The sequence below is a fragment of the Coffea arabica genome, chromosome 4e, assembly GCF_036785885.1.
Source record: "Coffea arabica cultivar ET-39 chromosome 4e, Coffea Arabica ET-39 HiFi, whole genome shotgun sequence".
NCBI classification, from domain to species: domain Eukaryota; kingdom Viridiplantae; phylum Streptophyta; class Magnoliopsida; order Gentianales; family Rubiaceae; genus Coffea; species Coffea arabica.
The window spans coordinates 23,630,773-23,702,861 of record NC_092317.1 but is presented as its reverse complement, the minus strand read 5'-3'; the positions used below and the strand labels follow the sequence as shown (position 1 = coordinate 23,702,861).

The 72,089-nt window shown below is 37.6% G+C and overlaps 3 long non-coding RNA genes across 3 annotated transcripts; all 3 read left to right on the top strand.

The window, feature by feature from the left end:
* The first annotated feature begins 40,838 nt into the window (after nt 1-40,838).
* LOC140005745 (uncharacterized) lies at nt 40,839-43,476 on the top strand. The gene is made up of 3 exons (XR_011813314.1): nt 40,839-41,019; nt 42,564-42,623; nt 43,354-43,476. It is a non-coding gene; the product is annotated as an uncharacterized lncRNA (long non-coding RNA).
* Nucleotides 43,477-45,167: 1,691 nt separating this feature from the next.
* On the top strand, nt 45,168-47,805 carry LOC140005743 (uncharacterized). The gene is made up of 3 exons (XR_011813313.1): nt 45,168-45,348; nt 46,893-46,952; nt 47,683-47,805. It is a non-coding gene; the product is annotated as an uncharacterized lncRNA (long non-coding RNA).
* A 1,691-nt stretch (nt 47,806-49,496) lies between these two features.
* On the top strand, nt 49,497-52,134 carry LOC140005742 (uncharacterized). Its single transcript, XR_011813312.1, has 3 exons — nt 49,497-49,677; nt 51,222-51,281; nt 52,012-52,134. It is a non-coding gene; the product is annotated as an uncharacterized lncRNA (long non-coding RNA).
* The last annotated feature ends 19,955 nt before the right edge of the window (nt 52,135-72,089 follow it).

Here is a 72,089-nt window from a genome sequence, read left to right as displayed (position 1 = left end):
TAAATTTCGTCAAGTTGATGAATTACAATCACTCTTGCGTACAAAGGAAGGTTCACCTCCTTCTTGCCCCGAACACCACTCGGTCTAACCAAGAAATTTTACAATCCCTCAAGACAACCCTCACAGAGCTACACTCATGAAGTATTCACTCACAAATGAAAAGTTTACAATGAACCTCACACCACTAAGACTACAAATCTTCTCTGAATAGTATTTTCTCACTAAAATCACTCTAGATCTTTTGTATCTTCAGTGTGTAAAAGTTGTTTAAAGTATCTGACCAACCACTATTTATATAGGACCAAGAAAGTGCCTCATTAATGTTTCCAAAGGATAGAAAGTAGATGAATAGTCAACTAGCCGTTGGAGTGTCGGACGTCCGATAGTCTTGTTTTTTGCGTCCGACAGCAGGCAGTAAGTATAAGAGATTTTCTTCAATTCTTTCGGACGTCCGGTGCAAGCTTTTTGTGCATCTGACAGCAAACAAAGAGATTTGAGAAATGTCTTATTTCCTTCGGTCGTCCGGTGGTGGAGTTCTTCATGCGTCCGAAGTTACGCAATGATTATCGGACGTCCGATCTAAGCGTCCGACAGCTTTCAGCAGCCTTTGTCCCTTTCAATTGCATTTGATCTTTGAGTCTGATTGCTGCATTACTGAAGGTATTTCTAGAAAAGATATTAGTATTATCCATTTGTTTTATAAACATCAAAAGTTAGGAACCAGGATCAATATTCTCCCCCTTTTTTATGATGACAAAACAATGGATAAAGGAAAGAAAAAGTTTTTGCATATGAGTATAAGCTCCCCCTCACCTATTGCCTCAGAAAAATTTAAGAAACAAACATATAATCTCAGAATAAACTCCCCCTTTCACAAAGCATCCATTTTGATTGCTGCATAACTGAAGGTATTTCTAGAAAAGATATTAGTATTATCCATTTGTTTTGTAAACATCAAAAGTATTATCCATTTTGATTGCTCTGATACCAATTGTAAGGATCGAAAACCACCAAGTGGAAGAGATAAACAATGAACAGATCACAAACGTAACAATAAGAAAATAGAAAGGAAAGAATTGCAAACCAATTAACTACCCAGCTCCTCCTGAGCTTGTAGATTAATTCAAATAAACTTCTTCAAATTGATGAATTACAATCACGCTTGCGTACAAAGGAAGGTTCACCTCCTCCTTGCCCCGAACACCACTCGGCCTAGCCAGGAAATTTTACTATCCCTCAAGACAACCCTCACAGAGCTACACTCATGAAGTATTCACTCACAAATGAAATGATTACAATGAACCTCACACCACTAAGACTACAAATCTTCTTTGAAGAGTATTTTCTCACTAAAATCACTCTAGATCTTTTGTATCTTCAGCGTGCAAAAGTTGTTTAAACTATCTGACCAACCACTATTTATATAGGACCAAGAAAGTGCCTCATTAATGTTTCCAACGGATAAAAAGTAGATGAAGTGTCAACTAGCCGTTGGAGTGTCGGACGTCCGATAGTCCTCTTTTTTGCGTCCGACAGCAGGCAGTGAGTTTAAGAGATTTTATTCAATTCTTTCGGACGTCCGGTGCAAGCTCATTGTGCGTCCGACAGCAAACAAAGAGGTTTGAGAAATGTCTTATTTCCTTCGGTCGTCCGGTGGTGGAGTTCTTCATGCGTCCGAAGTTACGCAATGATTATCGGACGTCCGATCTAAGCGTCCGACAGCTTTCAGCAGCCTTTGTCCCTTTCAATTGCATTTGATCTTTGAGTCTGATTGCTGCATTACTGAAGGTATCTCTAGAAAAGATATTAGTATTATCCATTTGTTTTGTAAACATCAAAAGTTAGGAACCAGGATCAATATTCTCCCCTTTTTTGATGATGACAAAACAATGGATAAAGGAAAAAAAAGATTGTGCATATGAGTATAAGCTCCCCCTCACCTATTGCTTCAGAAAAATTTAAGAAACAAACATATAATCTCAGAATAAACTCCCCCTTTCACAAAGCATCCATTTTGATTGCTGCATAACTGAAGGTATTTCTAGAAAAGATATTAGTATTATCCATTTGTTTTGTAAACATCTAAAGTATTATCCATTTTAATTGCTCTGATACCAATTGTATGGATCGAAGACCACCAAGTGGAAGAGATAAACAATGTACAGATCACAAACGTAACAATAAGTAAATAGAAAGGAAAGAATTGCAAACCAATTAACAACCCAGCTCCTCCTGAGCTTGTAGATTAATTCAAATAAACTTCTTCAAGTTGATGAATTACAATCACTCTTGCGTACAAAGGAAGGTTCACCTCCTTCTTGCCCCGAACACCACTCGGTCTAACCAAGAAATTTTACTACCCCTCAAGACAACCATCACAGAGCTACACTCATGAAGTATTTCCCTCACAAATGAAAAGTTTACAATGAACCTCACACCACTAAGACTAAAAATCTTCTTTGAATAGTATTTTCTCACTAAAATCACTCTAGATCTTTTGTATCTTCAGTGTGCAAAAGTTGTTTAAAATATCTGACCAACCACTATTTATATAGGACCAACAAAGTGCCTCATTAATGTTTCCAACGGATAGAAAGTAGATGAAGAGTCAACTAGCCGTTGGAGTGTCGGACGTCCGATAGTCCTGTTTTTTGCGTCTGACAATCCTGTTTTTTGCGTCCGACAGCAGGCAGTAAGTTTAAGAGATTTTCTTCAATTCTTTCGGACGTCCGATGCAAGTTTTTTGTGCGTCCGACAGCAAACAAAGAGATTTGAGAAATGTCTTATTTTCTTCGGTCGTCCGTTGGTGGAGTTCTTCATGCGTCCGAAGTTACGCAATGATTATCGGACGTCCGATCTAAGCGTCCGACAGCTTTTAGCAGCCTTTGTCCCTTTCAATTGCATTTGATCTTTGAGTCTGATTGCTGCATTACTGAAGGTATCTCTAGAAAAGATATTAGTATTATCCATTTGTTTTGTAAATATCAAAAGTTAGGAACCAGGATCAATATTCTCCACTTTTTTGATGATGAAAAAACAATGGATAAAGGAAAAAAAAGATTGTGCATATGAGTATAAGCTCCCCCTCACCTATTGCTTCAGAAAAATTTAAGAAACAAACATATAATCTCAGAATAAACTCCCCTTTCACAAAGCATCCATTTTGATTGCTGCATAACTGAAGGTATTTCTAGAAAAGATATTAGTATTATCCATTTGTTTTGTAAACATCTAAAGTATTATCCATTTTAATTGCTCTGATACCAATTGTATGGATCGAAGACCACCAAGTGGAAGAGATAAACAATGTACAGATCACAAACGTAACAATAAGTAAATAGAAAGGAAAGAATTGCAAACCAATTAACAACCCAGCTCCTCCTGAGCTTGTAGATTAATTCAAATAAATATCTTCAAGTTGATGAATTACAATCACTCTTGCGTACCAAGGAAGGTTCACCTCCTTCTTGCCCCGAACACCACTCGGTCTAACCAAGAAATTTTACTACCCCTCAAGACAACCATCACAGAGCTACACTCATGAAGTATTTCACTCACAAATGAAAAGTTTACAATGAACCTCACACCACTAAGATTAAAAATCTTCTTTGAATAGTATTTTCTCACTAAAATCACTCTAGATCTTTTGTATCTTCAGTGTGCAAAAGTTGTTTAAAATATCTGACCAACCACTATTTATATAGGACCAAGAAAGTGCCTCATTAATGTTTCCAACGGATAGAAAGTAGATGAAGAGTCAACTAGCCGTTGGAGTGTCGGACGTCCGATAGTCCTGTTTTTTGCGTCTGACAATCCTGTTTTTTGCGTCCGACAACAGGCAGTAAGTTTAAGAGATTTTCTTCAATTCTTTCGGACGTCCGGTGCAAGCTTTTTGTGCGTCCGACAGCAAACAAAGAGATTTGAGAAATGTCTTATTTCCTTCGGTCGTCCGGTTGTGGAGTTCTTCATGCGTCCAAAGTTACGCAATGATTATCGGACGTCCGATCTAAGCGTCCGACGGCTTTCAGCAGCCTTTGTCGCTTTCAATTGCATTTGATCTTTGAGTCTGATTGCTGCATTACTGAAGGTATCTCTAGAAAAGATATTAGTATTATCCATTTGTTTTGTAAACATCAAAAGTTAGGAACCAGGATCAATATTCTCCCCTTTTTTGATGATGAAAAAACAATGGATAAAGGAAAAAAAAGATTGTGCATATGAGTATAAGCTCCCCCTCACCTATTGCTTCAGAAAAAATTAAGAAACAAACATATAATCTCAGAATAAACTGCCCCTTTCACAAAGCATCCATTTTGATTGCTGCATAACTGAAGGTCTTTCTAGAAAAGATATTAGTATTATCCATTTGTTTAGTAAACATCTAAAGTATTATCCATTTTAATTGCTCTGATACCAATTGTATGGATCGAAGACCACCAAGTGGAAGATATAAACAATGTACAGATCACAAACGTAACAATAAGTAAATAGAAGGAAAGAATTGCAAACCAATTAACAACCCAGCTTCTCCTGAGCTTGTAGATTAATTCAAATAAACTTCTTCATGTTGATGAATTACAATCACTCTTGCGTACAAAGGAAGGTTCACCTCCTTCTTGCCCCGAACACCACTCGGTCTAACCAAGAAATTTTACTATCCCTCAAGACAACCCTCACAGAGCTACACTCATGAAGTATTCACTCACAAATGAAAAGTTTACAATGAACCTCACACCACTAAGACTACAAATCTTCTTTGAATAGTATTTTCTCACTAAAATCACTCTAGATCTTTTGTATCTTCAGTGTGCAAAAGTTGTTTAAAGTATCTGACCAACCACTATTTATATTGGACCAAGAAAGTGCCTCATTAATGTTTCCAACGAATAGAAAGTAGATGAAGAGTCAACTAGCCGTTGGAGTGTCGGACGTCCGATAGTCCTGTTTTTTGTGTCCGATAATCCTGTTTTTTGCGTCCGACAGCAGGCAGTGAGTTTAAGAGATTTTCTTCAATTCTTTCGGACGTCCGATGCAAGCTCTTTGTGCGTCCGACATCAAACAAAGAGATTTGAGAAATGTCTTATTTCCTTCGGTCGTCCGGTGGTGGAGTTCTTCATGCGTCCGAAGTTACGCAATGATTATCGGACGTCCGATTTAAGCGCCCGACAGCTGTCAGCAGCCTTTGTCCCTTTCAATTGCATTTGATCTTTGAGTCTGATTGTTGCATTACTGAAGGTATCTCTAGCAAATATATTAGTATTATCCATTTGTTTTGTAAACATCAAAAGTTAGGAACCAGGATCAATATTCTCCCCATTTTTGATGATGACGAAACAATGGATAAAGGAAAAAAAAGATTGTGCATATGAGTATAAGCTCCCCCTCACCTATTGCCTCGGAAAAATTTAAGAAACAAACATATAATCTCAGAATTAACTCCCCCTTTCACAAAGCATCCATTTTGATTGCTGCATAACTGAAGGTATTTCTAGAAAAGATATTAGTAATATCCATTTGTTTTGTAAACATCTAAAGTGTTATCCATTTTAATTGCTCTGATACCAATTGTATGGATCGAAGACCACCAAGTGGAAGAGATAAACAATGTACAGATCACAAACGTAATAATAAGTAAATAGAAAGGAAAGAATTGCAAACCAATTAACAACCTAGCTCCTCCTGAGCTTGTAGATTAATTCAAATAAACTTCTTCAAGTTGATGAATTACAATCACTCTTGCGTACAAAGGAAGGTTCACCTCCTTCTTGCCCCGAACACCACTCGGTCTAACCAAGAAATTTTACAATCCCTCAAGACAACCCTCACAGAGCTACACTCATGAAGTATTCACTCACAAATGAAAAGTTTACAATGAACCTCACACCACTAAGACTACAAATCTTCTCTGAATAGTATTTTCTCACTAAAATCACTCTAGATCTTTTGTATCTTCAGTGTGCAAAAGTTGTTTAAAGTATCTGACCAACCACTATTTATATTGGACCAAGAAAGTGCCTCATTAATGTTTCCAACGGATAGAATGTAGATGAAGAGTCAACTAGCCGTTGGAGTGTCGGACGTCCGATAGTCCTGTTTTTTGCGTCCGACAGCAGGCAGTGAGTTTAAGAGATTTTCTTCAATTTTTTCGGACGTCCGATGCAAGCTCTTTGTGCGTCCGACATGAAACAAAGAGATTTGAGAAATGTCTTATTTCCTTCGGTCGTCCGGTGGTGGAGTTCTTCATGCGTCCGAAGTTACGCAATGATTATCGGACGTCCGATTTAAGCGTCCGACAGCTGTCAGCAGCCTTTGTCCCTTTCAATTGCATTTGATCTTTGAGTCTGATTGTTGCATTACTGAAGGTATCTCTAGCAAATATATTAGTATTATCCATTTGTTTTGTAAACATCAAAAGTTAGGAACCAGGATCAATATTCTCCCCATTTTTGATGATGACGAAACAATGGATAAAGGAAAAAAAAGATTGTGCATATGAGTATAAGCTCCCCCTCACCTATTGCCTCGGAAAAATTTAAGAAACAAACATATAATCTCAGAATAAACTCCCCCTTTCACAAAGCATCCATTTTGATTGCTGCATAACTGAAGGTATTTCTAGAAAAGATATTAGTATTATCCATTTGTTTTGTAAACATCTAAAGTGTTATCCATTTTAATTGCTCTGATACCAATTGTATGGATCGAAGACCACCAAGTGGAAGAGATAAACAATGTACAGATCACAAACGTAACAATAAGTAAATAGAAAGGAAAGAATTGCAAACCAATTAACAACCCAACTCCTCCTGAGCTTGTAGATTAATTCAAATAAACTTCTTCAAGTTGATGAATTACAATCACTCTTGCGTACAAAGGAAGGTTCACCTCCTTCTTGCCCCGAACACCACTCGGTCTAACCAAGAAATTTTACTACCCCTCAAGACAACCATCACAGAGCTACACTCATGAAGTATTTCCCTCACAAATGAAAAGTTTACAATGAACCTCACACCACTAAGACTAAAAATCTTCTTTGAATAGTATTTTCTCACTAAAATCACTCTAGATCTTTTGTATCTTCAGTGTGCAAAAGTTGTTTAAAATATCTGACCAACCACTATTTATATAGGACCAAGAAAGTGCCTCATTAATGTTTCCAACGGATAGAAAGTAGATGAAAAGTCAACTAGCCGTTGGAGTGTCGGACGTCCGATAGTCCTGTTTTTTGCGTCTGACAATCCTGTTTTTTGCGTCCGACAGCAGGCAGTAAGTTTAAGAGATTTTCTTCAATTCTTTCGGACGTCCGATGCAAGTTTTTTGTGCGTCCGACAGCAAACAAAGAGATTTGAGAAATGTCTTATTTTCTTCGGTCGTCCGGTGGTGGAGTTCTTCATGCGTCCGAAGTTACGCAATGATTATCGGACGTCCGATCTAAGCGTCCGACAGCTTTCAGCAGCCTTTGTCCCTTTCAATTGCATTTGATCTTTGAGTCTGATTGCTGCATTACTGAAGGTATCTCTAGAAAAGATATTAGTATTATCCATTTGTTTTGTAAACATCAAAAGTTAGGAACCAGGATCAATATTCTCCACTTTTTTGATGATGAAAAAACAATGGATAAAGGAAAAAAAAGATTGTGCATATGAGTATAAGCTCCCCCTCACCTATTGCTTCAGAAAAATTTAAGAAACAAACATATAATCTCAGAATAAACTCCCCTTTCACAAAGCATCCATTTTGATTGCTGCATAACTGAAGGTATTTCTAGAAAAGATATTAGTATTATCCATTTGTTTTGTAAACATCTAAAGTATTATCCATTTTAATTGCTCTGATACCAATTGTATGGATCGAAGACCACCAAGTGGAAGAGATAAACAATGTACAGATCACAAACGTAATAATAAGTAAATAGAAAGGAAAGAATTGCAAACCAATTAACAACCTAGCTCCTCCTGAGCTTGTAGATTAATTCAAATAAACTTCTTCAAGTTGATGAATTACAATCACTCTTGCGTACAAAGGAAGGTTCACCTCCTTCTTGCCCCGAACACCACTCGGTCTAACCAAGAAATTTTACAATCCCTCAAGACAACCCTCACAGAGCTACACTCATGAAGTATTCACTCACAAATGAAAAGTTTACAATGAACCTCACACCACTAAGACTACAAATCTTCTCTGAATAGTATTTTCTCACTAAAATCACTCTAGATCTTTTGTATCTTCAGTGTGCAAAAGTTGTTTAAAGTATCTGACCAACCACTATTTATATTGGACCAAAAAAGTGCCTCATTAATGTTTCCAACGGATAGAATGTAGATGAAGAGTCAACTAGCCGTTGGAGTGTCGGACGTCCGATAGTCCTGTTTTTTGCGTCCGACAGCAGGCAGTGAGTTTAAGAGATTTTCTTCAATTCTTTCGGACGTCCGATGCAAGCTCTTTGTGCGTCCGACATGAAACAAAGAGATTTGAGAAATGTCTTATTTCCTTCGGTCGTCCGGTGGTGGAGTTCTTCATGCGTCCGAAGTTACGCAATGATTATCGGACGTCCGATTTAAGCGTCCGACAGCTGTCAGCAGCCTTTGTCCCTTTCAATTGCATTTGATCTTTGAGTCTGATTGTTGCATTACTGAAGGTATCTCTAGCAAATATATTAGTATTATCCATTTGTTTTGTAAACATCAAAAGTTAGGAACCAGGATCAATATTCTCCCCATTTTTGATGATGACGAAACAATGGATAAAGGAAAAAAAAGATTGTGCATATGAGTATAAGCTCCCCCTCACCTATTGCCTCGGAAAAATTTAAGAAACAAACATATAATCTCAGAATTAACTCCCCCTTTCACAAAGCATCCATTTTGATTGCTGCATAACTGAAGGTATTTCTAGAAAAGATATTAGTAATATCCATTTGTTTTGTAAACATCTAAAGTGTTATCCATTTTAATTGCTCTGATACCAATTGTATGGATCGAAGACCACCAAGTGGAAGAGATAAACAATGTACAGATCACAAACGTAATAATAAGTAAATAGAAAGGAAAGAATTGCAAACCAATTAACAACCTAGCTCCTCCTGAGCTTGTAGATTAATTCAAATAAACTTCTTCAAGTTGATGAATTACAATCACTCTTGCGTACAAAGGAAGGTTCACCTCCTTCTTGCCCCGAACACCACTCGGTCTAACCAAGAAATTTTACAATCCCTCAAGACAACCCTCACAGAGCTACACTCATGAAGTATTCACTCACAAATGAAAAGTTTACAATGAACCTCACACCACTAAGACTACAAATCTTCTCTGAATAGTATTTTCTCACTAAAATCACTCTAGATCTTTTGTATCTTCAGTGTGCAAAAGTTGTTTAAAGTATCTGACCAACCACTATTTATATTGGACCAAGAAAGTGCCTCATTAATGTTTCCAACGGATAGAATGTAGATGAAGAGTCAACTAGCCGTTGGAGTGTCGGACGTCCGACAGTCCTGTTTTTTGCGTCCGACAGCAGGCAGTGAGTTTAAGAGATTTTCTTCAATTCTTTCGGACGTCCGATGCAAGCTCTTTGTGCGTCCGACATGAAACAAAGAGATTTGAGAAATGTCTTATTTCCTTCGGTCGTCCGGTGGTGGAGTTCTTCATGCGTCCGAAGTTACGCAATGATTATCGGACGTCCGATTTAAGCGTCCGACAGCTGTCAGCAGCCTTTGTCCCTTTCAATTGCATTTGATCTTTGAGTCTGATTGTTGCATTACTGAAGGTATCTCTAGCAAATATATTAGTATTATCCATTTGTTTTGTAAACATCAAAAGTTAGGAACCAGGATTAATATTCTCCCCATTTTTGATGATGACGAAACAATGGATAAAGGAAAAAAAAGATTGTGCATATGAGTATAAGCTCCCCCTCACCTATTGCCTCGGAAAAATTTAAGAAACAAACATATAATCTCAGAATAAACTCCCCCTTTCACAAAGCATCCATTTTGATTGCTGCATAACTGAAGGTATTTCTAGAAAAGATATTAGTATTATCCATTTGTTTTGTAAACATCTAAAGTGTTATCCATTTTAATTGCTCTGATACCAATTGTATGGATCGAAGACCACCAAGTGGAAGAGATAAACAATGTACAGATCACAAACGTAACAATAAGTAAATAGAAAGGAAAGAATTGCAAACCATTTAACAACCCAGCTCCTCCTGAGCTTGTAGATTAATTCAAATAAACTTCGTCAAGTTGATGAATTACAATCACTCTTGCGTACAAAGGAAGGTTCACCTCCTTCTTACCCCGAACACCACTCGGTCTAACCAAGAAATTTTACAATCCCTCAAGACAACCCTCACAGAGCTACACTCATGAAGTATTTCCCTCACAAATGAAAAGTTTACAATGAACCTCACACCACTAAGACTAAAAATCTTCTTTGAATAGTATTTTCTCACTAAAATCACTCTAGATCTTTTGTATCTTCAGTGTGCAAAAGTTGTTTAAAATATCTGACCAACCACTATTTATATAGGACCAAGAAAGTGCCTCATTAATGTTTCCAACGGATAGAAAGTAGATGAAGAGTCAACTAGCCGTTGGAGTGTCGGACGTCCGATAGTCCTGTTTTTTGCGTCTGACAATCCTGTTTTTTGCGTCCGACAGCAGGCAGTAAGTTTAAGAGATTTTCTTCAATTCTTTCGGACGTCCGATGCAAGTTTTTTGTGCGTCCGACAGCAAACAAAGAGATTTGAGAAATGTCTTATTTTCTTCGGTCGTCCGGTGGTGGAGTTCTTCATGCGTCCGAAGTTACGCAATGATTATCGGACGTCCGATCTAAGCGTCCGACAGCTTTCAGCAGCCTTTGTCCCTTTCAATTGCATTTGATCTTTGAGTCTGATTGCTGCATTACTGAAGGTATCTCTAGAAAAGATATTAGTATTATCCATTTGTTTTGTAAACATCAAAAGTTAGGAACCAGGATCAATATTCTCCACTTTTTTGATGATGAAAAAACAATGGATAAAGGAAAAAAAAGATTGTGCATATGAGTATAAGCTCCCCCTCACCTATTGCTTCAGAAAAATTTAAGAAACAAACATATAATCTCAGAATAAACTCCCCTTTCACAAAGCATCCATTTTGATTGCTGCATAACTGAAGGTATTTCTAGAAAAGATATTAGTATTATCCATTTGTTTTGTAAACATCTAAAGTATTATCCATTTTAATTGCTCTGATACCAATTGTATGGATCGAAGACCACCAAGTGGAAGAGATAAACAATGTACAGATCACAAACGTAACAATAAGTAAATAGAAAGGAAAGAATTGCAAACCAATTAACAACCCAGCTCCTCCTGAGCTTGTAGATTAATTCAAATAAACATCTTCAAGTTGATGAATTACAATCACTCTTGCGTACCAAGGAAGGTTCACCTCCTTCTTGCCCCGAACACCACTCGGTCTAACCAAGAAATTTTACTACCCCTCAAGACAACCATCACAGAGCTACACTCATGAAGTATTTCCCTCACAAATGAAAAGTTTACAATGAACCTCACACCACTAAGACTAAAAATCTTCTTTGAATAGTATTTTCTCACTAAAATCACTCTAGATCTTTTGTATCTTCAGTGTGCAAAAGTTGTTTAAAATATCTGACCAACCACTATTTATATAGGACCAAGAAAGTGCCTCATTAATGTTTCCAACGGATAGAAAGTAGATGAAGAGTCAACTAGCCGTTGGAGTGTCGGACGTCCGATAGTCCTGTTTTTTGCGTCTGACAATCCTGTTTTTTGCGTCCGACAACAGGCAGTAAGTTTAAGAGATTTTCTTCAATTCTTTCGGACGTCCGGTGCAAGCTTTTTGTGCGTCCGACAGCAAACAAAGAGATTTGAGAAATGTCTTATTTCCTTCGGTCGTCCGGTTGTGGAGTTCTTCATGCGTCCGAAGTTACGCAATGATTATCGGACGTCCGATCTAAGCGTCCGACAGCTTTCAGCAGCCTTTGTCCCTTTCAATTGCATTTGATCTTTGAGTCTGATTGCTGCATTACTGAAGGTATCTCTAGAAAAGATATTAGTATTATCCATTTGTTTTGTAAACATCAAAAGTTAGGAACCAGGATCAATATTCTCCCCTTTTTTGATGATGAAAAAACAATGGATAAAGGAAAAAAAAGATTGTGCATATGAGTATAAGCTCCCCCTCACCTATTGCTTCAGAAAAAATTAAGAAACAAACATATAATCTCAGAATAAACTGCCCCTTTCACAAAGCATCCATTTTGATTGCTGCATAACTGAAGGTCTTTCTAGAAAAGATATTAGTATTATCCATTTGTTTAGTAAACATCTAAAGTATTATCCATTTTAATTGCTCTGATACCAATTGTATGGATCGAAGACCACCAAGTGGAAGATATAAACAATGTACAGATCACAAACGTAAAAATAAGTAAATAGAAGGAAAGAATTACAAACCAATTAACAACCCAGCTTCTCCTGAGCTTGTAGATTAATTCAAATAAACTTCTTCATGTTGATGAATTACAATCACTCTTGCGTACAAAGGAAGGTTCACCTCCTTCTTGCCCCGAACACCACTCGGTCTAACCAAGAAATTTTACTATCCCTCAAGACAACCCTCACAGAGCTACACTCATGAAGTATTCACTCACAAATGAAAAGTTTACAATGAACCTCACACCACTAAGACTACAAATCTTCTTTGAATAGTATTTTCTCACTAAAATCACTCTAGATCTTTTGTATCTTCAGTGTGCAAAAGTTGTTTAAAGTATCTGACCAACCACTATTTATATTGGACCAAGAAAGTGCCTCATTAATGTTTCCAACGAATAGAAAGTAGATGAAGAGTCAACTAGCCGTTGGAGTGTCGGACGTCCGATAGTCCTGTTTTTTGCGTCCGATAGTCCTGTTTTTTGCGTCCGACAGCAGGCAGTGAGTTTAAGAGATTTTCTTCAATTCTTTCGGACGTCCGATGCAAGCTCTTTGTGCGTCCGACATGAAACAAAGAGATTTGAGAAATGTCTTATTTCCTTCGGTCGTCCGGTGGTGGAGTTCTTCATGCGTCCGAAGTTACGCAATGATTATCGGACGTCCGATTTAAGCGTCCGACAGCTGTCAGCAGCCTTTGTCCCTTTCAATTGCATTTGATCTTTGAGTCTGATTGTTGCATTACTGAAGGTATCTCTAGCAAATATATTAGTATTATCCATTTGTTTTGTAAACATCAAAAGTTAGGAACCAGGATCAATATTCTCCCCATTTTTGATGATGACGAAACAATGGATGAAGGAAAAAAAAGATTGTGCATATGAGTATAAGCTCCCCCTCACCTATTGCCTCGGAAAAATTTAAGAAACAAACATATAATCTCAGAATTAACTCCCCCTTTCACAAAGCATCCATTTTGATTGCTGCATAACTGAAGGTATTTCTAGAAAAGATATTAGTAATATCCATTTGTTTTGTAAACATCTAAAGTGTTATCCATTTTAATTGCTCTGATACCAATTGTATGGATCGAAGACCACCAAGTGGAAGAGATAAACAATGTACAGATCACAAACGTAATAATAAGTAAATAGAAAGGAAAGAATTGCAAACCAATTAACAACCTAGCTCCTCCTGAGCTTGTAGATTAATTCAAATAAACTTCTTCAAGTTGATGAATTACAATCACTCTTGCGTACAAAGGAAGGTTCACCTCCTTCTTGCCCCGAACACCACTCGGTCTAACCAAGAAATTTTACAATCCCTGAAGACAACCCTCACAGAGCTACACTCATGAAGTATTCACTCACAAATGAAAAGTTTACAATGAACCTCACACCACTAAGACTACAAATCTTCTCTGAATAGTATTTTCTCACTAAAATCACTCTAGATCTTTTGTATCTTCAGTGTGCAAAAGTTGTTTAAAGTATCTGACCAACCACTATTTATATTGAACCAAGAAAGTGCCTCATTAATGTTTCCAACGGATAGAATGTAGATGAAGAGTCAACTAGCCGTTGGAGTGTCGGACGTCCGATAGTCCTGTTTTTTGCGTCCGACAGCAGGCAGTGAGTTTAAGAGATTTTCTTCAATTCTTTCGGACGTCCGATGCAAGCTCTTTGTGCGTCCGACATGAAACAAAGAGATTTGAGAAATGTCTTATTTCCTTCGGTCGTCCGGTGGTGGAGTTCTTCATGCGTCCGAAGTTACGCAATGATTATCGGACGTCCGATTTAAGCGTCCGACAGCTGTCAGCAGCCTTTGTCCCTTTCAATTGCATTTGATCTTTGAGTCTGATTGTTGCATTACTGAAGGTATCTCTAGCAAATATATTAGTATTATCCATTTGTTTTGTAAACATCAAAAGTTAGGAACCAGGATCAATATTCTCCCCATTTTTGATGATGACGAAACAATGGATAAAGGAAAAAAAAGATTGTGCATATGAGTATAAGCTCCCCCTCACCTATTGCCTCGGAAAAATTTAAGAAACAAACATATAATCTCAGAATAAACTCCCCCTTTCACAAAGCATCCATTTTGATTGCTGCATAACTGAAGGTATTTCTAGAAAAGATATTAGTATTATCCATTTGTTTTGTAAACATCTAAAGTGTTATCCATTTTAATTGCTCTGATACCAATTGTATGGATCGAAGACCACCAAGTGGAAGAGATAAACAATGTACAGATCACAAACGTAACAATAAGTAAATAGAAAGGAAAGAATTGCAAACCAATTAACAACCCAGCTCCTCCTGAGCTTGTAGATTAATTCAAATAAACTTCTTCAAGTTGATGAATTACAATCACTCTTGCGTACAAAGGAAGGTTCACCTCCTTCTTGCCCCGAACACCACTCGGTCTAACCAAGAAATTTTACTACCCCTCAAGACAACCATCACAGAGCTACACTCATGAAGTATTTCCCTCACAAATGAAAAGTTTACAATGAACCTCACACCACTAAGACTAAAAATCTTCTTTGAATAGTATTTTCTCACTAAAATCACTCTAGATCTTTTGTATCTTCAGTGTGCAAAAGTTGTTTAAAATATCTGACCAACCACTATTTATATAGGACCAAGAAAGTGCCTCATTAATGTTTCCAACGGATAGAAAGTAGATGAAGAGTCAACTAGCCGTTGGAGTGTCGGACGTCCGATAGTCCTGTTTTTTGCGTCTGACAATCCTGTTTTTTGCGTCCGACAGCAGGCAGTAAGTTTAAGAGATTTTCTTCAATTCTTTCGGACGTCCGATGCAAGTTTTTTGTGCGTCCGACAGCAAACAAAGAGATTTGAGAAATGTCTTATTTTCTTCGGTCGTCCGGTGGTGGAGTTCTTCATGCGTCCGAAGTTACGCAATGATTATCGGACGTCCGATCTAAGCGTCCGACAGCTTTCAGCAGCCTTTGTCCCTTTCAATTGCATTTGATCTTTGAGTCTGATTGCTGCATTACTGAAGGTATCTCTAGAAAAGATATTAGTATTATCCATTTGTTTTGTAAACATCAAAAGTTAGGAACCAGGATCAATATTCTCCACTTTTTTGATGATGAAAAAACAATGGATAAAGGAAAAAAAAGATTGTGCATATGAGTATAAGCTCCCCCTCACCTATTGCTTCAGAAAAATTTAAGAAACAAACATATAATCTCAGAATAAACTCCCCTTTCACAAAGCATCCATTTTGATTGCTGCATAACTGAAGGTATTTCTAGAAAAGATATTAGTATTATCCATTTGTTTTGTAAACATCTAAAGTATTATCCATTTTAATTGCTCTGATACCAATTGTATGGATCGAAGACCACCAAGTGGAAGAGATAAACAATGTACAGATCACAAACGTAACAATAAGTAAATAGAAAGGAAAGAATTGCAAACCAATTAACAACCCAGCTCCTCCTGAGCTTGTAGATTAATTCAAATAAACATCTTCAAATTGATGAATTACAATCACTCTTGCGTACCAAGGAAGGTTCACCTCCTTCTTGCCCCGAACACCACTCGGTCTAACCAAGAAATTTTACTACCCCTCAAGACAACCATCACAGAGCTACACTCATGAAGTATTTCCCTCACAAATGAAAAGTTTACAATGAACCTCACACCACTAAGACTAAAAATCTTCTTTGAATAGTATTTTCTCACTAAAATCACTCTAGATCTTTTGTATCTTCAGTGTGCAAAAGTTGTTTAAAATATCTGACCAACCACTATTTATATAGGACCAAGAAAGTGCCTCATTAATGTTTCCAACGGATAGAAAGTAGATGAAGAGTCAACTAGCCGTTGGAGTGTCGGACGTCCGATAGTCCTGTTTTTTGCGTCTGACAATCCTGTTTTTTGCGTCCGACAACAGGCAGTAAGTTTAAGAGATTTTCTTCAATTCTTTCGGACGTCCGGTGCAAGCTTTTTGTGCGTCCGACAGCAAACAAAGAGATTTGAGAAATGTCTTATTTCCTTCGGTCGTCCGGTTGTGGAGTTCTTCATGCGTCCGAAGTTACGCAATGATTATCGGACGTCCGATCTAAGCGTCCGACAGCTTTCAGCAGCCTTTGTCCCTTTCAATTGCATTTGATCTTTGAGTCTGATTGCTGCATTACTGAAGGTATCTCTAGAAAAGATATTAGTATTATCCATTTGTTTTGTAAACATCAAAAGTTAGGAACCAGGATCAATATTCTCCCCTTTTTTGATGATGAAAAAACAATGGATAAAGGAAAAAAAAGATTGTGCATATGAGTATAAGCTCCCCCTCACCTATTGCTTCAGAAAAAATTAAGAAACAAACATATAATCTCAGAATAAACTGCCCCTTTCACAAAGCATCCATTTTGATTGCTGCATAACTGAAGGTCTTTCTAGAAAAGATATTAGTATTATCCATTTGTTTAGTAAACATCTAATGTATTATCCATTTTAATTGCTCTGATACCAATTGTATGGATCGAAGACCACCAAGTGGAAGATATAAACAATGTACAGATCACAAACGTAACAATAAGTAAATAGAAGGAAAGAATTGCAAACCAATTAACAACCCAGCTTCTCCTGAGCTTGTAGATTAATTCAAATAAACTTCTTCATGTTGATGAATTACAATCACTCTTGCGTACAAAGGAAGGTTCACCTCCTTCTTGCCCCGAACACCACTCGGTCTAACCAAGAAATTTTACTATCCCTCAAGACAACCCTCACAGAGCTACACTCATGAAGTATTCACTCACAAATGAAAAGTTTACAATGAAGCTCACACCACTAAGACTACAAATCTTCTTTGAATAGTATTTTCTCACTAAAATCACTCTAGATCTTTTGTATCTTCAGTGTGCAAAAGTTGTTTAAAGTATCTGACCAACCACTATTTATATTGGACCAAGAAAGTGCCTCATTAATGTTTCCAACGAATAGAAAGTAGATGAAGAGTCAACTAGCCGTTGGAGTGTCGGACGTCCGATAGTCCTGTTTTTTGCGTCCGATAGTCCTGTTTTTTGCGTCCGACAGCAGGCAGTGAGTTTAAGAGATTTTCTTCAATTCTTTCGGACGTCCGATGCAAGCTCTTTGTGCGTCCGACATCAAACAAAGAGATTTGAGAAATGTCTTATTTCCTTCGGTCGTCCGGTGGTGGAGTTCTTCATGCGTCCGAAGTTACGCAATGATTATCGGACGTCCGATTTAAGCGTCCGACAGCTGTCAGCAGCCTTTGTCCCTTTCAATTGCATTTGATCTTTGAGTCTGATTGTTGCATTACTGAAGGTATCTCTAGCAAATATATTAGTATTATCCATTTGTTTTGTAAACATCAAAAGTTAGGAACCAGGATCAATATTCTCCCCATTTTTGATGATGACGAAACAATGGATAAAGGAAAAAAAAGATTGTGCATATGAGTATAAGCTCCCCCTCACCTATTGCCTCGGAAAAATTTAAGAAACAAACATATAATCTCAGAATTAACTCCCCCTTTCACAAAGCATCCATTTTGATTGCTGCATAACTGAAGGTATTTTTAGAAAAGATATTAGTAATATCCATTTGTTTTGTAAACATCTAAAGTGTTATCCATTTTAATTGCTCTGATACCAATTGTATGGATCGAAGACCACCAAGTGGAAGAGATAAACAATGTACAGATCACAAACGTAATAATAAGTAAATAGAAAGGAAAGAATTGCAAACCAATTAACAACCTAGCTCCTCCTGAGCTTGTAGATTAATTCAAATAAACTTCTTCAAGTTGATGAATTACAATCACTCTTGCGTACAAAGGAAGGTTCACCTCCTTCTTGCCCCGAACACCACTCGGTCTAACCAAGAAATTTTACAATCCCTCAAGACAACCCTCACAGAGCTACACTCATGAAGTATTCACTCACAAATGAAAAGTTTACAATGAACCTCACACCACTAAGACTACAAATCTTCTCTGAATAGTATTTTCTCACTAAAATCACTCTAGATCTTTTGTATCTTCAGTGTGCAAAAGTTGTTTAAAGTATCTGACCAACCACTATTTATATTGGACCAAGAAAGTGCCTCATTAATGTTTCCAACGGATAGAATGTAGATGAAGAGTCAACTAGCCGTTGGAGTGTCGGACGTCCGACAGTCCTGTTTTTTGCGTCCGACAGCAGGCAGTGAGTTTAAGAGATTTTCTTCAATTCTTTCGGACGTCCGATGCAAGCTCTTTGTGCGTCCGACATGAAACAAAGAGATTTGAGAAATGTCTTATTTCCTTCGGTCGTCCGGTGGTGGAGTTCTTCATGCGTCCGAAGTTACGCAATGATTATCGGACGTCCGATTTAAGCGTCCGACAGCTGTCAGCAGCCTTTGTCCCTTTCAATTGCATTTGATCTTTGAGTCTGATTGTTGCATTACTGAAGGTATCTCTAGCAAATATATTAGTATTATCCATTTGTTTTGTAAACATCAAAAGTTAGGAACCAGGATCAATATTCTCCCCATTTTTGATGATGACGAAACAATGGATAAAGGAAAAAAAAGATTGTGCATATGAGTATAAGCTCCCCCTCACCTATTGCCTCGGAAAAATTTAAGAAACAAACATATAATCTCAGAATAAACTCCCCCTTTCACAAAGCATCCATTTTGATTGCTGCATAACTGAAGGTATTTCTAGAAAAGATATTAGTATTATCCATTTGTTTTGTAAACATCTAAAGTGTTATCCATTTTAATTGCTCTGATACCAATTGTATGGATCGAAGACCACCAAGTGGAAGAGATAAACAATGTACAGATCACAAACGTAACAATAAGTAAATAGAAAGGAAAGAATTGCAAACCAATTAACAACCTAGCTCCTCCTGAGCTTGTAGATTAATTCAAATAAACTTCGTCAAGTTGATGAATTACAATCACTCTTGCGTACAAAGGAAGGTTCACCTCCTTCTTACCCCGAACACCACTCGGTCTAACCAAGAAATTTTACAATCCCTCAAGACAACCCTCACAGAGCTACACTCATGAAGTATTCACTCACAAATGAAAAGTTTACAATGAACCTCACACCACTAAGACTACAAATCTTCTCTGAATAGTATTTTCTCACTAAAATCACTCTAGATCTTTTGTATCTTCAGTGTGTAAAAGTTGTTTAAAGTATCTGACCAACCACTATTTATATAGGACCAAGAAAGTGCCTCATTAATGTTTCCAAAGGATAGAAAGTAGATGATGAGTCAACTAGCCGTTGGAGTGTCGGACGTCCGATAGTCTTGTTTTTTGCGTCCGACAATCCTGTTTTTTGCGTCCGACAGCAGGCAGTAAGTATAAGAGATTTTCTTCAATTCTTTCGGACGTCCGGTGCAAGCTTTTTGTGCATCTGACAGCAAACAAAGAGATTTGAGAAATGTCTTATTTCCTTCGGTCGTCCGGTGGTGGAGTTCTTCATGCGTCCGAAGTTACACAATGATTATCGGACGTCCGATCTAAGCGTCCGACAGCTTTCAGCAGCCTTTGTCCCTTTCAATTGCATTTGATCTTTGAGTCTGATTGCTGCATTACTGAATGTATCTCTAGAAAAGATATTAGTATTATCCATTTGTTTTGTAAACATCAAAAGTTAGGAACCAGGATCAATATTCTCCCCATTTTTGATGATGACGAAACAATGGATAAAGGAAAAAAAAGATTGTGCATATGAGTATAAGCTCCCCCTCACCTATTGCCTCGGAAAAATTTAAGAAACAAACATATAATCTCAGAATTAACTCCCCCTTTCACAAAGCATCCATTTTCATTGCTGCATAACTGAAGGTATTTCTAGAAAAGATATTAGTAATATCCATTTGTTTTGTAAACATCTAAAGTGTTATCCATTTTAATTGCTCTGATACCAATTGTATGGATCGAAGACCACCAAGTGGAAGAGATAAACAATGTACAGATCACAAACGTAACAATAAGTAAATAGAAAGGAAAGAATTGCAAACCAATTAACAACCTAGCTCCTCCTGAGCTTGTAGATTAATTCAAATAAACTTCGTCAAGTTGATGAATTACAATCACTCTTGCGTACAAAGGAAGGTTCACCTCCTTCTTACCCCGAACACCACTCGGTCTAACCAAGAAATTTTACAATCCCTCAAGACAACCCTCACAGAGCTACACTCATGAAGTATTCACTCACAAATGAAAAGTTTACAATGAACCTCACACCACTAAGACTACAAATCTTCTCTGAATAGTATTTTCTCACTAAAATCACTCTAGATCTTTTGTATCTTCAGTGTGTAAAAGTTGTTTAAAGTATCTGACCAACCACTATTTATATAGGACCAAGAAAGTGCCTCATTAATGTTTCCAAAGGATAGAAAGTAGATGATGAGTCAACTAGCCGTTGGAGTGTCGGACGTCCGATAGTCTTGTTTTTTGCGTCCGACAATCCTGTTTTTTGCGTCCGACAGTAGGCAGTAAGTATAAGAGATTTTCTTCAATTCTTTCGGACGTCCGGTGCAAGCTTTTTGTGCATCTGACAGCAAACAAAGAGATTTGAGAAATGTCTTATTTCCTTCGGTCGTCCGGTGGTGGAGTTCTTCATGCGTCCGAAGTTACACAATGATTATCGGACGTCCGATCTAAGCGTCCGACAGCTTTCAGCAGCCTTTGTCCCTTTCAATTGCATTTGATCTTTGAGTCTGATTGCTGCATTACTGAATGTATCTCTAGAAAAGATATTAGTATTATCCATTTGTTTTGTAAACATCAAAAGTTAGGAACCAGGATCAATATTCTCCCCATTTTTGATGATGACGAAACAATGGATAAAGGAAAAAAAAGATTGTGCATATGAGTATAAGCTCCCCCTCACCTATTGCCTCGGAAAAATTTAAGAAACAAACATATAATCTCAGAATTAACTCCCCCTTTCACAAAGCATCCATTTTCATTGCTGCATAACTGAAGGTATTTCTAGAAAAGATATTAGTAATATCCATTTGTTTTGTAAACATCTAAAGTGTTATCCATTTTAATTGCTCTGATACCAATTGTATGGATCGAAGACCACCAAGTGGAAGAGATAAACAATGTACAGATCACAAACGTAATAATAAGTAAATAGAAAGGAAAGAATTGCAAACCAATTAACAACCTAGCTCCTCCTGAGCTTGTAGATTAATTCAAATAAACTTCTTCAAGTTGATGAATTACAATCACTCTTGCGTACAAAGGAAGGTTCACCTCCTTCTTGCCCCGAACACCACTCGGTCTAACCAAGAAATTTTACAATCCCTCAAGACAACCCTCACAGAGCTACACTCATGAAGTATTCACTCACAAATGAAAAGTTTACAATGAACCTCACACCACTAAGACTACAAATCTTCTCTGAATAGTATTTTCTCACTAAAATCAATCTAGATCTTTTGTATCTTCAGTGTGCAAAAGTTGTTTAAAGTATCTGACCAACCACTATTTATATTGGACCAAGAAAGTGCCTCATTAATGTTTCCAACGGATAGAATGTAGATGAAGAGTCAACTAGCCGTTGGAGTGTCGGACGTCCGATAGTCCTGTTTTTTGCGTCCGATAGCAGGCAGTGAGTTTAAGAGATTTTCTTCAATTCTTTCGGACGTCCGATGCAAGCTCTTTGTGCGTCCGACATCAAACAAAGAGATTTGAGAAATGTCTTATTTCCTTCGGTCGTCCGGTGGTGGAGTTCTTCATGCGTCCGAAGTTACGCAATGATTATCGGACGTCCGATTTAAGCGTCCGACAGCTGTCAGCAGCCTTTGTCCCTTTCAATTGCATTTGATCTTTGAGTCTGATTGTTGCATTACTGAAGGTATCTCTAGCAAATATATTAGTATTATCCATTTATTTTGTAAACATCAAAAGTTAGGAACCAGGATCAATATTCTCCCCATTTTTGATGATGACGAAACAATGGATAAAGGAAAAAAAAGATTGTGCATATGAGTATAAGCTCCCCCTCACCTATTGCCTCGGAAAAATTTAAGAAACAAACATATAATCTCAGAATAAACTCCCCCTTTCACAAAGCATTCATTTTGATTGCTGCATAACTGAAGGTATTTCTAGAAAAGATATTAGTATTATCCATTTGTTTTGTAAACATCTAAAGTGTTATCCATTTTAATTGCTCTGATACCAATTGTATGGATCGAAGACCACCAAGTGGAAGAGATAAACAATGTACAGATCACAAACGTAACAATAAGTAAATAGAAAGGAAAGAATTGCAAACCAATTAACAACCTAGCTCCTCCTGAGCTTGTAGATTAATTCAAATAAACTTCGTCAAGTTGATGAATTACAATCACTCTTGCGTACAAAGGAAGGTTCACCTCCTTCTTGCCCCGAACACCACTCGGTCTAACCAAGAAATTTTACAATCCCTCAAGACAACCCTCACAGAGCTACACTCATGAAGTATTCACTCACAAATGAAATGTTTACAATGAACCTCACACCACTAAGACTACAAATCTTCTCTGAATAGTATTTTCTCACTAAAATCACTCTAGATCTTTTGTATCTTCAGTGTGTAAAAGTTGTTTAAAGTATCTGACCAACCACTATTTATATAGGACCAAGAAAGTGCCTCATTAATGTTTCCAAAGGATAGAAAGTAGATGAAGAGTCAACTAGCCGTTGGAGTGTCGGACGTCCGATAGTCTTGTTTTTTGCGTCCGACAATCCTGTTTTTTGCGTCCGACAGCAGGCAGTAAGTATAAGAGATTTTCTTCAATTCTTTCGGACGTCCGGTGCAAGCTTTTTGTGCATCTGACAGCAAACAAAGAGATTTGAGAAATGTCTTATTTCCTTCGGTCGTCCGGTGGTGGAGTTCTTCATGCGTCCGAAGTTACGCAATGATTATCGGACGTCCGATCTAAGCGTCCGACAGTTTTCAGCAGCCTTTGTCCCTTTCAATTGCATTTGATCTTTGAGTCTGATTGCTGCATTACTGAATGTATCTCTAGAAAAGATATTAGTATTATCCATTTGTTTTGTAAACATCAAAAGTTAGGAACCAGGATCAATATTCTCCCCCTTTTTGATGATGACAAAACAATGGATAAAGGAAAAAAAAGATTGTGCATATGAGTATAAGCTCCCCCTCACCTATTGCCTCGGAAAAATTTAAGAAACAAACATATAATCTCAGAATAAACTGCCCCTTTCACAAAGCATCCATTTTGATTGCTGCATAACTGAAGGTCTTTCTAGAAAAGATATTAGTATTATCCATTTGTTTAGTAAACATCTAAAGTATTATCCATTTTAATTGCTCTGATACCAATTGTATGGATCGAAGACCACCAAGTGGAAGATATAAACAATGTACAGATCACAAACGTAACAATAAGTAAATAGAAGGAAAGAATTGCAAACCAATTAACAACCCAGCTCCTCCTGAGCTTGTAGATTAATTCAAATAAACTTCTTCAAGTTGATGAATTACAATCACTCTTGCGTACAAAGGAAGGTTCACCTCCTTCTTGCCCCGAATACCACTCGATCTAACCAAGAAATTTTACTATCCCTCAAGACAACCCTCACAGAGCTACACTCATGAAGTATTCACTCACAAATGAAAAGTTTACAATGAACCTCACACCACTAAGACTACAAATCTTCTTTGAATAGTATTTTCTCACTAAAATCACTCTAGATCTTTTGTATCTTCAGTGTGCAAAAGTTGTTTAAAGTATCTGACCAACCACTATTTATATTGGACCAAGAAAGTGCCTCATTAATGTTTCCAACGGATAGAAAGTAGATGAAGAGTCAACTAGCCGTTGGAGTGTCGGACGTCCGATAGTCCTGTTTTTTGCGTCCGATAGTCCTGTTTTTTGCGTCCGACAGCAGGCAGTGAGTTTAAGAGATTTTCTTCAATTCTTTCGGACGTCCGATGCAAGCTCTTTGTGCGTCCGACATCAAACAAAGAGATTTGAGAAATGTCTTATTTCCTTCGGTCGTCCGGTGGTGGAGTTCTTCATGCGTCCGAAGTTACGCAATGATAATCGGACGTCCGATTTAAGCGTCCGACAGCTGTCAGCAGCCTTTGTCCCTTTCAATTGCATTTGATCTTTGAGTCTGATTGTTGCATTACTGAAGGTATCTCTAGCAAATATATTAGTATTATCCATTTGTTTTGTAAACATCAAAAGTTAGGAACCAGGATCAATATTCTCCCCATTTTTGATGATGACGAAACAATGGATAAAGGAAAAAAAAGATTGTGCATATGAGTATAAGCTCCCCCTCACCTATTGCCTCGGAAAAATTTAAGAAACAAACATATAATCTCAGAATAAACTCCCCCTTTCACAAAGCATCCATTTTGATTGCTGCATAACTGAAGGTATTTCTAGAAAAGATATTAGTATTATCCATTTGTTTTGTAAACATCTAAAGTGTTATCCATTTTAATTGCTCTGATACCAATTGTATGGATCGAAGACCACCAAGTGGAAGAGATAAACAATGTACAGATCACAAACGTAACAATAAGTAAATAGAAAGGAAAGAATTGCAAACCAATTAACAACCTAGCTCCTCCTGAGCTTGTAGATTAATTCAAATAAACTTCGTCAAGTTGATGAATTACAATCACTCTTGCGTACAAAGGAAGGTTCACCTCCTTCTTACCCCGAACACCACTCGGTCTAACCAAGAAATTTTACAATCCCTCAAGACAACCCTCACAGAGCTACACTCATGAAGTATTCACTCACAAATGAAAAGTTTACAATGAACCTCACACCACTAAGACTACAAATCTTCTCTGAATAGTATTTTCTCACTAAAATCACTCTAGATCTTTTGTATCTTCAGTGTGTAAAAGTTGTTTAAAGTATCTGACCAACCACTATTTATATAGGACCAAGAAAGTGCCTCATTAATGTTTCCAAAGGATAGAAAGTAGATGATGAGTCAACTAGCCGTTGGAGTGTCGGACGTCCGATAGTCTTGTTTTTTGCGTCCGACAATCCTGTTTTTTGCGTCCGACAGCAGGCAGTAAGTATAAGAGATTTTCTTCAATTCTTTCGGACGTCCGGTGCAAGCTTTTTGTGCATCTGACAGCAAACAAAGAGATTTGAGAAATGTCTTATTTCCTTCGGTCGTCCGGTGGTGGAGTTCTTCATGCGTCCGAAGTTACACAATGATTATCGGACGTCCGATCTAAGCGTCCGACAGCTTTCAGCAGCCTTTGTCCCTTTCAATTGCATTTGATCTTTGAGTCTGATTGCTGCATTACTGAATGTATCTCTAGAAAAGATATTAGTATTATCCATTTGTTTTGTAAACATCAAAAGTTAGGAACCAGGATCAATATTCTCCCCATTTTTGATGATGACGAAACAATGGATAAAGGAAAAAAAAGATTGTGCATATGAGTATAAGCTCCCCCTCACCTATTGCCTCGGAAAAATTTAAGAAACAAACATATAATCTCAGAATTAACTCCCCCTTTCACAAAGCATCCATTTTCATTGCTGCATAACTGAAGGTATTTCTAGAAAAGATATTAGTAATATCCATTTGTTTTGTAAACATCTAAAGTGTTATCCATTTTAATTGCTCTGATACCAATTGTATGGATCGAAGACCACCAAGTGGAAGAGATAAACAATGTACAGATCACAAACGTAACAATAAGTAAATAGAAAGGAAAGAATTGCAAACCAATTAACAACCTAGCTCCTCCTGAGCTTGTAGATTAATTCAAATAAACTTCGTCAAGTTGATGAATTACAATCACTCTTGCGTACAAAGGAAGGTTCACCTCCTTCTTACCCCGAACACCACTCGGTCTAACCAAGAAATTTTACAATCCCTCAAGACAACCCTCACAGAGCTACACTCATGAAGTATTCACTCACAAATGAAAAGTTTACAATGAACCTCACACCACTAAGACTACAAATCTTCTCTGAATAGTATTTTCTCACTAAAATCACTCTAGATCTTTTGTATCTTCAGTGTGTAAAAGTTGTTTAAAGTATCTGACCAACCACTATTTATATAGGACCAAGAAAGTGCCTCATTAATGTTTCCAAAGGATAGAAAGTAGATGATGAGTCAACTAGCCGTTGGAGTGTCGGACGTCCGATAGTCTTGTTTTTTGCGTCCGACAATCCTGTTTTTTGCGTCCGACAGCAGGCAGTAAGTATAAGAGATTTTCTTCAATTCTTTCGGACGTCCGGTGCAAGCTTTTTGTGCATCTGACAGCAAACAAAGAGATTTGAGAAATGTCTTATTTCCTTCGGTCGTCCGGTGGTGGAGTTCTTCATGCGTCCGAAGTTACACAATGATTATCGGACGTCCGATCTAAGCGTCCGACAGCTTTCAGCAGCCTTTGTCCCTTTCAATTGCATTTGATCTTTGAGTCTGATTGCTGCATTACTGAATGTATCTCTAGAAAAGATATTAGTATTATCCATTTGTTTTGTAAACATCAAAAGTTAGGAACCAGGATCAATATTCTCCCCATTTTTGATGATGACGAAACAATGGATAAAGGAAAAAAAAGATTGTGCATATGAGTATAAGCTCCCCCTCACCTATTGCCTCGGAAAAATTTAAGAAACAAACATATAATCTCAGAATTAACTCCCCCTTTCACAAAGCATCCATTTTCATTGCTGCATAACTGAAGGTATTTCTAGAAAAGATATTAGTAATATCCATTTGTTTTGTAAACATCTAAAGTGTTATCCATTTTAATTGCTCTGATACCAATTGTATGGATCGAAGACCACCAAGTGGAAGAGATAAACAATGTACAGATCACAAACGTAACAATAAGTAAATAGAAAGGAAAGAATTGCAAACCAATTAACAACCTAGCTCCTCCTGAGCTTGTAGATTAATTCAAATAAACTTCGTCAAGTTGATGAATTACAATCACTCTTGCGTACAAAGGAAGGTTCACCTCCTTCTTACCCCGAACACCACTCGGTCTAACCAAGAAATTTTACAATCCCTCAAGACAACCCTCACAGAGCTACACTCATGAAGTATTCACTCACAAATGAAAAGTTTACAATGAACCTCACACCACTAAGACTACAAATCTTCTCTGAATAGTATTTTCTCACTAAAATCACTCTAGATCTTTTGTATCTTCAGTGTGTAAAAGTTGTTTAAAGTATCTGACCAACCACTATTTATATAGGACCAAGAAAGTGCCTCATTAATGTTTCCAAAGGATAGAAAGTAGATGATGAGTCAACTAGCCGTTGGAGTGTCGGACGTCCGATAGTCTTGTTTTTTGCGTCCGACAATCCTGTTTTTTGCGTCCGACAGCAGGCAGTAAGTATAAGAGATTTTCTTCAATTCTTTCGGACGTCCGGTGCAAGCTTTTTGTGCATCTGACAGCAAACAAAGAGATTTGAGAAATGTCTTATTTCCTTCGGTCGTCCGGTGGTGGAGTTCTTCATGCGTCCGAAGTTACACAATGATTATCGGACGTCCGATCTAAGCGTCCGACAGCTTTCAGCAGCCTTTGTCCCTTTCAATTGCATTTGATCTTTGAGTCTGATTGCTGCATTACTGAATGTATCTCTAGAAAAGATATTAGTATTATCCATTTGTTTTGTAAACATCAAAAGTTAGGAACCAGGATCAATATTCTCCCCATTTTTGATGATGACGAAACAATGGATAAAGGAAAAAAAAGATTGTGCATATGAGTATAAGCTCCCCCTCACCTATTGCCTCGGAAAAATTTAAGAAACAAACATATAATCTCAGAATTAACTCCCCCTTTCACAAAGCATCCATTTTCATTGCTGCATAACTGAAGGTATTTCTAGAAAAGATATTAGTAATATCCATTTGTTTTGTAAACATCTAAAGTGTTATCCATTTTAATTGCTCTGATACCAATTGTATGGATCGAAGACCACCAAGTGGAAGAGATAAACAATGTACAGATCACAAACGTAATAATAAGTAAATAGAAAGGAAAGAATTGCAAACCAATTAACAACCTAGCTCCTCCTGAGCTTGTAGATTAATTCAAATAAACTTCTTCAAGTTGATGAATTACAATCACTCTTGCGTACAAAGGAAGGTTCACCTCCTTCTTGCCCCGAACACCACTCGGTCTAACCAAGAAATTTTACAATCCCTCAAGACAACCCTCACAGAGCTACACTCATGAAGTATTCACTCACAAATGAAAAGTTTACAATGAACCTCACACCACTAAGACTACAAATCTTCTCTGAATAGTATTTTCTCACTAAAATCAATCTAGATCTTTTGTATCTTCAGTGTGCAAAAGTTGTTTAAAGTATCTGACCAACCACTATTTATATTGGACCAAGAAAGTGCCTCATTAATGTTTCCAACGGATAGAATGTAGATGAAGAGTCAACTAGCCGTTGGAGTGTCGGACGTCCGATAGTCCTGTTTTTTGCGTCCGACAGCAGGCAGTGAGTTTAAGAGATTTTCTTCAATTCTTTCGGACGTCCGATGCAAGCTCTTTGTGCGTCCGACATCAAATAAAGAGATTTGAGAAATGTCTTATTTCCTTCGGTCGTCCGGTGGTGGAGTTCTTCATGCGTCCGAAGTTACGCAATGATTATCGGACGTCCGATTTAAGCGTCCGATAGCTGTCAGCAGCCTTTGTCCCTTTCAATTGCATTTGATCTTTGAGTCTGATTGTTGCATTACTGAAGGTATCTCTAGCAAATATATTAGTATTATCCATTTGTTTTGTAAACATCAAAAGTTAGGAACCAGGATCAATATTCTCCCCATTTTTGATGATGACGAAACAATGGATAAAGGAAAAAAAAGATTGTGCATATGAGTATAAGCTCCCCCTCACCTATTGCCTCGGAAAAATTTAAGAAACAAACATATAATCTCAGAATAAACTCCCCCTTTCACAAAGCATCCATTTTGATTGCTGCATAACTGAAGGTATTTCTAGAAAAGATATTAGTATTATCCATTTGTTTTGTAAACATCTAAAGTGTTATCCATTTTAATTGCTCTGATACCAATTGTATGGATCGAAGACCACCAAGTGGAAGAGATAAACAATGTACAGATCACAAACGTAACAATAAGTAAATAGAAAGGAAAGAATTGCAAACCAATTAACAACCTAGCTCCTCCTGAGCTTGTAGATTAATTCAAATAAACTTCGTCAAGTTGATGAATTACAATCACTCTTGCGTACAAAGGAAGGTTCACCTCCTTCTTGCCCCGAACACCACTCGGTCTAACCAAGAAATTTTACAATCCCTCAAGACAACCCTCACAGAGCTACACTCATGAAGTATTCACTCACAAATGAAATGTTTACAATGAATCTCACACCACTAAGACTACAAATCTTCTCTGAATAGTATTTTCTCACTAAAATCACTCTAGATCTTTTGTATATTCAGTGTGTAAAAGTTGTTTAAAGTATCTGACCAACCACTATTTATATAGGACCAACAAAGTGCCTCATTAATGTTTCCAAAGGATAGAAAGTAGATGAAGAGTCAACTAGCCGTTGGAGTGTCGGACGTCCGATAGTCTTGTTTTTTGCGTCCGACAATCCTGTTTTTTGCGTCCGACAGCAGGCAGTAAGTATAAGAGATTTTCTTCAATTCTTTCGGACGTCCGGTGCAAGCTTTTTGTGCATCTGACAGCAAACAAAGAGATTTGAGAAATGTCTTATTTCCTTCGGTCGTCCGGTGGTGGAGTTCTTCATGCGTCCGAAGTTACGCAATGATTATCGGACGTCCGATCTAAGCGTCCGACAGCTTTCAGCAGCCTTTGTCCCTTTCAATTGCATTTGATCTTTGAGTCTGATTGCTGCATTACTGAATGTATCTCTAGAAAAGATATTAGTATTATCCATTTGTTTTGTAAACATCAAAAGTTAGGAACCAGGATCAATATTCTCCCCCTTTTTGATGATGACAAAACAATGGATAAAGGAAAAAAAAGATTGTGCATATGAGTATAAGCTCCCCCTCACCTATTGCCTCGGAAAAATTTAAGAAACAAACATATAATCTCAGAATAAACTGCCCCTTTCACAAAGCATCCATTTTGATTGCTGCATAACTGAAGGTCTTTCTAGAAAAGATATTAGTAATATCCATTTGTTTTGTAAACATCTAAAGTGTTATCCATTTTAATTGCTCTGATACCAATTGTATGGATCGAAGACCACCAAGTGGAAGAGATAAACAATGTACAGATCACAAACGTAACAATAAGTAAATAGAAAGGAAAGAATTGCAAACCAATTAACAACCTAGCTCCTCCTGAGCTTGTAGATTAATTCAAATAAACTTCGTCAAGTTGATGAATTACAATCACTCTTGCGTACAAAGGAAGGTTCACCTCCTTCTTACCCCGAACACCACTCGGTCTAACCAAGAAATTTTACAATCCCTCAAGACAACCCTCACAGAGCTACACTCATGAAGTATTCACTCACAAATGAAAAGTTTACAATGAACCTCACACCACTAAGACTACAAATCTTCTCTGAATAGTATTTTCTCACTAAAATCACTCTAGATCTTTTGTATCTTCAGTGTGTAAAAGTTGTTTAAAGTATCTGACCAACCACTATTTATATAGGACCAAGAAAGTGCCTCATTAATGTTTCCAAAGGATAGAAAGTAGATGATGAGTCAACTAGCCGTTGGAGTGTCGGACGTCCGATAGTCTTGTTTTTTGCGTCCGACAATCCTGTTTTTTGCGTCCGACAGCAGGCAGTAAGTATAAGAGATTTTCTTCAATTCTTTCGGACGTCCGGTGCAAGCTTTTTGTGCATCTGACAGCAAACAAAGAGATTTGAGAAATGTCTTATTTCCTTCGGTCGTCCGGTGGTGGAGTTCTTCATGCGTCCGAAGTTACACAATGATTATCGGACGTCCGATCTAAGCGTCCGACAGCTTTCAGCAGCCTTTGTCCCTTTCAATTGCATTTGATCTTTGAGTCTGATTGCTGCATTACTGAATGTATCTCTAGAAAAGATATTAGTATTATCCATTTGTTTTGTAAACATCAAAAGTTAGGAACCAGGATCAATATTCTCCCCATTTTTGATGATGACGAAACAATGGATAAAGGAAAAAAAAGATTGTGCATATGAGTATAAGCTCCCCCTCACCTATTGCCTCGGAAAAATTTAAGAAACAAACATATAATCTCAGAATTAACTCCCCCTTTCACAAAGCATCCATTTTCATTGCTGCATAACTGAAGGTATTTCTAGAAAAGATATTAGTAATATCCATTTGTTTTGTAAACATCTAAAGTGTTATCCATTTTAATTGCTCTGATACCAATTGTATGGATCGAAGACCACCAAGTGGAAGAGATAAACAATGTACAGATCACAAACGTAATAATAAGTAAATAGAAAGGAAAGAATTGCAAACCAATTAACAACCTAGCTCCTCCTGAGCTTGTAGATTAATTCAAATAAACTTCTTCAAGTTGATGAATTACAATCACTCTTGCGTACAAAGGAAGGTTCACCTCCTTCTTGCCCCGAACACCACTCGGTCTAACCAAGAAATTTTACAATCCCTCAAGACAACCCTCACAGAGCTACACTCATGAAGTATTCACTCACAAATGAAAAGTTTACAATGAACCTCACACCACTAAGACTACAAATCTTCTCTGAATAGTATTTTCTCACTAAAATCAATCTAGATCTTTTGTATCTTCAGTGTGCAAAAGTTGTTTAAAGTATCTGACCAACCACTATTTATATTGGACCAAGAAAGTGCCTCATTAATGTTTCCAACGGATAGAATGTAGATGAAGAGTCAACTAGCCGTTGGAGTGTCGGACGTCCGATAGTCCTGTTTTTTGCGTCCGACAGCAGGCAGTGAGTTTAAGAGATTTTCTTCAATTCTTTCGGACGTCCGATGCAAGCTCTTTGTGCGTCCGACATCAAATAAAGAGATTTGAGAAATGTCTTATTTCCTTCGGTCGTCCGGTGGTGGAGTTCTTCATGCGTCCGAAGTTACGCAATGATTATCGGACGTCCGATTTAAGCGTCCGATAGCTGTCAGCAGCCTTTGTCCCTTTCAATTGCATTTGATCTTTGAGTCTGATTGTTGCATTACTGAAGGTATCTCTAGCAAATATATTAGTATTATCCATTTGTTTTGTAAACATCAAAAGTTAGGAACCAGGATCAATATTCTCCCCATTTTTGATGATGACGAAACAATGGATAAAGGAAAAAAAAGATTGTGCATATGAGTATAAGCTCCCCCTCACCTATTGCCTCGGAAAAATTTAAGAAACAAACATATAATCTCAGAATAAACTCCCCCTTTCACAAAGCATCCATTTTGATTGCTGCATAACTGAAGGTATTTCTAGAAAAGATATTAGTATTATCCATTTGTTTTGTAAACATCTAAAGTGTTATCCATTTTAATTGCTCTGATACCAATTGTATGGATCGAAGACCACCAAGTGGAAGAGATAAACAATGTACAGATCACAAACGTAACAATAAGTAAATAGAAAGGAAAGAATTGCAAACCAATTAACAACCTAGCTCCTCCTGAGCTTGTAGATTAATTCAAATAAACTTCGTCAAGTTGATGAATTACAATCACTCTTGCGTACAAAGGAAGGTTCACCTCCTTCTTGCCCCGAACACCACTCGGTCTAACCAAGAAATTTTACAATCCCTCAAGACAACCCTCACAGAGCTACACTCATGAAGTATTCACTCACAAATGAAATGTTTACAATGAATCTCACACCACTAAGACTACAAATCTTCTCTGAATAGTATTTTCTCACTAAAATCACTCTAGATCTTTTGTATATTCAGTGTGTAAAAGTTGTTTAAAGTATCTGACCAACCACTATTTATATAGGACCAACAAAGTGCCTCATTAATGTTTCCAAAGGATAGAAAGTAGATGAAGAGTCAACTAGCCGTTGGAGTGTCGGACGTCCGATAGTCTTGTTTTTTGCGTCCGACAATCCTGTTTTTTGCGTCCGACAGCAGGCAGTAAGTATAAGAGATTTTCTTCAATTCTTTCGGACGTCCGGTGCAAGCTTTTTGTGCATCTGACAGCAAACAAAGAGATTTGAGAAATGTCTTATTTCCTTCGGTCGTCCGGTGGTGGAGTTCTTCATGCGTCCGAAGTTACGCAATGATTATCGGACGTCCGATCTAAGCGTCCGACAGCTTTCAGCAGCCTTTGTCCCTTTCAATTGCATTTGATCTTTGAGTCTGATTGCTGCATTACTGAATGTATCTCTAGAAAAGATATTAGTATTATCCATTTGTTTTGTAAACATCAAAAGTTAGGAACCAGGATCAATATTCTCCCCATTTTTGATGATGACGAAACAATGGATAAAGGAAAAAAAAGATTGTGCATATGAGTATAAGCTCCCCCTCACCTATTGCCTCGGAAAAATTTAAGAAACAAACATATAATCTCAGAATTAACTCCCCCTTTCACAAAGCATCCATTTTCATTGCTGCATAACTGAAGGTATTTCTAGAAAAGATATTAGTAATATCCATTTGTTTTGTAAACATCTAAAGTGTTATCCATTTTAATTGCTCTGATACCAATTGTATGGATCGAAGACCACCAAGTGGAAGAGATAAACAATGTACAGATCACAAACGTAACAATAAGTAAATAGAAAGGAAAGAATTGCAAACCAATTAACAACCTAGCTCCTCCTGAGCTTGTAGATTAATTCAAATAAACTTCGTCAAGTTGATGAATTACAATCACTCTTGCGTACAAAGGAAGGTTCACCTCCTTCTTACCCCGAACACCACTCGGTCTAACCAAGAAATTTTACAATCCCTCAAGACAACCCTCACAGAGCTACACTCATGAAGTATTCACTCACAAATGAAAAGTTTACAATGAACCTCACACCACTAAGACTACAAATCTTCTCTGAATAGTATTTTCTCACTAAAATCACTCTAGATCTTTTGTATCTTCAGTGTGTAAAAGTTGTTTAAAGTATCTGACCAACCACTATTTATATAGGACCAAGAAAGTGCCTCATTAATGTTTCCAAAGGATAGAAAGTAGATGATGAGTCAACTAGCCGTTGGAGTGTCGGACGTCCGATAGTCTTGTTTTTTGCGTCCGACAATCCTGTTTTTTGCGTCCGACAGCAGGCAGTAAGTATAAGAGATTTTCTTCAATTCTTTCGGACGTCCGGTGCAAGCTTTTTGTGCATCTGACAGCAAACAAAGAGATTTGAGAAATGTCTTATTTCCTTCGGTCGTCCGGTGGTGGAGTTCTTCATGCGTCCGAAGTTACACAATGATTATCGGACGTCCGATCTAAGCGTCCGACAGCTTTCAGCAGCCTTTGTCCCTTTCAATTGCATTTGATCTTTGAGTCTGATTGCTGCATTACTGAATGTATCTCTAGAAAAGATATTAGTATTATCCATTTGTTTTGTAAACATCAAAAGTTAGGAACCAGGATCAATATTCTCCCCATTTTTGATGATGACGAAACAATGGATAAAGGAAAAAAAAGATTGTGCATATGAGTATAAGCTCCCCCTCACCTATTGCCTCGGAAAAATTTAAGAAACAAACATATAATCTCAGAATTAACTCCCCCTTTCACAAAGCATCCATTTTCATTGCTGCATAACTGAAGGTATTTCTAGAAAAGATATTAGTAATATCCATTTGTTTTGTAAACATCTAAAGTGTTATCCATTTTAATTGCTCTGATACCAATTGTATGGATCGAAGACCACCAAGTGGAAGAGATAAACAATGTACAGATCACAAACGTAATAATAAGTAAATAGAAAGGAAAGAATTGCAAACCAATTAACAACCTAGCTCCTCCTGAGCTTGTAGATTAATTCAAATAAACTTCTTCAAGTTGATGAATTACAATCACTCTTGCGTACAAAGGAAGGTTCACCTCCTTCTTGCCCCGAACACCACTCGGTCTAACCAAGAAATTTTACAATCCCTCAAGACAACCCTCACAGAGCTACACTCATGAAGTATTCACTCACAAATGAAAAGTTTACAATGAACCTCACACCACTAAGACTACAAATCTTCTCTGAATAGTATTTTCTCACTAAAATCAATCTAGATCTTTTGTATCTTCAGTGTGCAAAAGTTGTTTAAAGTATCTGACCAACCACTATTTATATTGGACCAAGAAAGTGCCTCATTAATGTTTCCAACGGATAGAATGTAGATGAAGAGTCAACTAGCCGTTGGAGTGTCGGACGTCCGATAGTCCTGTTTTTTGCGTCCGACAGCAGGCAGTGAGTTTAAGAGATTTTCTTCAATTCTTTCGGACGTCCGATGCAAGCTCTTTGTGCGTCCGACATCAAATAAAGAGATTTGAGAAATGTCTTATTTCCTTCGGTCGTCCGGTGGTGGAGTTCTTCATGCGTCCGAAGTTACGCAATGATTATCGGACGTCCGATTTAAGCGTCCGATAGCTGTCAGCAGCCTTTGTCCCTTTCAATTGCATTTGATCTTTGAGTCTGATTGTTGCATTACTGAAGGTATCTCTAGCAAATATATTAGTATTATCCATTTGTTTTGTAAACATCAAAAGTTAGGAACCAGGATCAATATTCTCCCCATTTTTGATGATGACGAAACAATGGATAAAGGAAAAAAAAGATTGTGCATATGAGTATAAGCTCCCCCTCACCTATTGCCTCGGAAAAATTTAAGAAACAAACATATAATCTCAGAATAAACTCCCCCTTTCACAAAGCATCCATTTTGATTGCTGCATAACTGAAGGTATTTCTAGAAAAGATATTAGTATTATCCATTTGTTTTGTAAACATCTAAAGTGTTATCCATTTTAATTGCTCTGATACCAATTGTATGGATCGAAGACCACCAAGTGGAAGAGATAAACAATGTACAGATCACAAACGTAACAATAAGTAAATAGAAAGGAAAGAATTGCAAACCAATTAACAACCTAGCTCCTCCTGAGCTTGTAGATTAATTCAAATAAACTTCGTCAAGTTGATGAATTACAATCACTCTTGCGTACAAAGGAAGGTTCACCTCCTTCTTGCCCCGAACACCACTCGGTCTAACCAAGAAATTTTACAATCCCTCAAGACAACCCTCACAGAGCTACACTCATGAAGTATTCACTCACAAATGAAATGTTTACAATGAATCTCACACCACTAAGACTACAAATCTTCTCTGAATAGTATTTTCTCACTAAAATCACTCTAGATCTTTTGTATATTCAGTGTGTAAAAGTTGTTTAAAGTATCTGACCAACCACTATTTATATAGGACCAACAAAGTGCCTCATTAATGTTTCCAAAGGATAGAAAGTAGATGAAGAGTCAACTAGCCGTTGGAGTGTCGGACGTCCGATAGTCTTGTTTTTTGCGTCCGACAATCCTGTTTTTTGCGTCCGACAGCAGGCAGTAAGTATAAGAGATTTTCTTCAATTCTTTCGGACGTCCGGTGCAAGCTTTTTGTGCATCTGACAGCAAACAAAGAGATTTGAGAAATGTCTTATTTCCTTCGGTCGTCCGGTGGTGGAGTTCTTCATGCGTCCGAAGTTACGCAATGATTATCGGACGTCCGATCTAAGCGTCCGACAGCTTTCAGCAGCCTTTGTCCCTTTCAATTGCATTTGATCTTTGAGTCTGATTGCTGCATTACTGAATGTATCTCTAGAAAAGATATTAGTATTATCCATTTGTTTTGTAAACATCAAAAGTTAGGAACCAGGATCAATATTCTCCCCCTTTTTGATGATGACAAAACAATGGATAAAGGAAAAAAAAGATTGTGCATATGAGTATAAGCTCCCCCTCACCTATTGCCTCGGAAAAATTTAAGAAACAAACATATAATCTCAGAATAAACTGCCCCTTTCACAAAGCATCCATTTTGATTGCTGCATAACTGAAGGTCTTTCTAGAAAAGATATTAGTAATATCCATTTGTTTTGTAAACATCTAAAGTGTTATCCATTTTAATTGCTCTGATACCAATTGTATGGATCGAAGACCACCAAGTGGAAGAGATAAACAATGTACAGATCACAAACGTAACAATAAGTAAATAGAAAGGAAAGAATTGCAAACCAATTAACAACCTAGCTCCTCCTGAGCTTGTAGATTAATTCAAATAAACTTCGTCAAGTTGATGAATTACAATCACTCTTGCGTACAAAGGAAGGTTCACCTCCTTCTTACCCCGAACACCACTCGGTCTAACCAAGAAATTTTACAATCCCTCAAGACAACCCTCACAGAGCTACACTCATGAAGTATTCACTCACAAATGAAAAGTTTACAATGAACCTCACACCACTAAGACTACAAATCTTCTCTGAATAGTATTTTCTCACTAAAATCACTCTAGATCTTTTGTATCTTCAGTGTGTAAAAGTTGTTTAAAGTATCTGACCAACCACTATTTATATAGGACCAAGAAAGTGCCTCATTAATGTTTCCAAAGGATAGAAAGTAGATGATGAGTCAACTAGCCGTTGGAGTGTCGGACGTCCGATAGTCTTGTTTTTTGCGTCCGACAATCCTGTTTTTTGCGTCCGACAGCAGGCAGTAAGTATAAGAGATTTTCTTCAATTCTTTCGGACGTCCGGTGCAAGCTTTTTGTGCATCTGACAGCAAACAAAGAGATTTGAGAAATGTCTTATTTCCTTCGGTCGTCCGGTGGTGGAGTTCTTCATGCGTCCGAAGTTACACAATGATTATCGGACGTCCGATCTAAGCGTCCGACAGCTTTCAGCAGCCTTTGTCCCTTTCAATTGCATTTGATCTTTGAGTCTGATTGCTGCATTACTGAATGTATCTCTAGAAAAGATATTAGTATTATCCATTTGTTTTGTAAACATCAAAAGTTAGGAACCAGGATCAATATTCTCCCCATTTTTGATGATGACGAAACAATGGATAAAGGAAAAAAAAGATTGTGCATATGAGTATAAGCTCCCCCTCACCTATTGCCTCGGAAAAATTTAAGAAACAAACATATAATCTCAGAATTAACTCCCCCTTTCACAAAGCATCCATTTTCATTGCTGCATAACTGAAGGTATTTCTAGAAAAGATATTAGTAATATCCATTTGTTTTGTAAACATCTAAAGTGTTATCCATTTTAATTGCTCTGATACCAATTGTATGGATCGAAGACCACCAAGTGGAAGAGATAAACAATGTACAGATCACAAACGTAATAATAAGTAAATAGAAAGGAAAGAATTGCAAACCAATTAACAACCTAGCTCCTCCTGAGCTTGTAGATTAATTCAAATAAACTTCTTCAAGTTGATGAATTACAATCACTCTTGCGTACAAAGGAAGGTTCACCTCCTTCTTGCCCCGAACACCACTCGGTCTAACCAAGAAATTTTACAATCCCTCAAGACAACCCTCACAGAGCTACACTCATGAAGTATTCACTCACAAATGAAAAGTTTACAATGAACCTCACACCACTAAGACTACAAATCTTCTCTGAATAGTATTTTCTCACTAAAATCACTCTAGATCTTTTGTATCTTCAGTGTGCAAAAATTGTTTAAAGTATCTGACCAACCACTATTTATATTGGACCAAGAAAGTGCCTCATTAATGTTTCCAACGGATAGAATGTAGATGAAGAGTCAACTAGCCGTTGGAGTGTCGGACGTCCGATAGTCCTGTTTTTTGCGTCCGACAGCAGGCAGTGAGTTTAAGAGATTTTCTTCAATTCTTTCGGACGTCCGATGCAAGCTCTTTGTGCGTCCGACATCAAACAAAGAGATTTGAGAAATGTCTTATTTCCTTCGGTCGTCCGGTGGTGGAGTTCTTCATGCGTCCGAAGTTACGCAATGATTATCGGACGTCCGATTTAAGCGTCCGACAGCTGTCAGCAGCCTTTGTCCCTTTCAATTGCATTTGATCTTTGAGTCTGATTGTTGCATTACTGAAGGTATCTCTAGCAAATATATTAGTATTATCCATTTGTTTTGTAAACATCAAAAGTTAGGAACCAGGATCAATATTCTCCCCATTTTTGATGATGACGAAACAATGGATAAAGGAAAAAAAAGATTGTGCATATGAGTATAAGCTCCCCCTCACCTATTGCCTCGGAAAAATTTAAGAAACAAACATATAATCTCAGAATAAACTCCCCCTTTCACAAAGCATCCATTTTGATTGCTGCATAACTGAAGGTATTTCTAGAAAAGATATTAGTATTATCCATTTGTTTTGTAAACATCTAAAGTGTTATCCATTTTAATTGCTCTGATACCAATTGTATGGATCGAAGACCACCAAGTGGAAGAGATAAACAAGTGTGTAAAAGTTGTTTAAAGTATCTGACCAACCACTATTTATATACGACCAAGAAAGTGCCTCATTAATGTTTCCAAAGGATAGAAAGTTGATGAAGAGTCAACTAGCCGTTGGAGTGTCGGACGTCCGATAGTCTTGTTTTTTTCGTCCCACAATCCTGTTTTTTGCGTCCGACAGCAGGCAGTATGTGACGCCCCGAAAATTAGGAGATTGTTTGTAAATAAGATACTAAAGTGTATTTCTTTGGGTTTGATTTAAAACCTTATTTTGTTTTAAAAAGATTAGAAACCCTAAAATTTTAATCAAAAAAAACCCTAGTTTACTTGTGATTAACTGGTTTCCTTCAATATCTCATCTTTTAATAGAAACTCTAAATTCAATTTATGGAATTGGAAAATCCCTCATGTTATTTTAAAAATGTCCCTTTATTTGGAAATTATTATTTTTATTAAGGCTTGCTACCCCATTTATTCCACGATAAGTGTAAATAAACCTAGAAAGTAGGTTTTCACCTTTGGTTTTAAGATCGGAGTAAAATTAGGGTTTTCGCAATTTTTCACCGGATGAATTTTCGGTACAAAGTAAGGATTAAATTTGGAGATTAAAAGTGACTTTTAAGTGAGAAATAATATGTGAGTAGTAGCAATGATATAAGGTTAGTGAATGGGAAGTAAAAACCCTAGTATGTGAGTTTTAAGAAAAACGGCGCCAACCGGCGGGTCCCGCGCACTACCGTTTGAACGCACCACTTGACCACCACTTTCTTACTGTATAAGCTCATTACTAATTGAGCAAAATATCTTCCCCCTCATGATGATAGCTTGACCGAATGTGTGGCTCAAATGCAAGGAAGAAAGAGAAAATTTTGTGGTTGAGATTAAACCAAGTGTTAGCCAAACTTGTGGCTAGAATTAATTCTTATCTTTCCATCTTCTTATAAGACAAACTTAGCTTCATTTCCTTCCATTTCTGCATCATTCCAGCCGACCAAGAGAGAGAGAGAAGTGAGAGCTTGAGCAACCACATTCCTTCTTGATTCACACCAACCAAGTGCTAAGCTAGAAATCTAAACCGATTGATTGCAAGTTTGGAAGCTTGGGAAGCTAAGGAACCAAGAAATTTCAAAGGAAGTGAACTATCACTCATCCAAGCCTTGTTTTTGAGGTATTCAATCTGATCATGGTCCTTGATCTTTTAAATCTTGTGTTAAGATGTTATTTAGCTTAAGTTTTGGCTTGATTTCAAGATGAGCAAGTGATTGTGATGATTATTGGATGAAATAATCAAATCAGGGTTTTGGGGATTTGCTGCCAAACTTGATGTGTGACTCACATATGTTGTAATTAAGGTTATATAAAGGGTTTTGGTAGTGATTAGAACAAGAAATTGAGGAAAGTTACATTAAAAACTGAAAATCCCAGAAATCTGGAAAATTGTTCTTCCATTCTGCCCGTTTTTGTAGCCCTATGTTAGAGGCCTAATTGGCCTTTGGTAAAAACATGAAAGTTGTTCAGAATGGTATTTTATAGGTGCCCACAAAATTTCAGCTCATTTGGAGCATCGTAGCTTGTGAAAAGACGAAAATACCCTCGCTGATCTAGGTCACTTTCCAGAATTCCGCGTGGACAGTTCAGTCCTTTTGATTGAGTTTATTCACTATGATCCGTTTAGATTTAGCCTTTCACCGAAACATAAAAGTTTTATTACCCTGTCTTAGCTTCGTAACGCCTCCAAGAACACCTTAATTGGATCTTGGTAGACTGAGATATGGTCATGTGAGTGAAATGCGGCTGATTAGCCGAATAGTTGAAACCAGGTTACATGAGTTGGGAATTTGATCAGGTTACATTGCAAATTTGACTGAGTGCTCTTCATGAAAGTTGTAGTGTTCTGAAGTAGCTTTAAAATTCCTCTAAGAACACCTGAATTGGATTTTTGTACACTGAGTTATGTTCATTACAGTGTTCTGCGTTTAAACAGCCGATGAATTAGTTTCTGGTTTAGTAATTCGAGAATTTGACCAAGTTACATTAGAAACTGGACTAAGTGACCTTCATGAATATTGTAGCTCTGTATCTTAGCTTCGAAACGGCATAGGTTTCATTTTAATCCGATAAGCGTAGCCTCGGATATGTTATTTCCGCATTTGTACGTCAAATCTGTTTTGAACTAAATTGAATTTCTGCACTTGTACTTAATACGATTCTTGTTATTATGATATTGTGAGCCTATGGAACGGCTCTTGACATGAATTGCTGATATGTATAATGTTGGGTTGTGTTTGAGAAAAACAATGAAGCCTAAAAGGCTGGAAAATTAGGTAAACACAAAGGGCATGCTGCCCGAATTTTTACTCGAGGACTAGAAAACTATATTAGCGACTTGAGTGAAGGTTAAGTATTTATCACTTGAACTAGTAAAGACCTTTGCTACTATGTTTCTTGAGTGTTATATGTTAAGACTTGGTCGAGCTCGTACCTTGAGGAAAAGACTTAATGGCCAATGTAAACTTGTATTTCCATGTACTTTCAACTCAAGTGTTATTTCCAAGTATTTATGCTACAAAACCTTATGATTTGAAAAGCGAGCAAGTGTTTCGCGAGTGTCTTTCAAATGAATTTCAATTGGTCGATTTTTAATGAATGGAATGTTAACGTTTCGAATTCGACTCGTGTTTCAAAGTTCTCAAACTGGAATTTTTATCGCAGATCTGGACTCCAAGCCTGGAGTGTAATTGAACGTGAATAATTGAAGCACTATATCTTTTGGTGAGTGCTTTCAAATACCGAATTGCACTAGATACTTGAACTTGATACGTGACCAATATGAGTACATGTTATATACGTGAATTGTTAGGGCAAGAGTGTACTTTATCGCACTTGCCCTTACGTGATATACTTGTTTATTGTTGCAATTGACTTGATATACTTGTTTATGGTGCGCGCACTTCCTGGAATTCCAGAAACCCTGCGGCAAGTTACTTGAGTCGAGCCGGCAAGGGCTTGGTCGATTGGGTAACGAACCCTGGGTCTCTTGTTTTGTCGAGTGGAGTGATATCTCCTCGGCTAAACGGTATACTCGAGTATTACCACACGTGTTTATTGAGGATTTTGGGCCCAGTAGGGGGTGAACGGTGGACGGAGAGTCGTGTAAGTGGTGTTCTACTGGATTGGTTACCTACTTAAAAGTTGACGGAGTGTCAACTGTTACTTGATCAAGCTCTGGAGATGCAATGGAAATTTGGCTCCTGAGAGCCTTCCGTATCCTTATACTTGAAAGTGATTATTGCTTATTGGATTGCTGTTCCTTTTGAAAATCGAAAAGCACTTTATACGTGCTCATTTGGAAATTTGCTACTTGAAATATTATTGTCCACTCTTATGAGTTTTGATGCCGTTAACTTGCTACATGGATATTCATACTTTTAAAATGGGCAATTTGTTATTTGAAACCTCACTGGGCTTTTAGCTCATTCCACGCTATTTGTTTTCCTTACAGGAATACGAGTGAGGCGTGAGTCGTGAACAGACTAGCGTAGTCTAGTTGCTCTTGAAATTGTTTTGACTTTTGACTTGTACTCGCGCTATTCCTCGAATGGAACATGTTGTACTTGGATTGTATACATTTTGAACTAGTTTGGTGTATTGAGGCTTTGTACCTCGATTTCTATCAATGTAAATTATAAGCTTGAATTGTGAATGTTATTTATGGTTCATGGATGTGTGTACATGACTCGATTGAGATAGTGAGTGAGTCCTGGCGAGAGCTGGGCAGGCGGTCCGCCGAACCCTTTGGTACGCCTTAGGTGGAGGTGGGGTCGTCACAGATGGTATCAGAGCTCCTATTGAGCTCGTGCCGGGAGAAGGTTCTCGGACTGTGGGGATTGACTTGTTAAGTGTGGAATGATTGTCTATTGTTGGAGATTTTAGATATGTATGCTGGGTAGGAATCTCTAATACGGGTGATTTACTCTTGGGACCGGCCGGCTCGAGTTGTGAATTACCTTATTGTGGATTCTTGTCCCCGAATACCAAAGAGTGACACCTTCACGATAAGCTGAGATCTCACGTAATATTGAGATAAATTTGGATTGTGAAAGCAAAGGCACGGGGAATGTGAATAGTATGGACGTGAAATATATTGAAGATATTCATGGGATTTGGGATCCTTCTTATCCACGTGTTACGAGCCTTGATTAAGTGTAGTACCTGAGTGATACGTAAGATTAATGCTCTATAAGTTATGCGACTTGTTTTGATTAAATGTGTTATATTGCCTATGATTTAGAAGGGTCTAAGTCAAGAGTGCCAGCTAGAATGTACTCCCTGGATCAACAGGCTTTACCTGAACCATTGGAGATAGTAGAAGGTACGATTCGTGTTTACTATTGTTTAACCAAATATTGACTATAGTGAAACCTGAGAGCTGGAAATGAATATATAAGGAAAATACCCTACATTATTTCGAGGTGCATGTATGAATTTCGAGGACGAAATTCTTTTAAGGAGGGGAGAGTGTGACGCCCCGAAAATTAGGAGATTGTTTGTAAATAAGATACTAAAGTGTATTTCTTTGGGTTTGATTTAAAACCTTATTTTGTTTTAAAAAGATTAGAAACCCTAAAATTTTAATCAAAAAAAACCCTAGTTTACTTGTGATTAACTGGTTTCCTTCAATATCTCATCTTTTAATAGAAACTCTAAATTCAATTTATGGAATTGGAAAATCCCTCATGTTATTTTAAAAATGTCCCTTTATTTGGAAATTATTATTTTTATTAAGGCTTGCTACCCCATTTATTCCACGATAAGTGTAAATAAACCTAGAAAGTAGGTTTTCACCTTTGGTTTTAAGATCGGAGTAAAATTAGGGTTTTCGCAATTTTTCACCGGATGAATTTTCGGTACAAAGTAAGGATTAAATTTGGAGATTAAAAGTGACTTTTAAGTGAGAAATAATATGTGAGTAGTAGCAATGATATAAGGTTAGTGAATGGGAAGTAAAAACCCTAGTATGTGAGTTTTAAGAAAAACGGCGCCAACCGGCGGGTCCCGCGCACTACCGTTTGAACGCACCACTTGACCACCACTTTCTTACTGTATAAGCTCATTACTAATTGAGCAAAATATCTTCCCCCTCATGATGATAGCTTGACCGAATGTGTGGCTCAAATGCAAGGAAGAAAGAGAAAATTTTGTGGTTGAGATTAAACCAAGTGTTAGCCAAACTTGTGGCTAGAATTAATTCTTATCTTTCCATCTTCTTATAAGACAAACTTAGCTTCATTTCCTTCCATTTCTGCATCATTCCAGCCGACCAAGAGAGAGAGAGAAGTGAGAGCTTGAGCAACCACATTCCTTCTTGATTCACACCAACCAAGTGCTAAGCTAGAAATCTAAACCGATTGATTGCAAGTTTGGAAGCTTGGGAAGCTAAGGAACCAAGAAATTTCAAAGGAAGTGAACTATCACTCATCCAAGCCTTGTTTTTGAGGTATTCAATCTGATCATGGTCCTTGATCTTTTAAATCTTGTGTTAAGATGTTATTTAGCTTAAGTTTTGGCTTGATTTCAAGATGAGCAAGTGATTGTGATGATTATTGGATGAAATAATCAAATCAGGGTTTTGGGGATTTGCTGCCAAACTTGATGTGTGACTCACATATGTTGTAATTAAGGTTATATAAAGGGTTTTGGTAGTGATTAGAACAAGAAATTGAGGAAAGTTACATTAAAAACTGAAAATCCCAGAAATCTGGAAAATTGTTCTTCCATTCTGCCCGTTTTTGTAGCCCTATGTTAGAGGCCTAATTGGCCTTTGGTAAAAACATGAAAGTTGTTCAGAATGGTATTTTATAGGTGCCCACAAAATTTCAGCTCATTTGGAGCATCGTAGCTTGTGAAAAGACGAAAATACCCTCGCTGATCTAGGTCACTTTCCAGAATTCCGCGTGGACAGTTCAGTCCTTTTGATTGAGTTTATTCACTATGATCCGTTTAGATTTAGCCTTTCACCGAAACATAAAAGTTTTATTACCCTGTCTTAGCTTCGTAACGCCTCCAAGAACACCTTAATTGGATCTTGGTAGACTGAGATATGGTCATGTGAGTGAAATGCGGCTGATTAGCCGAATAGTTGAAACCAGGTTACATGAGTTGGGAATTTGATCAGGTTACATTGCAAATTTGACTGAGTGCTCTTCATGAAAGTTGTAGTGTTCTGAAGTAGCTTTAAAATTCCTCTAAGAACACCTGAATTGGATTTTTGTACACTGAGTTATGTTCATTACAGTGTTCTGCGTTTAAACAGCCGACGAATTAGTTTCTGGTTTAGTAATTCGAGAATTTGACCAAGTTACATTAGAAACTGGACTAAGTGACCTTCATGAATATTGTAGCTCTGTATCTTAGCTTCGAAACGGCATAGGTTTCATTTTAATCCGATAAGCGTAGCCTCGGATATGTTATTTCCGCATTTGTACGTCAAATCTGTTTTGAACTAAATTGAATTTCTGCACTTGTACTTAATACGATTCTTGTTATTATGATATTGTGAGCCTATGGAACGGCTCTTGACATGAATTGCTGATATGTATAATGTTGGGTTGTGTTTGAGAAAAACAATGAAGCCTAAAAGGCTGGAAAATTAGGTAAACACAAAGGGCATGCTGCCCGAATTTTTACTCGAGGACTAGAAAACTATATTAGCGACTTGAGTGAAGGTTAAGTATTTATCACTTGAACTAGTAAAGACCTTTGCTACTATGTTTCTTGAGTGTTATATGTTAAGACTTGGTCGAGCTCGTACCTTGAGGAAAAGACTTAATGGCCAATGTAAACTTGTATTTCCATGTACTTTCAACTCAAGTGTTATTTCCAAGTATTTATGCTACAAAACCTTATGATTTGAAAAGCGAGCAAGTGTTTCGCGAGTGTCTTTCAAATGAATTTCAATTGGTCGATTTTTAATGAATGGAATGTTAACGTTTCGAATTCGACTCGTGTTTCAAAGTTCTCAAACTGGAATTTTTATCGCAGATCTGGACTCCAAGCCTGGAGTGTAATTGAACGTGAATAATTGAAGCACTATATCTTTTGGTGAGTGCTTTCAAATACCGAATTGCACTAGATACTTGAACTTGATACGTGACCAATATGAGTACATGTTATATACGTGAATTGTTAGGGCAAGAGTGTACTTTATCGCACTTGCCCTTACGTGATATACTTGTTTATTGTTGCAATTGACTTGATATACTTGTTTATGGTGCGCGCACTTCCTGGAATTCCAGAAACCCTGCGGCAAGTTACTTGAGTCGAGCCGGCAAGGGCTTGGTCGATTGGGTAACGAACCCTGGGTCTCTTGTTTTGTCGAGTGGAGTGATATCTCCTCGGCTAAACGGTATACTCGAGTATTACCACACGTGTTTATTGAGGATTTTGGGCCCAGTAGGGGGTGAACGGTGGACGGAGAGTCGTGTAAGTGGTGTTCTACTGGATTGGTTACCTACTTAAAAGTTGACGGAGTGTCAACTGTTACTTGATCAAGCTCTGGAGATGCAATGGAAATTTGGCTCCTGAGAGCCTTCCGTATCCTTATACTTGAAAGTGATTATTGCTTATTGGATTGCTGTTCCTTTTGAAAATCGAAAAGCACTTTATACGTGCTCATTTGGAAATTTGCTACTTGAAATATTATTGTCCACTCTTATGAGTTTTGATGCCGTTAACTTGCTACATGGATATTCATACTTTTAAAATGGGCAATTTGTTATTTGAAACCTCACTGGGCTTTTAGCTCATTCCACGCTATTTGTTTTCCTTACAGGAATACGAGTGAGGCGTGAGTCGTGAACAGACTAGCGTAGTCTAGTTGCTCTTGAAATTGTTTTGACTTTTGACTTGTACTCGCGCTATTCCTCGAATGGAACATGTTGTACTTGGATTGTATACATTTTGAACTAGTTTGGTGTATTGAGGCTTTGTACCTCGATTTCTATCAATGTAAATTATAAGCTTGAATTGTGAATGTTATTTATGGTTCATGGATGTGTGTACATGACTCGATTGAGATAGTGAGTGAGTCCTGGCGAGAGCTGGGCAGGCGGTCCGCCGAACCCTTTGGTACGCCTTAGGTGGAGGTGGGGTCGTCACAGATGGTATCAGAGCTCCTATTGAGCTCGTGCCGGGAGAAGGTTCTCGGACTGTGGGGATTGACTTGTTAAGTGTGGAATGATTGTCTATTGTTGGAGATTTTAGATATGTATGCTGGGTAGGAATCTCTAATACGGGTGATTTACTCTTGGGACCGGCCGGCTCGAGTTGTGAATTACCTTATTGTGGATTCTTGTCCCCGAATACCAAAGAGTGACACCTTCACGATAAGCTGAGATCTCACGTAATATTGAGATAAATTTGGATTGTGAAAGCAAAGGCACGGGGAATGTGAATAGTATGGACGTGAAATATATTGAAGATATTCATGGGATTTGGGATCCTTCTTATCCACGTGTTACGAGCCTTGATTAAGTGTAGTACCTGAGTGATACGTAAGATTAATGCTCTATAAGTTATGCGACTTGTTTTGATTAAATGTGTTATATTGCCTATGATTTAGAAGGGTCTAAGTCAAGAGTGCCAGCTAGAATGTACTCCCTGGATCAACAGGCTTTACCTGAACCATTGGAGATAGTAGAAGGTACGATTCGTGTTTACTATTGTTTAACCAAATATTGACTATAGTGAAACCTGAGAGCTGGAAATGAATATATAAGGAAAATACCCTACATTATTTCGAGGTGCATGTATGAATTTCGAGGACGAAATTCTTTTAAGGAGGGGAGAGTGTGACGCCCCGAAAATTAGGAGATTGTTTGTAAATAAGATACTAAAGTGTATTTCTTTGGGTTTGATTTAAAACCTTATTTTGTTTTAAAAAGATTAGAAACCCTAAAATTTTAATCAAAAAAAACCCTAGTTTACTTGTGATTAACTGGTTTCCTTCAATATCTCATCTTTTAATAGAAACTCTAAATTCAATTTATGGAATTGGAAAATCCCTCATGTTATTTTAAAAATGTCCCTTTATTTGGAAATTATTATTTTTATTAAGGCTTGCTACCCCATTTATTCCACGATAAGTGTAAATAAACCTAGAAAGTAGGTTTTCACCTTTGGTTTTAAGATCGGAGTAAAATTAGGGTTTTCGCAATTTTTCACCGGATGAATTTTCGGTACAAAGTAAGGATTAAATTTGGAGATTAAAAGTGACTTTTAAGTGAGAAATAATATGTGAGTAGTAGCAATGATATAAGGTTAGTGAATGGGAAGTAAAAACCCTAGTATGTGAGTTTTAAGAAAAACGGCGCCAACCGGCGGGTCCCGCGCACTACCGTTTGAACGCACCACTTGACCACCACTTTCTTACTGTATAAGCTCATTACTAATTGAGCAAAATATCTTCCCCCTCATGATGATAGCTTGACCGAATGTGTGGCTCAAATGCAAGGAAGAAAGAGAAAATTTTGTGGTTGAGATTAAACCAAGTGTTAGCCAAACTTGTGGCTAGAATTAATTCTTATCTTTCCATCTTCTTATAAGACAAACTTAGCTTCATTTCCTTCCATTTCTGCATCATTCCAGCCGACCAAGAGAGAGAGAGAAGTGAGAGCTTGAGCAACCACATTCCTTCTTGATTCACACCAACCAAGTGCTAAGCTAGAAATCTAAACCGATTGATTGCAAGTTTGGAAGCTTGGGAAGCTAAGGAACCAAGAAATTTCAAAGGAAGTGAACTATCACTCATCCAAGCCTTGTTTTTGAGGTATTCAATCTGATCATGGTCCTTGATCTTTTAAATCTTGTGTTAAGATGTTATTTAGCTTAAGTTTTGGCTTGATTTCAAGATGAGCAAGTGATTGTGATGATTATTGGATGAAATAATCAAATCAGGGTTTTGGGGATTTGCTGCCAAACTTGATGTGTGACTCACATATGTTGTAATTAAGGTTATATAAAGGGTTTTGGTAGTGATTAGAACAAGAAATTGAGGAAAGTTACATTAAAAACTGAAAATCCCAGAAATCTGGAAAATTGTTCTTCCATTCTGCCCGTTTTTGTAGCCCTATGTTAGAGGCCTAATTGGCCTTTGGTAAAAACATGAAAGTTGTTCAGAATGGTATTTTATAGGTGCCCACAAAATTTCAGCTCATTTGGAGCATCGTAGCTTGTGAAAAGACGAAAATACCCTCGCTGATCTAGGTCACTTTCCAGAATTCCGCGTGGACAGTTCAGTCCTTTTGATTGAGTTTATTCACTATGATCCGTTTAGATTTAGCCTTTCACCGAAACATAAAAGTTTTATTACCCTGTCTTAGCTTCGTAACGCCTCCAAGAACACCTTAATTGGATCTTGGTAGACTGAGATATGGTCATGTGAGTGAAATGCGGCTGATTAGCCGAATAGTTGAAACCAGGTTACATGAGTTGGGAATTTGATCAGGTTACATTGCAAATTTGACTGAGTGCTCTTCATGAAAGTTGTAGTGTTCTGAAGTAGCTTTAAAATTCCTCTAAGAACACCTGAATTGGATTTTTGTACACTGAGTTATGTTCATTACAGTGTTCTGCGTTTAAACAGCCGACGAATTAGTTTCTGGTTTAGTAATTCGAGAATTTGACCAAGTTACATTAGAAACTGGACTAAGTGACCTTCATGAATATTGTAGCTCTGTATCTTAGCTTCGAAACGGCATAGGTTTCATTTTAATCCGATAAGCGTAGCCTCGGATATGTTATTTCCGCATTTGTACGTCAAATCTGTTTTGAACTAAATTGAATTTCTGCACTTGTACTTAATACGATTCTTGTTATTATGATATTGTGAGCCTATGGAACGGCTCTTGACATGAATTGCTGATATGTATAATGTTGGGTTGTGTTTGAGAAAAACAATGAAGCCTAAAAGGCTGGAAAATTAGGTAAACACAAAGGGCATGCTGCCCGAATTTTTACTCGAGGACTAGAAAACTATATTAGCGACTTGAGTGAAGGTTAAGTATTTATCACTTGAACTAGTAAAGACCTTTGCTACTATGTTTCTTGAGTGTTATATGTTAAGACTTGGTCGAGCTCGTACCTTGAGGAAAAGACTTAATGGCCAATGTAAACTTGTATTTCCATGTACTTTCAACTCAAGTGTTATTTCCAAGTATTTATGCTACAAAACCTTATGATTTGAAAAGCGAGCAAGTGTTTCGCGAGTGTCTTTCAAATGAATTTCAATTGGTCGATTTTTAATGAATGGAATGTTAACGTTTCGAATTCGACTCGTGTTTCAAAGTTCTCAAACTGGAATTTTTATCGCAGATCTGGACTCCAAGCCTGGAGTGTAATTGAACGTGAATAATTGAAGCACTATATCTTTTGGTGAGTGCTTTCAAATACCGAATTGCACTAGATACTTGAACTTGATACGTGACCAATATGAGTACATGTTATATACGTGAATTGTTAGGGCAAGAGTGTACTTTATCGCACTTGCCCTTACGTGATATACTTGTTTATTGTTGCAATTGACTTGATATACTTGTTTATGGTGCGCGCACTTCCTGGAATTCCAGAAACCCTGCGGCAAGTTACTTGAGTCGAGCCGGCAAGGGCTTGGTCGATTGGGTAACGAACCCTGGGTCTCTTGTTTTGTCGAGTGGAGTGATATCTCCTCGGCTAAACGGTATACTCGAGTATTACCACACGTGTTTATTGAGGATTTTGGGCCCAGTAGGGGGTGAACGGTGGACGGAGAGTCGTGTAAGTGGTGTTCTACTGGATTGGTTACCTACTTAAAAGTTGACGGAGTGTCAACTGTTACTTGATCAAGCTCTGGAGATGCAATGGAAATTTGGCTCCTGAGAGCCTTCCGTATCCTTATACTTGAAAGTGATTATTGCTTATTGGATTGCTGTTCCTTTTGAAAATCGAAAAGCACTTTATACGTGCTCATTTGGAAATTTGCTACTTGAAATATTATTGTCCACTCTTATGAGTTTTGATGCCGTTAACTTGCTACATGGATATTCATACTTTTAAAATGGGCAATTTGTTATTTGAAACCTCACTGGGCTTTTAGCTCATTCCACGCTATTTGTTTTCCTTACAGGAATACGAGTGAGGCGTGAGTCGTGAACAGACTAGCGTAGTCTAGTTGCTCTTGAAATTGTTTTGACTTTTGACTTGTACTCGCGCTATTCCTCGAATGGAACATGTTGTACTTGGATTGTATACATTTTGAACTAGTTTGGTGTATTGAGGCTTTGTACCTCGATTTCTATCAATGTAAATTATAAGCTTGAATTGTGAATGTTATTTATGGTTCATGGATGTGTGTACATGACTCGATTGAGATAGTGAGTGAGTCCTGGCGAGAGCTGGGCAGGCGGTCCGCCGAACCCTTTGGTACGCCTTAGGTGGAGGTGGGGTCGTCACACAGTAAGTATAAGAGATTTTCTTCAATTCTTTCGGACGTCCGGTGCAAGCTTTTTGAGCATCTGACAGCAAACAAAGAGATTTGAGAAATGTCTTATTTCCTTCGGTCGTCCGGTGGTGGAGTTCTTCATGCGTCCGAAGTTACGCAATGATTATCGGACGTCCGATCTAAGCGTCCGAAAGCTTTCAGCAGCCTTTGTCCCTTTCAATTGCATTTGATCTTTGAGTCTGATTGCTGCATTACTGAAGGTATCTCTAGAAAAGATATTAGTATTATCCATTTGTTTTGTAAACATCAAAAGTTAGGAACCAGGATCAATATTCTCCCCCTTTTTGATGATGACAAAACAATGGATAAAGGAAAAAAAAGATTGTGCATATGAGTATAAGCTCCCCCTCACCTATTGCCTCAGAAAAATTTAAGAAACAAACATATAATCTCAGAATAAACTCCCCCTTTCACAAAGCATCCATTTTGAATGCTGCATAACTGAAGGTATTTCTAGAAAAGATATTAGTATTATCCATTTGTTTTGTAAACATCTAAAGTATTAACCATTTTAATTGCTCTGATACCAATTGTATGGATCGAAGACCACCAAGTGGAAGAGATAAACAATGTACAGATCACAAACGTAACAATAAGTAAATAGAAAGGAAAGAATTGCAAACCAATTAACAACCCAGCTCCTCCTGAGCTTGTAGATTAATTCAAATAAACTTCTTCAAGTCGATGAATTACAATCACTCTTGCGTACAAAGGAAGGTTCACCTCCTTCTTGCCCCGAACACCACTCGGTCTAACCAAGAAATTTTACTATCCCTCAAGACAACCCTCACAGAGTTACACTCATGAAGTATTCACTCACAAATGAAAAGTTTACAATGAACCTCACACCACTAAGACTACAAATCTTCTCTGAATAGTATTTTCTCACTAAAATCACTCTAGATCTTTTGTATCTTCAGTGTGCAAAAGTTGTTTAAAATATCTGACCAACCACTATTTATATAGGACCAAGAAATTGCCTCATTAATGTTTCCAACGGATAGAAACTAGATGAAGAGTCAACTAGCCGTTGGAGTGTCGGACGTCCGATAGTCCTGTTTTTTGCGTCCGACAATTCTGTTTTTTGCGTCCGACAGCAGGCAGTAAGTTTAAGAGATTTTCTTCAATTCTTTCGGACGTCCGGTGCAAGCTTTTTGTGCGTCCGACAGCAAACAAAGAGATTTGAGAAATGTCTTATTTCCTTCGGTCGTCCGGTGGTGGAGTTCTTCATGCGTCCGAAGTTACGCAATGATTATCGGACGTCCGATCTAAGCGTCCGACAGCTTTCAGCAGCCTTTGTCCTTTTCAATTGCATTTGATCTTTGAGTCTGATTGCTGCATTACTGAAGGTATCTCTAGAAAAGATATTAGTATTATCCATTTGTTTTGTAAACATCAAAAGTTAGGAACTAGGATCAATATTCTCCCCCTTTTTGATGATGACAAAACAATGGATAAAGGAAAGAAAAAGATTGTGCATATGAGTATAAGCTCTCCCTCACCTATTGCCTCAGAAAAATTTAAGAAACAAACATATAATCTCAGAATAAACTCCCCCATTCACAAAGCATCCATTTTGATTGCAGCATAACTGAAGGTATTTCTAGAAAAAATATTAGTATTATCCATTTGTTTTGTAAACATCAAAAGTATTATCCATTTTGATTGCTCTGATACCAATTGTAAGGATCGAAGACCACCAAGTGGAAGAGATAAACAATGTACAGATCACAAACGTAACAATAAGTAAATAGAAAGGAAAGAATTGCAAACCAATTAACTACCCAACTCCTGCTGAGCTTGTAGATTAATTCAAATAAGCTTCTTCAAGTTGATGAATTACAATCACTCTTGCGTACAAAGGAAGGTTCACCTCCTTCTTGCCCCGAACACCACTCGGTCTAACCAAGAAATTTTACTATCCCTCAGGACAACCCTCACAGAGCTACACTCATGAAGTATTCACTCACAAATGAAAAGTTTACACTGAATCTCACACCACTAAGACTACAAATCTTCTTTGAAAAGTATTTTCGCACTAAAATCACTCTAGATCTTTTCTATCTTTAGTGTGCAAAAGTTGTTTAAAGTATCTGACCAACCACTATTTATTTAGGACCAAGAAAGTGCCTCATTAATGTTTCCAACGGATAGAAAGTAGATAAAGAGTCAACTAGCCGTTGGAGTATCGGACGTCCGATTGTCCTATTTTTTGCGTCCGACAGCAGGCATTGAGTTTAAGAGATTTTCTTCAATTCTTTCAGACGTCCGGTGCAGGTTCTTTGTGCGTCCGACAGCAAACAAAGTGATTTGAGAAATGTCTTATTTCTTTCGGACGTCCGGTGGTGGAGTTCTTCATGCGTCCGAAGTTACGCAATGATTATCGGACGTCCGATCCAAGCGTCCGACAGCTTTCAGCTGCCTTTGTCCCTTTCAATTGCATTTGATCTTTGAGTCTGATCGCTGCATTACTGAAGTTATCTCTGAAAAAGATATTAGTATTATCCATTTATTTTGTAAACATCAAAAGTTAGGAACCAGGATCAATATTCTCCCCCTTTTTGATGATGACAAAACAATGGATAAAGGAAAGAAAAAGATTGTGCATATGAGTACAAGCTCCCCCTCACCTATTGCCTCAGAAAAATTTACGAAACAAACACATAATCTCAGAATAAACTCCCCCTTTCACAAAGCATCCATTTTGATTGCTGCATAACTGAAGGTATTTCTAGAAAAGATATTAGTATTATCCATTTGTTTTGTAAACATCAAAAGTATTATCCATTTTGATTGCTCTGATACCAATTGTAAGGATCGAAGACCACCAAGTGGAAGAGATAAACAATGTACAGATCACAAACGTAACAATAAGTAAATAGAAAGGAAAGAATTGCAAACCAATTAACTACCCAGCTCCTCCAGAGCTTGTAGATTAATTTAAATAAGCTTCTTCAAATTGATGAATTACAATCACGCTTGCGTACAAAGGAAGGTTCACCTCCTCCTTGCCCCGAACACCACTCGGTCTAGCCAGGAAATTTTACTATCCCTCAAGACAACCCTCACAGAGCTACACTCATGAAGTATTCACTTACAAGTGAAAAGTTTACAATGAACCTCACACCACTAAGACTACAAATCTTCTTTTAAGAGTATTTTCTCACTAAAATCACTCTAGATATTTTGTATCTTCAGTGTTCAAAAGTTGTTTAAAGTATCTGACCAACCACTATTTATATAGGACCAAGAAAGTGCCTCATTAATGTTTCCAACCGATAGAAAGTAGATGAAGAGTCAACTAGCCGTTGGAGTGTCGGACGTCCGATAGTCCTGTTTTTTGCGTCCGACAGTCCTGTTTTTTGCATCCGACAACAGGCAGTGAGTTTAAGAGATTTTTTTCAATTCTTTCTGACGTCCGGTGCAAATTCTTTGTGCGTCCGACAGCAAACAAAGGGATTTGAGAAATGTCTTATTTCCTTCGGACGTCCAGTGGTGGAGTTCTTCATGCGTCCGAAGTTACGCAATGATTATCGGACGTCCGATCCAAGCGTCCGACAGCTTTCTACAGCCTTTGTCCCTTTCAATTGCATTTGATCTTTGAGTCTGATCGCTGCATTACTGAAGTTATCTCTGAAAAAGATATTAATATTATCCATTTATTTTGTAAACATCAAAAGTTAGGAACCAGGATCAATATTCTCCCCCTTTTTCATGATGACAAAACAATGGATAAAGGAAAGAAAAAGATTGTGCATATGAGTATAAGTTCCCCCTCACCTATTGCCTCAGAAAAATTTACGAAACAAACACATAATCTCAGAATAAACTCCCCCTTTCACAAAGCATCCATTTTGATTGCTGCATATCTGAAGGTATTTCTAGAAAAGATATTAGTATTATCCATTTGTTTTGTAAACATCAAAAGTATTATCCATTTTGATTGCTCTGATACCAATTGTAAGGATCGAAGACCACCAAGTGGAAGAGATAAACAATGTACAGATCACAAACGTAACAATAAGTAAATAGAAAGGAAAGAATTGCAAACCAATTAACTACCCAGCTCCTCCAGAGCTTGTAGATTAATTTAAATAAGCTTCTTCAAATTGATGAATTACAATCACGCTTGCGTACAAAGGAAGGTTCACCTCCTCCTTGCCCCGAACACCACTCGGTCTAGCCAGGAAATTTTACTATCCCTCAAGACAACCCTCACAGAGCTACACTCATGAAGTATTCACTTACAAGTGAAAAGTTTACAATGAACCTCACACCACTAAGACTACAAATCTTCTTTTAAGAGTATTTTCTCACTAAAATCACTCTAGATATTTTGTATCTTCAGTGTTCAAAAGTTGTTTAAAGTATCTGACCAACCACTATTTATATAGGACCAAGAAAGTGCCTCATTAATGTTTCCAACCGATAGAAAGTAGATGAAGAGTCAACTAGCCGTTGGAGTGTCGGACGTCCGATAGTCCTGTTTTTTGCGTCCGACAGTCCTGTTTTTTGCATCCGACAGCAGGCAGTGAGTTTAAGAGATTTTTTTCAATTCTTTCTGACGTCCGGTGCAAATTCTTTGTGCGTCCGACAGCAAACAAAGGGATTTGAGAAATGTCTTATTTCCTTCGGACGTCCGGTGGTGGAGTTCTTCATGCGTCCGAAGTTACGCAATGATTATCGGACGTCCGATCCAAGCGTCCGACAGCTTTCTGCAGCCTTTGTCCCTTTCAATTGCATTTGATCTTTGAGTCTGATCGCTGCATTACTGAAGTTATCTCTGAAAAAGATATTAGTATTATCCATTTATTTTGTAAATATCAAAAGTTAGGAACCAGGATCAATATTCTCCCCCTTTTTGATGATGACAAAACAATGGATAAAGGAAAGAAAAAGATTGTGCATATGAGTACAAGCTCCCCCTCACCTATTGCCTCAGAAAAATTTACGAAACAAACACATAATCTCAGAATAAACTCCCCCTTTCACAAAGCATCCATTTTGATTGCTGCATAACTGAAGGTATTTCTAGAAAAGATATTAGTATTATCCATTTGTTTTGTAAACATCAAAAGTATTATCCATTTTGATTGCTCTGATACCAATTGTAAGGATCGAAGACCACCAAGTGGAAGAGATAAACAATGTACAGATCACAAACGTAACAATAAGTAAATAGAAAGGAAAGAATTGCAAACCAATTAACTACCCAGCTCCTCCAGAGCTTGTAGATTAATTTAAATAAGCTTCTTCAAATTGATGAATTACAATCACGCTTGCGTACAAAGGAAGGTTCACCTCCTCCTTGCCCCGAACACCACTCGGTCTAGCCAGGAAATTTTACTATCCCTCAAGACAACCCTCACAGAGCTACACTCATGAAGTATTCACTTACAAGTGAAAAGTTTACAATGAACCTCACACCACTAAGACTACAAATCTTCTTTTAAGAGTATTTTCTCACTAAAATCACTCTAGATATTTTGTATCTTCAGTGTTCAAAAGTTGTTTAAAGTATCTGACCAACCACTATTTATATAGGACCAAGAAAGTGCCTCATTAATGTTTCCAACCGATAGAAAGTAGATGAAGAGTCAACTAGCCGTTGGAGTGTCGGACGTCCGATAGTCCTGTTTTTTGCGTCCGACAGTCCTGTTTTTTGCATCCGACAGCAGGCAGTGAGTTTAAGAGATTTTTTTCAATTCTTTCTGACGTCCGGTGCAAATTCTTTGTGCGTCCGACAGCAAACAAAGGGATTTGAGAAATGTCTTATTTCCTTCGGACGTCCGGTGGTGGAGTTCTTCATGCGTCCGAAGTTACGCAATGATTATCGGACGTCCGATCCAAGCGTCCGACAGCTTTCTGCAGCCTTTGTCCCTTTCAATTGCATTTGATCTTTGAGTCTGATCGCTGCATTACTGAAGTTATCTCTGAAAAAGATATTAGTATTATCCATTTATTTTGTAAATATCAAAAGTTAGGAACCAGGATCAATATTCTCCCCCTTTTTGATGATGACAAAACAATGGATAAAGGAAAGAAAAAGATTGTGCATATGAGTATAAGCTCCCCCTCACCTATTGCCTCAGAAAAATTTACGAAACAAACACATAATCTCAGAATAAACTCCCCCTTTCACAAAGCATCCATTTTGATTGCTGCATAACTGAAGGTATTTCTAGAAAAGATATTAGTATTATCCATTTGTTTTGTAAACATCAAAAGTATTATCCATTTTGATTGCTCTAATACCAATTGTAAGGATCGAAGACCACCAAGTGGAAGAGATAAACAATGTACAGATCACAAACGTAACAATAAGTAAATAGAAAGGAAAGAATTGCAAACCAATTAACTACCCAGCTCCTCCAGAGCTTGTAGATTAATTTAAATAAGCTTCTTCAAATTGATGAATTACAATCACGCTTGCGTACAAAGGAAGGTTCACCTCCTCCTTGCCCCGAACACCACTCGGTCTAGCCAGGAAATTTTACTATCCCTCAAGACAACCCTCACAGAGCTACACTCATGAAGTATTCACTTACAAGTGAAAAGTTTACAATGAACCTCACACCACTAAGACTACAAATCTTTCTTGAAGAGTATTTTCTCACTAAAATCTCTCTAGATATTTTGTATCTTCAGTGTTCAAAAGTTGTTTAAAGTATCTGACCAACCACTATTTATATAGAACCAAAAAAAGTGCCTCATTAATGTTTCCAACCGATAGAAAATAGATGAAGAGTCAACTAGCCGTTGGAGTGTCGGACGTCCGATAGTCCTGTTTTTTGCGTCCGACAGCAGGCAGTGAGTTTAAGAGATTTTTTTCAATTCTTTCTGACGTCCGGTGCAAACTCTTTGTGCGTCCGATAGCAAACAAAGAGATTTGAGAAATGTCTTATTTCCTTCAGACGTCCGGTGGTGGAGTTCTTCATGCGTCCGAAGTTACGCAATGATTATCGGACGTCCGATCTAAGCGTCCGACAGCTTTCAGCAGCCTTTGTCCCTTTCAATTGCATTTGATCTTTGAGTCTGATTGCTGCATTACTGAAGGTATCTCTAGCAAATATATTAGTATTATCCATTTGTTTTGTAAACATCAAAAGTTAGGAACCAGGATCAATATTCTCCCCCTTTTTTGATGATGACAAAACAATGGATAAAGGAAAGAAAAAGATTGTGCATATGAGTATAAGCTCCCCCTCACCTATTGCCTCAGAAAAATTTACGAAACAAACACATAATCTCAGAATAAACTCCCCCTTTCACAAAGCATCCATTTTGATTGCTGCATAACTGAAGGTATTTCTAGAAAAGATATTAGTATTATCCATTTGTTTTGTAAACATCAAAAGTATTATCCATTTTGATTGCTCTGATACCAATTGTAAGGATCGAAGACCACCAAGTGGAAGAGATAAACAATGTACAGATCACAAACGTAACAATAAGTAAATAGAAAGGAAAGAATTGCAAACCAATTAACTACCCAGCTCCTCCAGAGCTTGTAGATTAATTTAAATAAGCTTCTTCAAATTGATGAATTACAATCACGCTTGCGTACAAAGGAAGGTTCACCTCCTCCTTGCCCCGAACACCACTCGGTCTAGCCAGGAAATTTTACTATCCCTCAAGACAACCCTCACAGAGCTACACTCATGAAGTATTCACTTACAAGTGAAAAGTTTACAATGAACCTCACACCACTAAGACTACAAATCTTCTTTTAAGAGTATTTTCTCACTAAAATCACTCTAGATATTTTGTATCTTCAGTGTTCAAAAGTTGTTTAAAGTATCTGACCAACCACTATTTATATAGGACCAAGAAAGTGCCTCATTAATGTTTCCAACCGATAGAAAGTAGATGAAGAGTCAACTAGCCGTTGGAGTGTCGGACGTCCGATAGTCCTGTTTTTTGCGTCCGACAGTCCTGTTTTTTGCATCCGACAGCAGGCAGTGAGTTTAAGAGATTTTTTTCAATTCTTTCTGACGTCCGGTGCAAATTCTTTGTGCGTCCGACAGCAAACAAAGGGATTTGAGAAATGTCTTATTTCCTTCGGACGTCCGGTGGTGGAGTTCTTCATGCGTCCGAAGTTACGCAATGATTATCGGACGTCCGATCCAAGCGTCCGACAGCTTTCTGCAGCCTTTGTCCCTTTCAATTGCATTTGATCTTTGAGTCTGATCGCTGCATTACTGAAGTTATCTCTGAAAAAGATATTAGTATTATCCATTTATTTTGTAAATATCAAAAGTTAGGAACCAGGATCAATATTCTCCCCCTTTTTGATGATGACAAAACAATGGATAAAGGAAAGAAAAAGATTGTGCATATGAGTATAAGCTCCCCCTCACCTATTGCCTCAGAAAAATTTACGAAACAAACACATAATCTCAGAATAAACTCCCCCTTTCACAAAGCATCCATTTTGATTGCTGCATAACTGAAGGTATTTCTAGAAAAGATATTAGTATTATCCATTTGTTTTGTAAACATCAAAAGTATTATCCATTTTGATTGCTCTAATACCAATTGTAAGGATCGAAGACCACCAAGTGGAAGAGATAAACAATGTACAGATCACAAACGTAACAATAAGTAAATAGAAAGGAAAGAATTGCAAACCAATTAACTACCCAGCTCCTCCAGAGCTTGTAGATTAATTTAAATAAGCTTCTTCAAATTGATGAATTACAATCACGCTTGCGTACAAAGGAAGGTTCACCTCCTCCTTGCCCCGAACACCACTCGGTCTAGCCAGGAAATTTTACTATCCCTCAAGACAACCCTCACAGAGCTACACTCATGAAGTATTCACTTACAAGTGAAAAGTTTACAATGAACCTCACACCACTAAGACTACAAATCTTTCTTGAAGAGTATTTTCTCACTAAAATCTCTCTAGATATTTTGTATCTTCAGTGTTCAAAAGTTGTTTAAAGTATCTGACCAACCACTATTTATATAGAACCAAAAAAAGTGCCTCATTAATGTTTCCAACCGATAGAAAATAGATGAAGAGTCAACTAGCCGTTGGAGTGTCGGACGTCCGATAGTCCTGTTTTTTGCGTCCGACAGCAGGCAGTGAGTTTAAGAGATTTTTTTCAATTCTTTCTGACGTCCGGTGCAAACTCTTTGTGCGTCCGATAGCAAACAAAGAGATTTGAGAAATGTCTTATTTCCTTCAGACGTCCGGTGGTGGAGTTCTTCATGCGTCCGAAGTTACGCAATGATTATCGGACGTCCGATCTAAGCGTCCGACAGCTTTCAGCAGCCTTTGTCCCTTTCAATTGCATTTGATCTTTGAGTCTGATTGCTGCATTACTGAAGGTATCTCTAGCAAATATATTAGTATTATCCATTTGTTTTGTAAACATCAAAAGTTAGGAACCAGGATCAATATTCTCCCCCTTTTTTGATGATGACAAAACAATGGATAAAGGAAAGAAAAAGATTGTGCATATGAGTATAAGCTCCCCCTCACCTATTGCCTCAGAAAAATTTACGAAACAAACACATAATCTCAGAATAAACTCCCCCTTTCACAAAGCATCCATTTTGATTGCTGCATAACTGAAGGTATTTCTAGAAAAGATATTAGTATTATCCATTTGTTTTGTAAACATCAAAAGTATTATCCATTTTGATTGCTCTGATACCAATTGTAAGGATCGAAGACCACCAAGTGGAAGAGATAAACAATGTACAGATCACAAACGTAACAATAAGTAAATAGAAAGGAAAGAATTGCAAACCAATTAACTACCCAGCTCCTCCAGAGCTTGTAGATTAATTTAAATAAGCTTCTTCAAATTGATGAATTACAATCACGCTTGCGTACAAAGGAAGGTTCACCTCCTCCTTGCCCCGAACACCACTCGGTCTAGCCAGGAAATTTTACTATCCCTCAAGACAACCCTCACAGAGCTACACTCATGAAGTATTCACTTACAAGTGAAAAGTTTACAATGAACCTCACACCACTAAGACTACAAATCTTCTTTTAAGAGTATTTTCTCACTAAAATCACTCTAGATATTTTGTATCTTCAGTGTTCAAAAGTTGTTTAAAGTATCTGACCAACCACTATTTATATAGGACCAAGAAAGTGCCTCATTAATGTTTCCAACCGATAGAAAGTAGATTAAGAGTCAACTAGCCGTTGGAGTGTCGGACGTCCGATAGTCCTGTTTTTTGCGTCCGACAGTCCTGTTTTTTGCATCCGACAACAGGCAGTGAGTTTAAGAGATTTTTTTCAATTCTTTCTGACGTCCGGTGCAAATTCTTTGTGCGTCCGACAGCAAACAAAGGGATTTGAGAAATGTCTTATTTCCTTCGGACGTCCAGTGGTGGAGTTCTTCATGCGTCCGAAGTTACGCAATGATTATCGGACGTCCGATCCAAGCGTCCGACAGCTTTCTACAGCCTTTGTCCCTTTCAATTGCATTTGATCTTTGAGTCTGATCGCTGCATTACTGAAGTTATCTCTGAAAAAGATATTAATATTATCCATTTATTTTGTAAACATCAAAAGTTAGGAACCAGGATCAATATTCTCCCCCTTTTTCATGATGACAAAACAATGGATAAAGGAAAGAAAAAGATTGTGCATATGAGTATAAGCTCCCCCTCACCTATTGCCTCAGAAAAATTTACGAAACAAACACATAATCTCAGAATAAACTCCCCCTTTCACAAAGCATCCATTTTGATTGCTGCATATCTGAAGGTATTTCTAGAAAAGATATTAGTATTATCCATTTGTTTTGTAAACATCAAAAGTATTATCCATTTTGATTGCTCTGATACCAATTGTAAGGATCGAAGACCACCAAGTGGAAGAGATAAACAATGTACAGATCACAAACGTAACAATAAGTAAATAGAAAGGAAAGAATTGCAAACCAATTAACTACCCAGCTCCTCCAGAGCTTGTAGATTAATTTAAATAAGCTTCTTCAAATTGATGAATTACAATCACGCTTGCGTACAAAGGAAGGTTCACCTCCTCCTTGCCCCGAACACCACTCGGTCTAGCCAGAAAATTTTACTATCCCTCAAGACAACCCTCACAGAGCTACACTCATGAAGTATTCACTTACAAGTGAAAAGTTTACAATGAACCTCACACCACTAAGACTACAAATCTTCTTTTAAGAGTATTTTCTCACTAAAATCACTCTAGATATTTTGTATCTTCAGTGTTCAAAAGTTGTTTAAAGTATCTGACCAACCACTATTTATATAGGACCAAAAAAGTGCCTCATTAATGTTTCCAACCGATAGAAAGTAGATGAAGAGTCAACTAGCCGTTGGAGTGTCGGACGTCCGATAGTCCTGTTTTTTGCGTCCGACAGTCCTGTTTTTTGCATCCGACAGCAGGCAGTGAGTTTAAGAGATTTTTTTCAATTCTTTCTGACGTCCGGTGCAAATTCTTTGTGCGTCCGACAGCAAACAAAGGGATTTGAGAAATGTCTTATTTCCTTCGGACGTCCGGTGGTGGAGTTCTTCATGCGTCCGAAGTTACGCAATGATTATCGGACGTCCGATCCAAGCGTCCGACAGCTTTCTGCAGCCTTTGTCCCTTTCAATTGCATTTGATCTTTGAGTCTGATCGCTGCATTACTGAAGTTATCTCTGAAAAAGATATTAGTATTATCCATTTATTTTGTAAACATCAAAAGTTAGGAACCAGGATCAATATTCTCCCCCTTTTTGATGATGACAAAACAATGGATAAAGGAAAGAAAAAGATTGTGCATATGAGTATAAGCTCCCCCTCACCTATTGCCTCAGAAAAATTTACGAAACAAACACATAATCTCAGAATAAACTCCCCCTTTCACAAAGCATCCATTTTGATTGCTGCATAACTGAAGGTATTTCTAGAAAAGATATTAGTATTATCCATTTGTTTTGTAAACATCAAAAGTATTATCCATTTTGATTGCTCTAATACCAATTGTAAGGATCGAAGACCACCAAGTGGAAGAGATAAACAATGTACAGATCACAAACGTAACAATAAGTAAATAGAAAGGAAAGAATTGCAAACCAATTAACTACCCAGCTCCTCCAGAGCTTGTAGATTAATTTAAATAAGCTTCTTCAAATTGATGAATTACAATCACGCTTGCGTACAAAGGAAGGTTCACCTCCTCCTTGCCCCGAACACCACTCGGTCTAGCCAGGAAATTTTACTATCCCTCAAGACAACCCTCACAGAGCTACACTCATGAAGTATTCACTTACAAGTGAAAAGTTTACAATGAACCTCACACCACTAAGACTACAAATCTTCTTTTAAGAGTATTTTCTCACTAAAATCACTCTAGATATTTTGTATCTTCAGTGTTCAAAAGTTGTTTAAAGTATCTGACCAACCACTATTTATATAGGACCAAGAAAGTGCCTAATTAATGTTTCCAACCGATAGAAAATAGATGAAGAGTCAACTAGCCGTTGGAGTGTCGGACGTCCGATAGTCCTGTTTTTTGTGTCCGACAGCAGGCAGTGAGTTTAACAGATTTTTTTCAATTCTTTCTGACGTCCGGTGCAAACTCTTTGTGCGTCCGATAGCAAACAAAGAGATTTAAGAAATGTCTTATTTCCTTCAGACGTCCGGTGGTGGAGTTCTTCATGCGTCCGAAGTTACGCAATGATTATCGGACGTCCGATCTAAGCGTCCGACAGCTTTCAACAGCCTTTGTCCTTTTCAATTGCATTTGATCTTTGAGTCTGATTGCTGCATTACTGAAGGTATCTCTAGAAAAGATATTAGTATTATCCCTTTGTTTTGTAAACATCAAAAGTTAGGAACCAGGATCAATATTCTCCCATTTTTGATGATGACAAAACAATGGATAAAGGAAAGAAAAAGATTGTGCATACGAGTATAAGCTCCCCCTCACCTATTGCCTCAGAAAAATTTACGAAACAAACACATAATCTCTGAATAAACTCCCCCTTTCACAAAGCATCCATTTTGATTGCTGCATAACTGAAGGTATTTCTAGAAAAGATATTAGTATTATCCATTTATTTTGTAAACATCAAAAGTATTATCCATTTTAATTGCTCTGATACCAATTGTAAGGATCGAAGACCACCAAGTGGAAGAGATAAACAATGTACAGATCACAAATGTAACAATAAGTAAATAGAAAGGAAAGAATTGCAAACCAATTAACTACCCAGCTCCTCCAGAGCTTGTAGATTAATTTAAATAAGCTTCTTCAAATTGATGAATTACAATCACGCTTGCGTACAAAGGAAGGTTCACCTCCTCCTTGCCCCGAACACCACTCGGTCTAGCCAGGAAATTTTACTATCCCTCAAGACAACCCTCACAGAGCTACACTCATGAAGTATTCACTTACAAGTGAAAAGTTTACAATGAACCTCACACCACTAAGACTACAAATCTTTTTTAAGAGTATTTTCTCACTAAAATCACTCTAGATATTTTGTATCTTCAGTGTTCAAAAGTTGTTTAAAGTATCTGACCAACCACTATTTATATAGGACCAAGAAAGTGCCTCATTAATGTTTCCAACCGATAGAAAGTAGATGAAGAGTCAACTAGCCGTTGGAGTGTCGGACGCCCGATAGTCCTGTTTTTTGCGTCCGACAGTCCTATTTTTTGCGTCCGACAGCAGGCAGTGAGTTTAAGAGATTTTTTTCAATTCTTTCTGACGTCCAGTGCAAATTCTTTGTGCGTCCGACAGCAAACAAAGGGATTTGAGAAATGTCTTATTTCCTTCGGACGTCCGGTGGTGGAGTTCTTCATGCGTCCGAAGTTACGCAATGATTATCGGACGTCCGATCCAAGCGTCCGACAGCTTTCTGCAGCCTTTGTCCCTTTCAATTGCATTTGATCTTTGAGTCTGATCGCTGCATTACTGAAGTTATCTCTGAAAAAGATATTAGTATTATCCATTTATTTTGTAAACATCAAAAGTTAGGAACTAGGATCAATATTCTCCCCCTTTTTTGATGATGACAAAACAATGGATAAAGGAAAGAAAAAGATTGTGCATATGAGTATAAGCTCCCCCTCACCTATTGCCTCAGAAAAATTTACGAAACAAACACATAATCTCAGAATAAACTCCCCCTTTCACAAAGCATCCATTTTGATTGCTGCATAACTGAAGGTATTTCTAGAAAAGATATTAGTATTATCCATTTGTTTTGTAAACATCAAAAGTATTATCCATTTTGATTGCTCTGATACCAATTGTAAGGATCGAAGACCACCAAGTGGAAGAGATAAACAATGTACAGATCACAAACGTAACAATAAGTAAATAGAAAGGAAAGAATTGCAAACCAATTAATTACCCAACTCCTGCTGAGCTTGTAGATTAATTCAAATAAGCTTCTTCAAGTTGATGAATTACAATCACTCTTGCGTACAAAGAAAGGTTCACCTCCTTCTTGCCCCGAACACCACTCGGTCTAACCAAGAAATTTTACTATCCCTCAGGACAACCCTCACAGAGCTACACTCATGAAGTATTCACTCACAAATGAAAAGTTTACAATGAATCTCACACCACTAAGACTACAAATCTTCTTTGAAGAGTATTTTCTCACTAAAATCACTCTAGATCATTTGTATCTTTAGTGTGCAAAAGTTGTTTAAAGTATCTGACCAACCACTATTTATTTAGGACCAAGAAAGTGCCTCATTAATGTTTCCAACGGATAGAAAGTAGATAAAGAGTCAACTAGCCGTTGGAGTATCGGACGTCCGATTGTCCTATTTTTTGCGTCCGACAGCAGGCATTGAGTTTAAGAGATTTTCTTCAATTCTTTCAGACGTCATGTGCAGGTTCTTTGTGCGTCCGACAGCTAACAAAGTGATTTGAAAAATGTCTTATTTCCTTCGGACGTCCGGTGGTGGAGTTCTTCATGCGTCCGAAGTTACGCAATGATTATCGGACGTCCGATCCAAGCGTCCGACAGCTTTCAGCAGCCTTTGTCCCTTTCAATTGCATTTGATCTTTGAGTCTGATCGCTGCATTACTGAAGGTATCTCTGGAAAAGTTGATAGTATTATCCGTTTGTTTTGTAAACATCAAAAGTTAGGAACCAGGATCAATATTCTCCCCCTTTTTGATGATGACAAAATAATTGATAAAGGAAAGAAAAAGATTGTGCATATGAGTATAAGCTCCCCCTCACCTATTGCCTCAGAAAAATTTAAGAAACAAACATATAATCTCAGAATGAACTCCCCCTTTCACAAAGCATCCATTTTGATTGCTGCATAACTGAAGGTATTTCTAGAAAAGATATTAGTATTATCCTTTTGTTTTGTAAACGTCAAAAGTATTATCCATTTTGATTGCTCTGATACCAATTGTAAGGATCGAAGACCACCAAGTGGAAGAGATAAACAATGTAGAGATCACAAACGTAACAATAAGTAAATAGAAAGGAAAGAATTGCAAACCAATTAACTACCCAGCTCCTCCAGAGCTTGTAGATTAATTTAAATAAGCTTCTTCAAATTGATGAATTACAATCACGCTTGCGTACAAAGGAAGGTTCACCTCCTCCTTGCCCCGAACACCACTCGGTCTAGCCAGGAAATTTTACTATCCCTCAAGACAACCCTCACAGAGCTACACTCATGAAGTATTCACTTACAAGTGAAAAGTTTACAATGAACCTCACACCACTAAGACTACAAATCTTTCTTGAAGAGTATTTTCTCACTAAAATCTCTCTAGATATTTTGTATCTTCAGTGTTCAAAAGTTGTTTAAAGTATCTGACCAACCACTATTTATATAGAACCAAAAAAAGTGCCTCATTAATGTTTCCAACGGATAGAAAATAGATGAAGAGTCAACTAGCCGTTGGAGTGTCGGACGTCCGATAGTCCTGTTTTTTGCGTCCGACAGCAGGCAGTGAGTTTAAGAGATTTTTTTCAATTCTTTCTGACGTCCGGTGCAAACTCTTTGTGCGTCCGACAGCAAACAAAGAGATTTGAGAAATGTCTTATTTCCTTCAGACGTCCGGTGGTGGAGTTCTTCATGCGTCCGAAGTTACACAATGATTATCGGACGTCCGATCTAAGCGTCCGACAGCTTTCTGCAGCCTTTGTCCCTTTCAATTGCATTTGATCTTTGAGTCTGATTGCTGCATTACTGAAGGTATCTCTAGCAAATATATTAGTATTATCCATTTGTTTTGTAAACATCAAAAGTTAGGAACCAGGATCAATATTCTCCCCCTTTTTTGATGATGACAAAACAATGGATAAAGAAAAGAAAAAGATTGTGCATATGAGTATAAGCTCCCCCTCACCTATTGCCTCAGAAAAATTTACGAAACAAACACATAATCTCAGAATAAACTCCCCCTTTCACAAAGCATCCATTTTGATTGCTGCATAACTGAAGGTATTTCTAGAAAAGATATTAGTATTATCCATTTGTTTTGTAAACATCAAAAGTATTATCCATTTTGATTGCTCTGATACCAATTGTAAGGATCGAAGACCACCAAGTGGAAGAGATAAACAATGTACAGATCACAAACGTAACAATCAGTAAATAGAAAGGAAAGAATTGCAAACCAATTAACTACCCAACTCCTGCTGAGCTTGTAGATTAATTCAAATAAGCTTCTTCAAGTTGATGAATTACAATCACTCTTGCGTACAAAGAAAGGTTCACCTCCTTCTTGCCCCGAACACCACTCGGTCTAACCAAGAAATTTTACTATCCCTCAGGACAACCCTCACAGAGCTACACTCATGAAGTATTCACTCACAAATGAAAAGTTTACAATGAATCTCACACCACTAAGACTACAAATCTTCTTTGAAGAGTATTTTCTCACTAAAATCACTCTAGATCATTTGTATCTTTAGTGTGCAAAAGTTGTTTAAAGTATCTGACCAACCACTATTTATTTAGGACCAAGAAAGTGCCTCATTAATGTTTCCAACGGATAGAAAGTAGATAAAGAGTCAACTAGCCGTTGGAGTATCGGACATCCGATTGTCCTATTTTTTGCGTCCGACAGCAGGCATTGAGTTTAAGAGATTTTCTTCAATTCTTTCAGACGTCATGTGCAGGTTCTTTGTGCGTCCGACAGCTAACAAAGTGATTTGAAAAATGTCTTATTTCCTTCGGACGTCCGGTGGTGGAGTTCTTCATGCGTCCGAAGTTACGCAATGATTATCGGTCGTCCGATCCAAGCGTCCGACAGCTTTCAGCAGCCTTTGTCCCTTTCAATTGCATTTGATCTTTGAGTCTGATCGCTGCATTACTGAAGGTATCTCTGGAAAAGTTGATAGTATTATCCGTTTGTTTTGTAAACATCAAAAGTTAGGAACCAGGATCAATATTCTCCCCCTTTTTGATGATGACAAAATAATGGATAAAGGAAAGAAAAAGATTGTGCATATGAGTATAAGCTCCCCCTCACTTATTGCCTCAAAAAAATTTAAGAAACAAACATATAATCTCAGAATAAACTCCCCCTTTCACAAAGCATCCATTTTGATTGCTGCATAACTGAAGGTATTTCTAGAAAAGATATTAGTATTATCCTTTTGTTTTGTAAACGTCAAAAGTATTATCCATTTTGATTGCTCTGATACCAATTGTAAGGATCGAAGACCACCAAGTGGAAGAGATAAACAATGTAGAGATCACAAACGTAACAATAAGTAAATAGAAAGGAAAGAATTGCAAACCAATTAACTACCCAGCTCCTCCAGAGCTTGTAGATTAATTTAAATAAGCTTCTTCAAATTGATGAATTACAATCACGCTTGCGTACAAAGGAAGGTTCACCTCCTCCTTGCCCCGAACACCACTCGGTCTAGCCAGGAAATTTTACTATCCCTCAAGACAACCCTCACAGAGCTACACTCATGAAGTATTCACTTACAAGTGAAAAGTTTACAATGAACCTCACACCACTAAGACTACAAATCTTTTTTGAAGAGTATTTTCTCACTAAAATCTCTCTAGATATTTTGTATCTTCAGTGTTCAAAAGTTGTTTAAAGTATCTGACCAACCACTATTTATATAGAACCAAAAAAAGTGCCTCATTAATGTTTCCAACGGATAGAAAATAGATGAAGAGTCAACTAGCCGTTGGAGTGTCGGACGTCCGATAGTCCTGTTTTTTGCGTCCGACAGCAGGCAGTGAGTTTAAGAGATTTTTTTCAATTCTTTCTGACGTCCGGTGCAAACTCTTTGTGCGTCCGACAGCAAACAAAGAGATTTGAGAAATGTCTTATTTCCTTCAGACGTCCGGTGGTGGAGTTCTTCATGCGTCCGAAGTTACACAATGATTATCGGACGTCCGATCTAAGCGTCCGACAGCTTTCAGCAGCCTTTGTCCCTTTCAATTGCATTTGATCTTTGAGTCTGATTGCTGCATTACTGAAGGTATCTCTAGCAAATATATTAGTATTATCCATTTGTTTTGTAAACATCAAAAGTTAGGAACCAGGATCAATATTCTCCCCCTTTTTTGATGATGACAAAACAATGGATAAAGGAAAGAAAAAGATTGTGCATATGAGTATAAGCTCCCCCTCACCTATTGCCTCAGAAAAATTTACGAAACAAACACATAATCTCAGAATAAACTCCCCCTTTCACAAAGCATCCATTTTGATTGCTGCATAACTGAAGGTATTTCTAGAAAAGATATTAGTATTATCCATTTGTTTTGTAAACATCAAAAGTATTATCCATTTTGATTGCTCTAATACCAATTGTAAGGATCGAAAACCACCAAGTGGAAGAGATAAACAATGTACAGATCACAAACGTAACAATAAGTAAATAGAAAGGAAAGAATTGCAAACCAATTAACTACCCAGCTCCTCCAGAGCTTGTAGATTAATTTAAATAAGCTTCTTCAAATTGATGAATTACAATCACGCTTGCGTACAAAGGAAGGTTCACCTCCTCCTTGCCCCGAACACCACTCGGTCTAGCCAGGAAATTTTACTATCCCTCAAGACAACCCTCACAGAGCTACACTCATGAAGTATTCACTTACAAGTGAAAAGTTTACAATGAACCTCACACCACTAAGACTACAAATCTTCTTTTAAGAGTATTTTCTCACTAAAATCACTCTAGATATTTTGTATCTTCAGTGTTCAAAAGTTGTTTAAAGTATCTGACCAACCACTATTTATATAGGACCAAGAAAGTGCCTAATTAATGTTTCCAACCGATAGAAAATAGATGAAGAGTCAACTAGCCGTTGGAGTGTCGGACGTCCGATAGTCCTGTTTTTTGTGTCCGACAGCAGGCAGTGAGTTTAACAGATTTTTTTCAATTCTTTCTGACGTCCGGTGCAAACTCTTTGTGCGTCCGATAGCAAACAAAGAGATTTGAGAAATGTCTTATTTCCTTCAGACGTCCGGTGGTGGAGTTCTTCATGCGTCCGAAGTTACGCAATGATTATCGGACGTCCGATCTAAGCGTCCGACAGCTTTCAACAGCCTTTGTCCTTTTCAATTGCATTTGATCTTTGAGTCTGATCGCTGCATTACTGAAGGTATCTCTAGAAAAGATATTAGTATTATCCCTTTGTTTTGTAAACATCAAAAGTTAGGAACCAGGATCAATATTCTCCCATTTTTGATGATGACAAAACAATGGATAAAGGAAAGAAAAAGATTGTGCATACGAGTATAAGCTCC